Source organism: Theobroma cacao, chromosome 7 (genome assembly GCF_053813885.1).
Source record: "Theobroma cacao isolate CCN51 chromosome 7, ASM5381388v1, whole genome shotgun sequence".
Taxonomy (NCBI): Eukaryota; Viridiplantae; Streptophyta; class Magnoliopsida; order Malvales; family Malvaceae; genus Theobroma; species Theobroma cacao.
Genome location: NC_142645.1, coordinates 12651837 through 12723925, shown reverse-complemented (window position 1 = coordinate 12723925; position 72089 = coordinate 12651837). Strand labels below are relative to the sequence as shown.

Genomic DNA, 72089 nt, shown 5'->3' with positions numbered 1-72089 from the left:
TGGATATCTGTACTCCAAGGGAATTAAGCCAGATGGAGTGCAAACTTTGGACAAAGACATGGTAAAGATGGTTTGTAATGAGTATGAGGTAGAAGTCATAGATGCTGACCCTGTTAAGGTAGAAGAAATGGCAAAAAAGAAGGAAATTCTCGATGAGGGCGACCTAGATAAGCTACAAGACAGACCTCCCGTTCTTACCATAATGGGTCATGTTGACCATGGGAAGGTTAGATGTAATCTTTTGCATGTAGAATTTCTCCTGTTCTTTTATTCCAATTTGAATATAAGAAGATGAAAGAAACATATGTTAAACACTAGACCTTACTAATGTGTATTTTGGTGATATATGCTTGGCAGACAACTCTTCTGGATGTTATTCGAAAGAGCAAGGTGTGTGGAATATTGATCAAACTAATACTCCTTTTGAATTTTTTGGGCATTTGAAATAAATAGAAACTTTCAGATCATAGGATTTACTTGTTCTAGTTGAACTTTTATTTCCTTTTTTTTAAAAAAAAAATAATTTCAAGGTGGTGTACTTGTGATAGTATGATTGTCTGCACAAAAATTATTGATAATTAAGTTAATTGATCCTCAAAGCTATTTGCAGTGACTAACTAGCAAAACATGTGCGATATCAAATTGAAGCCTGACTGCTGGATATTTACAGGTGGCTGCCTCTGAAGCAGGTGGTATAACACAAGGAATTGGAGCATATAAGGTTGTAGTACCAATTGATGGCAAGTCACAACCATGTGTTTTTCTTGATACTCCTGGACATGAGGTAAAATATTCACTAGGAACTTTCAACTTTAAAGTTCTTTGTCAACTAGGAATAGCTTTTGCATCCCTTTTCAGTTTGTTGTTAGATGCTTCAGCAGCTACTAACTTCTTACATGAATGCTGTTATAGAGTCAATTCTAAACTGTAACTTGCTTGCATTGTGTTGCCCTTAGATGATATCTATTATATCCGTTAGTGTAGGCTTTTGGGGCAATGAGGGCTCGTGGAGCACGGGTGACAGACATTGTGGTCATTGTGGTGGCTGCTGATGATGGGATCCGTCCTCAAACAAATGAGGCCATAGCTCATGCCAAAGCAGCTGGAGTACCAATTGTCATTGCTATAAATAAGGTTTGTTAACTGCAAGTCATTTTCTTTTCTGACAATCGGAAAGCAAATCTATGCTAAGGGAAAACTCTGGTGGTTGGCAATGTTTAAGTGTTGGCATACAGATGCAGATAATATTATCCATTCCTCTATAACAGATAGATAAAGATGGAGCTAACCCTGAAAGAGTCATGCAAGAGCTTTCTTCAATTGGTCTGATGCCAGAAGACTGGGGTGGTGACATCCCTATGGTTCAGGTTTTTATTCTTTAGTGATATATCATATTTGCACGTCTATGTTGATTCATGTGCTTTGTGAATGCTTATATTTTGGCATCTCCAATTACAGATCAGTGCTCTCAAGGGGCAGAATATAGATGATCTATTGGAGACTGTTATGCTTGTTGCTGAGGTGAGTAATATTTGACTTTCCTGCATCTTGACTATTTTGCTTTGAAATTCTTCCTGTACAAAGCAAATATATAATCTTGCTTGTCACCGGTTTTGGCTGTCAAAATACGCAGTAGAGCCTTGGTTCCTTTTTCTTGTCTTTCTAAGTTTTCAAATCATTTTGAATTTGCTATGTAGTTTATTTTCCTTCTTAAAATAGCAACTCAAGACATATATCTATCAAGGAATAACCTTTATTTGAATTCTACTAACTGGACCAATTAATCATGTCATTAGGCACTTTACTGGTAAAGCATTTCAAGAAACACACATTTCACTAATGCCTAAAAAATTCAATATGATTTTAGGTCTAAGTAGTGATCTATCTTTGGTGAAATATTTCAACAGTATATGAGTTTTTTTGTGTCTAGCTATGAAGACATATCTGTTTTGCATATTGTTACTTGCAATATGATCTTCAGCCTGATTGTTTCAGTTACAAGAGTTAAAGGCTAATCCTGATCGGAATGCAAAAGGCACTGTTATTGAGGCAGGTCTTCATAAATCTAAGGGACCAGTAGCTACTTTTATTGTGCAGAATGGAACCCTTAAAAGAGGGGATGTAGTTGTTTGTGGAGAAGCCTTTGGAAAGGTTGGTAAATAGAGTCAAACTCTAGATTCTTCTAATATGAAAATTTGCTGCCTACTATATTGTATAAATGCTTAATTTTGTGCATCTATCTCTGAGGGTTTGTTCCACTATGTCCATGGTCAGGTGCGTGCTTTATTTGATGATAGTGGAAACCGCGTTGATGAGGCTGGACCGTCCATACCCGTGCAGGTTAGCAAATTGTTATGTTTCCCTTCTTATTTAGCTATCTGTCTTCCCATCTTTAACTGTACTTTTTATTAGAGGCTTGAGAATTACTAATAAGCCTGTCAGTCTAAGTTGAGCACAGACATTGAACTGTTTTATGGACTCCTTGCAAAATAGTTAACAAATTGACATGCAGCTTGATATCTTTGTGGCCCTTGTAGGGAAATTAGTGACACACACACTTAAAATTTTTAAAGTGAATCTCTAATTTTGCTGTTCATTTTGCTGCTCAGATTCCATACTCTTAAATTATCTTGACTATTATTTTCTGAAATTATCTTGTTAATGAATTAAAAATTGTTAGGTTTTGCTATCTAACAATTATTATTTTGACACTTGTTAAGGTTATTGTTAAATATTTTTGATTAGAGGCTTGAGACATACTAATAAACCTGTCGGTCTAAGTTTAGCATAGACATTGAACTGTTTGTTGTTCTCTTTGTAAAACAGTTAGCATTTCAACATGAATCTTGATTTCTTTGTGGACCTCGTAGGGAAATCAGTGACACACACACACACACATTTTAAAATTTTAAAGTGAATCTTTAATTGTGCTGCCTAGATTCCATAGTCCTAAATTTTCTTGACTATCTACGGGGTGAAGGTGGGAAATCTCCTAACGCCTTCCCTGCACACTGCACTGACCCTCACAAGCCTTTAGAAAAACCATATATGTAGTCTAATTATTATGGGCCTTCTAACTTAAAACTTTTTTGTAGCTTCTCTTTCATTTCCTGTATTCATTTGCAGACACCAGCTATAATATATTGAAGAAGCTTTTTAAAGAAACTAGTTAAAATTACATTATTTATTGAGCACATTGGCTATCTGTTGTTTTGTAAGAAGCATGATACTTCCACTAGATCTAGGTAAAATGTACTTTCTTTATGCATGTATTTTGTGTATATGATAAGTAACGGTGAGCACAATTCTGTTAAAATTGAATTAACTGATTTGTTTGGTTTATTTAGTTAATTAGTTAATTCAGTTAAAAAGTTTGGTTAATTTGGTTGGTTTCAATTTTGAATTTATTTTTTGGCTAACTAAATTAACCGAACTTTAAATGACAAAAAAAAAATGCTAGTGGCGGGAATTGAACCTACAACGAAGCTAAGACAATTTGTTTTGTTTGAATTGCTACCCTACCCTTTATAATTAAGTCAAAGTAAATTTTGCAATAAAGGAGTAAACTTTTTATTATGTTTAATTAATCAAAATTTTAAGATAATCTTCCTATAATTAGCCCTTAACTACAAGTAACTCTTAACTCATAACCCCTTGCATTGATCATGTAATTGAAATATTTGATAAATGTTTTTTACTTAAGTATCTTGAAAAAAATATAAAAGAGATTGTGAGATATAGCTTTAGTCAATATGTAATTTAAAGTAAAAAAACGTAGCAAAGATAATTATGGGAATATAAACTCTGAGGGAACTTTAAATTAGATTAAATAAAGAATTAAATCATTTGAAAATCTAAATATTTTATTGAGCTTGATACCAAATAAAATACTAACATCTTAAACACAAACTAGAATGGATAATAATGAAAAAAAAAAAAACTTGTTAAGTAATTTGTACTTGTATAATAGACATGTTCTAGTTAAAGTGTTAATGAAAATTATAAATCAAGTTCTAAAAATTCAATTATCACCTTTTATATTTTGTATTTTTATTTTAGGGTAGACTATGTAGAGACTATTAATTAATTAAATCACCCGAATAGTTTCTTTTGTGTCTCTTTTACATTTTCTCTATCTTCTTTTGTTATTGATAAATAAGTTGATTGATACTTATTGTCCACTTTATAATCTACTCCTATTACTATTTCTTTTTGAAAAATTTTGAGATTAATAATTGAGGAATAAAAAAAATAATAAAGAAATGAAAGGGGGGAAACTACAAATAACTCAACACAATATACACTTTTTGTTTAATTTAGTATTGGAAATTAAAAATCTAATAAAAAAGATAGTTAACCTTAAAATTTCGGTTAACTGAACTAAATCAGTTAATTGGTTAAAGCAAAATTTCGGTCATTTCTGTTAACTTTTTCAGCTAGTTTGGTTAATTCTTTTCAATTATCATGGAGCCCCATGCATAAAAGAGGAAAAAGAAAGGGAAAAGAAAATATGTAAAAGAAGATGTCATGCACAAGTATGTGGTGTTGAGTTTCCATGAAGTGGCTTTTTCTGAACCCAACAACATGCAGAATGTATATGTGACCAACATATTTTGAAACTAAACCAAGATCAAGTTTTAGAATTCTGTTGAATCTCTGTGTCCGATGCTTGGTTTCCATACACTGGCTTTGTTCTGTCCAATATTTAGTGTTACTCTAGGTTTAGAACTTCTCCTAAGAAATCTGGTGTGTATGTCTCAGGTCATAGGTTTGAATAATGTTCTGATTGCTGGTGATGAATTTGAGGTTGTTGCTTCCCTTGATGTTGCACGTCAAAAGGCAGAGGCTTGTGCAGAGTTGTTGCGAAATAAACGTATGTCAGCCAAGGCTGGGGATGGAAAGGTCACACTTTCTTCTTTAGCTTCTGCAGCGTCAGCTGGAAAGCTTTCTGGGTTAGACTTGCACCAGCTGAATATTATCTTGAAGGTTGATTTACAGGTATGCACATCAGATTTACACAAAGAAAAACAACATGCAAGGCTATCTCATTCATAACATTTGATAATTTGAGTTATAATGAAATTTGAAGTGCATATGGATGACTTGGCCTTTCTATTGAATACTTGATGCTGCTGCTACAAGATTACTGGTCATATCTCATCGTATTTTAGGTAAAAGGGGGAAAAGAATGAAAAAGTGCTCTTGGCATGTGCAATAGTTATATCAAAATTTTATGCAAGGAATAAATAGCATCATAAGCCATCTGTGTGAATTGGAAATATTGTGTGTGAGAGTTGACCAATATTGATGAGACAGATTGGGTGCATGTGAATAGCATGAAGACTGATATGGAGCCAAAATAAAGGTTGTTTCCCTGTATTGATCCTCAAAAACTGACGATAGTGATTGGAAACAGTTGATTGGAGGATTTAGTTATATGCTCCAAACATTAAAATTTAGTTAATTAACTTATCTTTTTTATGTAAGAAACTAATCTTTGTTTGAAAAAAAAAAGAAAACTTGTCTTTGGCTCTTCAAACTTATCTTTGTAAGAGAAACTACCCAGATTGCATCTTGGTATCCATTTCTAACATATTAGTAGGCTGCTTGGTGCTTGTGCTGCTGTGTTGATTCCGTGCAAACAATTGAACATCCTCAAACATTATAATCGTGCTGTGCTTGTGCTGCAGTATTCCACTTTCTATCTCCAGTGAATGCTATAATTGCTTAACTGTATTTGTTTTCCACAACTAGGGATCAATAGAGGCTGCCAGACAAGCATTGCAGGTGCTCCCGCAAGATACTGTCACTTTGAAGTTTCTCTTGGAAGCAATGGGAGATGTAAGCTCCAGTGATGTTGATCTTGCGGTTGCTAGCAAAGCCCTTATCTTGGGATTTAATGTGAAGGCACCTGGTTCTGTCAAGAGCTATGCAGAAAATAAAGGTGTTGAGATTCGGCTTTACAGAGTCATCTATGAACTTATTGATGATGTGAGGAATGCAATGGAAGGACTCCTAGAGCCTGTAGAGGTTAGTTTAATGTTTAAATAATTGAATTTTGATTTCAGGGTTGTAGATGCCATGTGAGATGGACTGAGTAGATCAAGCTGTTTGATATCCCATTTGGTTCATGAGTTGACTAATACACTGTCTGGATTGATGGGAATAGGAAGAATGAAGAGGGAAGGGGGGAAGGAATGGACCTTGCCCTTGTTTGGGAGAGCTGAAAATGAAAATAGAGGGGAATGGAGGGAAACCCTTTTATCCCTTCCATAACATAGTCCCATCATGGGTTCCATCTGTTCTTAATTTCTTTGAAGGAGCCTTTGATTCTAATTTCCTGAATCAGTTACATTTATATTGTACTTCTATCTATGGCTACATTTCTTCAATTCTTGGTAGTCATGTTTTCCGTCAATTACCTTGACCATTCTCTTCTACTTCTAAAGTAAGCAGAGACATTGATTCCTCTCTTTCTCACCTTCATTTTTTGATATTTTTGTTCCTTTGACACTGTTCTTGTGTAGTCTCTAGTACACTGCTTTAAACAGTGCTGCTGTTGTAAGCTTGGAACTCATAGGTTTAAGGCTTTGGATTCTTGCATCATGTGCTTGCTTTTGCTGCAGTATGTTACAATATTCTCATCAAAGATTACAAGTTGACAGTTACTGCTTCTGTGTTGATAGGAGCAAGCACCAATTGGCTCTGCAGAGGTTCGGGCTGTTTTCAGCAGTGGTAGTGGTCGTGTTGCTGGATGTATGGTAACAGAAGGAAAGGTAGTGAAAGGTTGTGGCATTCGTGTCATTCGAAATGATCGCACAGTCCATGTCGGTGTTCTTGATTCACTGCGACGGGTTAAGGAACTTGTGAAAGAGGTATAATGTTAATTGCCAGTACTGCTTCTTTCTTTGTTCGCATTGCCCACCCCCAACCCTCCCCTTTAACATGACATTTTGATGCATGCTTTCTTTGCTCATATGTTTCTGCTGATGTGTTTTAAATTGAGACGACAGATAATTTTTTTGGTAAATCATTTAATAATTGTGCTTGGGAGGATTTGATGGGTTTGATATTCTACCTAGTAGGGTGACATATAGATGAAAGAAACAAGTAATAATAAGCTGATCATAATTGCACATAAAGAGAACTGCAAGCAGTAGTTACACTTTGTTGAATAAATAGATTGGAGCTTAATATATATTTGATATATATTATCAGATGAAATTTTGAATGATTAGAAAGTTAGTACTCACAAAATTATCTACATGTTTGGTTGCTTATGTGGTTGTAATTGTCTTGCCTTCATGAGCACTTTTGGGGTTTTTTCTAGACCAAATAAAAAAGCATAAAAAAAAATTTCAAGAAGCCGTAAGGTGAATTGAATTATGTTTGGTTAGGCATTTCATTTTGGGCGCTTTTTCTATCTTGGATAATGAATGATATGATTGACAATTATTTCAACCTATTTTGTTTATAACTGTATTTTCCATAGTAGTTGGAAATTATTAATGTTTAATCTTTCGGCTAAATAGAGCTTGTTTTTACTTTAAATTACTTTGATGGTACTTATTTTGTGATTCCTAGGGATGTTGATGTAGTTTGTGATTATGATATGTTTTGGCAACACCAGATGCATCTGATTGTAGCTTCTTTTGGTCCATTTGCTTTTATTCCAATAAAATCCTTCCAACTATATGAAAGTTTAACAATCTGATGATTTCTTTTTCCCTACCTTCCGCATCTCATCTTGGTTTCTTTTGTCCTTCCATTTTCTATAATTTGTCTGGAGAACATAGATCATGTGTGCAGCAATTTGATGTGAAGAGAGGTAATTAATAGAAAGATAAAGACTTGAGTTTGAACTTTATTATTTGGTTGAAACAGCTAATATGTGGGCACCTTGGAGCTTGATGTAAATATGAGGTCTTCATGAATATTCGATTATAGCACATCTTTTCCTTTTAGTTTTTCACTTGTCACTACTCCTTTGTATTCTCTGTCCTATTTATCTAATGTAGATCCAGTGGCGTTGCCTTCACCTTTGTTTTGTTAATCCTTTCCTTCATGTTGAGATATGTTTATGGGAGGTTTTTGCCTTACAGAAGGTTTAGGCTTTGCTTGGTAGAGTGGAAAATTGGGAGGATGGAAGGGGGTGGGTTGAAAAGTGGAGAGACAATGATTTTCGCTATTGCTTATTAAGAGAAAAAAAAGTGAGAGGAAAGAAAACAGGAGAGATTACCATTTTCCATCTTTATTCACAAAAACAAATCATTCCAAATTAGAAAGATTAGAGGAAAGAAAATGGGAGAGGTGCGAGTTAAATGTTACATATTTACAAGATTGTCCATCATATTTACTTTTTTATCTTAACTTACAAAGAGTATAATAGTAAAATAATATAATTTTCTCTTTCTTTTTTTTCATTTTTTAACTCTACCAAGCAATGGATGGAAAGAAAATTATTATTTACATCCATTTTCCCCTCATTCTTACCAAGCACCAATGCAAAGGAAACATTTGTTTTTCTACTTTCCACTTTTGTCCCCTAAATTTCCATCTTTCCATTTTCTATCCAGCCTACCATGCAAAGCCTTAATGTTTGGGAAAGTTGAATTCTGGTGTTATACTTGTAGATCATGTTGTGAGATGCTTTTTTGAGAGATATTAGGCCTATGATTTGATGAATATTTCTAGTGTTGATCCTGAAGATATTTAGGGAAATATGCTGGAATAATACTTGCTTTCTAGTTAGCTGCCTCGGTCAATAATTTCATTTTTTCGTCCACAATGGATGCACTACATATATCTCTCTTCTGGACAGGTAAATGCAGGGTTGGAGTGCGGTATGGGAATGGACGACTACGATGAATGGCAGGAAGGAGATATTCTTGAAGCCTTCAACACGGTTCAAAAGAAGCGGACCCTGGAAGAGGCATCTGCTTCGATGGCAGCTGCACTGAAAGGAGTAGGAATTGAGTTGTAGTTGTAGAAGTGCACAGGGCTACAAAATTGGCTTATTGGCTTTTCTTCATGGAATCAACATTTTTTATGACAGGCGCATATACCACAATGCAGTGTCTCTGCTGCTGCTTTGGGCATTGCTTAACGTGCATCATATTAGAGTTTTCCCCATACTGCAATCTATTATCAAGTGCGGCATGTTGAGGATCTGGGCTTGCAGATTTTGCCTTTGTTGTAACCTTTTTTTGCTGTATATATTAACATCTGGCTCCAGCTTGCTTTTGTAAAGACTGGACAGTTACATTCCACAAGATTCAATGTAGAAAATACCTTGTAACGTTTACCCAAAGAGGGCAAAGGAATATAGTTGGAAAATGTGGGATAGCGTTTTGCAAATGTGCTGGCAGAATGGCATACATTTCTCAAGCTGTAGGTCTGTGTATGTGAAATCTGTTGAGTCTGAACTTAGGTTTTTAGGTCTAAAAGGAAAGATTTCGCTTTGTTTGGTAACCAGGAAAATAAAATGTTCAGAGGCACAGCACTGATCTTTCTCTCGAGCTGTTTGAGTTGTGGAATGTATCTCTTTTTCCCTGTGCAACGGGTTTTATATAATATCGAAATAATACAATATTATTTTATTTTAAGTGATTAAATTTATTCTAAAATTAGCATATTCAATAGCAATACCACGGAAGTAGGTTTCTTATTTAAAAATAAAAAAACGTAGATTCTTATTTCAACTAATAATAGATAATATTGATATAAAAATATAACATTAGATACTGGTTGCACCCAACGAGTTCAAAAGTTTAAAGATTTGAATGGAACAAGTGGCAACAAGGTTGCAAATGAAAGGTCTGTTTGGTAATCAGAAAATAACTTGCTGAAAGAAAAAAAATTTTTGTGTAAGTATTATTTTATGAAAAATATTTTTCATCATGGTGGAGTTATTTAGGTGTTAAAGTAATAAATAGCAGTTGAGTGCAAAACAATATTGATATTTGATTTTTACTAATTTAGGATCAAAATTAAGAATCGAAATGAAAATGGATAAAATCAATAATGATATTTCGCAAAGCATTTAACAGCAAATCTGTAATGAAAATAAATTCTAATTTTTTAAAGATTTTTCATCTTTTCACTTTTTTATTATAACTATAAAAATATAAATATTCATCAATTGTATAAGATATCCAAAACTTATATTTATAAATAAGTATTCATTAAATAACAATTATTGAAATATTTTTTATTATAATTATTAGTAAGATTTAAACCTATTATAAATGTGTATTCATCAAATAATGATCATTGAAATATTTTTTATTATAAGTATTAATAAGATTTATTCCATTTATACATAAAAAATTTAATTGTATTGAATGGCTTCATTAAAATAATTTTTTTTAAAATTTTAATAGTGTTGTATAATTTAAATATTAATATTTTAAATTAATTATTTTAAAGTTAAATATTGATTTTTTATTTTTTAATATTTTAATTCAAATATTAATATTTATCAAACTTATACTCATAAACTAAGTATAGAAGTGTTTTTGTTATTCTCTGAAAAATATCTTATGCCTTTCAAGGGCATAAGATATTTTTCATAATTAACCTCGTTGACTTGTAAAATGTTTTACATCTGAAATTATTTTTTTATCTGTCAAACAAGTATAAATTCTGAAAATATTTTTCGAAAAATATTTTACTACAAAACAATGGGATCCAAAGAGTCCAGATAAAAGTGGGACTCTAATTGTAAAGATAGATACATGGAAGTCTCGTTGGTAGATTCTGTTGTTACCAGCAAGGAAGGACTAAGTCAATAAGGCACATGAGCCTGGGAAGAAAGAGCCATTGCTAACTTGGGAGTATTGCTGAAACCTAGGAGGAAGTTGTTAACTTTAGTCAAAATTGTAGGAAATGGTTGATACCAAAAACAAAGGGAATTATCGTTGGCACATTGCTTATATTTATGTATGATTATGAAGAAAGGTCACTAAAACAACTTAATTCAACAGTACAATGCTCAGTGTCAAGCCCTTGGCTTCTCACATTTCCCTTGTTTCAAATCTGTTTAACCAAAGACGCTTAGTTGTTTTATGTATTTTTAAGCTCATTCAGCACTTTTTCTACTCAATCAATCAAACCTCCGCACACTGGCTTCCAAGTTTGTGCAAATTTCAACTTTTCATGATTTTGTTTGTCAAAATAATCATTTTGTTTTTCAAACTAAGTTACATTTTTGTTTCCCGGATTTGTTACTTTGGTATTTTTTATCACACTTTTGATGTTTTAAGCTTCATTGCAGGTATGCTTAATCGAGACATCCTCTTGATTAGATGTCACAATTTTAGACACGACATGATAGACATGAAATTAAACATATTTGTGTCAAACATGATTCGCATGTTTAATTAATCGTATTTAAATGTGTATAAATGATACATATATTTATCTGTTTAAATTAATAGTAAAAGACTATTTTAATTTTATTTAAATATTTTTAAATAATTATTTTGAAATTTTTTTTTAAATTTGATAAAAATAATAAAATTATATCACTCAAACCCTTAGGTGACGTGAGATCACAATGTAATGTGATTATAGTCACCATTTTTATTTATTTATTTAAATTAATTTTTATTTTATTTTATTTTAAGTTTTGTTCCAGGCTTGGAATTTCGATCTAAAGGTCCAAATGGTGTTTACAGCTGCTTGTGTCCTTTTCCAATATTTGTGGGCCGTAAGCTAAAAGCCTATTCATTATCAAGACTTTCTTGAGCCCAAAAGCGAATTTAACAAATGCTTTAGCACTAAAACAGATCAAACGTTATGTTAAATCAGATTAAATAAAATAAACAAGATTAAAGCAAAATTAAACATATTTGTGTCAAACATGATTCGCATGTTTAATTAATCGTATTTAAATGTGTATAAATGATACATATATTTATCTGTTTAAATTAATAGTAAAAGACTATTTTAATTTTATTTAAATATTTTTAAATAATTATTTTGAAATTTTTTTTTAAATTTGATAAAAATAATAAAATTATATCACTCAAACCCTTAGGTGACGTGAGGTCACAATGTAATGTGATTATAGTCACCATTTTTATTTATTTATTTAAATTAATTTTTATTTTATTTTATTTTAAGTTTTGTTCCAGGCTTGGAATTTCGATCTAAAGGTCCAAATGGTGTTTACAGCTGCTTGTGTCCTTTTCCAATATTTGTGGGCCGTAAGCTAAAAGCCTATTCATTATCAAGACTTTCTTGAGCCCAAAAGCGAATTTAACAAATGCTTTAGCACTAAAACAGATCAAACGTTATGTTAAACCAGATTAAATAAAATAAACAAGATTAAAGCAAAATTAAACATATTTGTGTCAAACATGATTCGCATGTTTAATTAATCGTATTTAAATGTGTATAAATGATACATATATTTATCTGTTTAAATTAATAGTAAAAGACTATTTTAATTTTATTTAAATATTTTTAAATAATTATTTTGAAATTTTTTTTTAAATTTGATAAAAATAATAAAATTATATCACTCAAACCCTTAGGTGACGTGAGATCACAATGTAATGTGATTATAGTCACCATTTTTATTTATTTATTTAAATTAATTTTTATTTTATTTTATTTTAAGTTTTGTTCCAGGCTTGGAATTTCGATCTAAAGGTCCAAATGGTGTTTACAGCTGCTTGTGTCCTTTTCCAATATTTGTGGGCCGTAAGCTAAAAGCCTATTCATTATCAAGACTTTCTTGAGCCCAAAAGCGAATTTAACAAATGCTTTAGCACTAAAACAGATCAAACGTTATGTTAAACCAGATTAAATAAAATAAACAAGATTAAAGCAAAATTAAATCCAGACAAGAAGGCCAGCTGACGAAAAATTTGCAAAGAAAAGAAAAGAAAAGAAAAAAACCTAAGATCTCTCTTTCATGAGCGGCAATATTCAGCATCCTTCTCAAAAAACCCTAGCCATCTCTAACAAATCCTAAAAACTAAGCCCCAGATCTACTAGTCCATTCCAATACAAGAAAATACCAAAAAAACAAAAGCAACAACTCCATTAAAATACCAAAAATACAGCAGAAAAAGAGGAATGGGCGGTTTTAATAGGAGGGGTTTGGGTTTTTGAGTTTTAAAATAGTTTTACCCACCTAAAAATGTATGGGCTAGGAAAATAGGTATAAGAAAATATAATATAGAAATAAGATAGTTATATAGCAAAGTAGAAAATATAAAATGCATGTAGGTTGAAAGTTTATTTGAAAAATAATAAATGTTATGTACAACAAGTAAATATAAAAAATATAAATTAGAATGTAAAAGGAATAGAATAATACTATAGCAACGAAAAATGGTATCATAAATTAGTCAAACAAAATATAAAAGATTGTTAGCTTAAAGGGTGGAAAATTAGAGCATTTATGCTTAGAGAAATAGACTATGTATACCCTAAAATTTTGATACATAAGAAAAGGTATATTATTTGGATTGGACTAAAGATAGAATTTTGACATGGGACGCTAACAGTTGCAATCTTGGATTATCTTTCTTAGGTGAAGGACTTAATTAAAACCCTGTCAAAAGGATGGGAAGGTTTTAATTGTATGTCCTAAGATTTCTCAATTCAAATAATTAATATAAAATAGTATAAAAATATAATTAAATTAAATTTAATAACGATCAAACATAAATATGATTTAAAGACAATAGCTATATAAAAAAGGAAAACATCGAGTCCTTATTGCATTATCATTACATCTTTTAATTGTCATTTCATATACCTCGACTTTATATTTTGGACATGAATTAAGGTTTCAATGATGAGGCCTTCCCATGATGTAAAACCCGACCCTATAAATACATGTCATGACATACATGCACTGAGTAGCATGTTATTATGCTAGGAAAGCACCTAAGAAAAGACGAAACCCGATATCGTACCTAACGGTACACTTGAGTTGATTTAACCTCGAACTAGTTCAAATAGGAATTGTATGATGAAATTTAATATTTTATAGTCCAGGAATGACTAAAAAATGATTGTTCGGAGTTCGAGGATTCATTTGGGGTAAAATTAGAAATTTTGATATTCAAGGGCAAAATCGTCATTTTGCCACCTAAGATAATAATTTGATCATGGAGTGAAATTTTTGACCAAGATTAACTATTTGGAGTACAATTTAATGATAGGAAGTGAAAAAGTTTAATTCTGGTGATTTTTGGAGTGTAGGGCCAAAATCGTAATTTTGCCACCCACGGACAAAATTTGAGATTTTGAGAGAATTTAGATCAAATTTGAAAAATTGGAGAATGGTATGAGTATAAGGGATGAAAAATATGTCTATGGGAAATTTTTCAGTTTTTTGGGCAAAAATGTAATTTTTTACTTTTACGGGGGCAAAAGTGTAAATTTCAAAAATTACTCCACCGAGACTTTGGATAAGTCTGAGAATTTTATCTAAGCTATGGATATGTGGGACAAGTGTATGGTGAAAATTTGGAAACAAATGGATGAAATTTTAAAAATGGGCCAATGGGAAAGTGACACGTGGCATTTTTTTGAATGAAAATAATATTATTTTAATGAAAAGTCAGCCCATTTAAACCCAAATTTTGAGTGCTGGCCGGCCATAAGGAAGAACAAGAGAGGAAAGGAAGAAAAAAAGAAAAACCAAAGAGAAACAAGAAAATTCAAAGGGAAATTCGCGGTTTTCGACCGTTTACGCGTCTAACGGTAAGATTTTTCGATTTTAGCTTGATTTCTACCTTTCCTATGCCTTTATTTCCATTTAGCATGCTTGAGGAGAGAGATCAAAAAGTGATATCAAGGTCTGGACGAAATTCTAGGGGAGAGAAATTGAAATTTTTAGGTTTTGATTTTTAGTTAAATTGATAGTTTTAGTTAGTTAAATGTGTTTAGAAATTAAATTGGGCAAGAAATCATTAAATTTTCACAATACCCACTCTTGGCTGGATTCTCAATGCTGTACAATGATGATGAATTGATTTTATCCTAAGGAAAATGAAGAGAAAATGATGAAAAACGATTAAACGTGATAGAAAAACAAAATAGAAAATTAACCGAGTTAATGCCCATTTTTGGCCGAATTTTCCAAGGAAGGGAGTGAGCTGATTTTTTTTTTTAGAAGGTTATTGGCTGATATTTAATGGTTAGAAATGTTGGAGAGAGAATGGGATGATTTAGAGCTAAAATAGAGCGCGTTAGCAATTTATCGGGCAAAGTGCCAAAAATAGGTTAATACTGCGTTTAAGCCGGTTTAGGCTATTGCATTTCATACCATGCATTAGTATAGGATTTAAGTTAATTATATAGTGATTTAGCATCAATGTGATGAATTGTGTAAATTTTTGTAATGTGTCTAGGAGGAGAGCCTTCCGGAAAAGGCAAAGAAGTCGTACCCGACGAGTAGTGATCGGGGCGCTTAGAAAGTTTTTAGTTTGTACAAACTGTGAGTAAACTTATTATTATTGTAAATTATCTAGAGTTTATTTTAAATGCCCTTTATGTATTTTATGAAATGAGAACGAGATTAAAACGAGATTTTTGATGTTTTAGGAATAAATGTGACAAATAAAAATATATTGTATTGATTATGAAATTGAGTAATTGGAGGCTACAAATTGACTTGAAAAATATATATTTTCCTAGGAATGGCTTTGAGAAATGAGTATATGTGGCTATATTTTGTGAATACATTGGGAAATTTATGTAAGTTGTTTTACTATGCAGGCTGGATAAATAAATAAAAGCCACGTTATACTGTCGAAATTTTATTAAAATTGGTGGGTTAGTCACTGCAGTGACGGGTTTCCATGGACTGCCTATTAGAGGGGCACGGTAAACCCAATTATATAGTTACTCCGGTTGTAGAGGCGAGGAGGGTAACTCCCGGGGTAGTATTAGAGCTCACTTCACGTCGAACCCCCACGTGAATGTGTAACTCGGCCAATGCCAAGGGACGGCTTGTTTTAAAAATAAAAATATGTTTCACGTGTGAATATTTTAACACCCTTGGTGGACTCGGTTAGATGCCTCGGCCAAGGTATCCCCGAGGATTTGTTTTGGCTTGAGCCTTGTTTTAATAAAAGACATAAGCCTTAATAACTGTTTTGGTAAATTACAAATATTTTATGGTTTAAGAAATAAATTGGAAACATTATGAAATGGGTTGAAATTTGTTGTTTAAAGTTGCCTCCATTTTACTCGCCTTTAGATATTTATGATAATGTCTGTTTACTCATTGGGATTTTATAATCTCACCACCCTCCTTTCCACCCATTTCAGGTTCAGTATAGATTGTAGATAACTGATCTCATCGAGGACTACCATTGGATCTGCATTTTTGAAACCGTAGGTTCACAGTCCTCTTTACTTTTGTTTATTCGGGGGCCCTCTTGTTATTGTAAATTAAATTAAATATTTTGGCTTACTGTATTTCAGTATGTATAAATTTATTTAGCTTTTACGCTATAAAAATTATTCACGTTTTACTTTATAAATATTGTTTTATAAGAAAATATAATATTTTCCTTAATATTTCTTTTATTTTCTTATTATATTCAAATAACCGTAATTTCGTTTTAAATGAGGATTTTAGACTTTTAAACTCATTTTGAATATGAATTATGTGTTTTGTACTTGTATATTACGTTTTAGCCAGTTTCGAAATTTTTGAGAAAAAAATGACCAAAATATCCCTGTGTGGCGAAAATTTTATTTTGATTGTTTTTGATCTAAAATAGTATATATTCTCTAAAAACTCGATATTTAACAATGATTGCTCACAGGAAAGGAAAGAAACTGATATGTAAGCCTTGCAGGGTTCCGGTTAGCATTCCGGATAATAAGTGTCAATCGGGGACGTCGCGGCGATTGTCATGGGCCTGAGGGAGGTTCCGGGTCGTGACAATTCTATTGGTATCAGAGCTTTTGGTTTTAAAGATAAGAGCTTTTGGTTTTAAAGATAAGAGTTTTTGGTTTTAAAGTGGTTTTAAAAAATTACAATATCAATGTGGCCCCAGATTAAGTTAAGTTAGGTTGCATAGAATGCATGCATTTTCATATAGAGCCTAAGGTTCCCTAAGCTTGCTCGTTTTCTCTTATAGATTATTATGCCTCCTCGACGCGGACGCCCACCTCTCACTAGATCGGTTGGGAGGGGAAAAGGTCGTTCCCAACGTCGTCAGCTAGATGCAGTAGGGGAAGAATCGGCTGCGTCTACCATTCGGGTAGCACCTACTGCTGAGCAGGCCGATAGTCCTCCACATCCTCCACCTCCTTCGCCACCTACGGGTATTCCCACCATGCCTACTGAGGCAACACAGGCATTGACAGCTTTCTTTACCGCAATGGCTGGTGGAGCTCCGATTGGTCAAGTTCCACCTATAGTACCACCAGTTACTCCTTTAGTTTCACCACCGGTACAAGATGTATCCATTTTCAAGAAGCTAAAGGAGGCTACACAGCTCGGTTGTGTGTCTTTCACGGGTGAGTTGGATGCCACTGTGGCAAAGGACTGGATTAATCAGGTTTTAGAGACTCTCTCTGATATGAGATTAGACGACGACATGAAACTGATGGTGGCTACGAGATTATTAGAGAAGAGGGCTCGTACTTGGTGGAATTCAGTGAAGTCCCGTTCCACTACTCCTCAGACGTGGTCTGATTTTCTCAAGGAGTTCGATGGTCAGTATTTCACTTATTTTCATCAGAAAGAAAAGAAGAGAGAATTTCTGAGTTTGAAACAGGGGAATCTAACTGTAGAGGAGTACGAGACTCGTTTTAACGAGTTGATGTTATATGTGCCGGATCTGGTGAAATCTGAGCAGGATCAGGCTAGTTATTTTGAGGAAGGGCTTCGTAATGAGATTAGAGAGCGGATGACAGTGACTGGTAGGGAGCCGCATAAGGAGGTGGTACAAATGGCTTTACGGGCTGAGAAGCTCGCGACTGAGAATAGGAGGATTCGGACTGAGTTTGCAAAAAAGAGGAATCCTGGTATGTCTTCTAGTCAGCCAGTAAAAAGAGGCAAGGACTCAGCGATTTCAGGGAGTACTACTTCTGTTTCCGTGACATCTCCTCGACCTCCATTTCCACCATCACAACAGAGACCTTCGAGGTTTAGCAGATCTGCTATGACTGGTTCTGGGAAGAGTTTCGGAGGTTCTGACAGATGCAGAAATTGTGGAAATTATCATAGTGGGCTATGTAGAGAGCCAACAAGATGTTTCCAATGTAGACAGACGGGTCATATTAGGAGTAATTGCCCACGGTTAGGACGAGCCACGGTAGTTGCATCATCTTCACCAGCTCGCACTGATATACAGAAGAGAGATTCTTCTGGGTTGCCACAGAGACAGGGAGTGGCCATACGGTCCGGTGTGGAGAGTAATACCCCGGCACATCCACCTTCGAGACCACAGACTCGTACCTCGACAAGAGTTTTCGCTGTGACGGAAGATGAGGCACAGGTCCGACCTGGAGCAGTGACAGGTACTATGTCTTTATTTGATAAAGATGCTTATGTTTTGATAGATTCTGGCTCAGATAGATCTTATGTGAGCACCACATTTGCATCAATTGCTGATAAAAACCTGTCACCATTAGAGGAAGAAATTGTAATTCACACCCCTTTAGGAGAAAAGCTAGTTAGAAACAGTTGTTATAGAGACTGTGGGGTAAGGGTAGGCGAGGAAGAATTTAGGGGTGACTTAATTCCTCTAGAGATCCTGGATTTTGATCTAATATTGGGTATGGACTGGTTAACTGCACATCGGGCGAACGTGGATTGTTTTCGAAAGGAAGTTGTTCTTCGAAATTCGAAGGGAGTAGAGATTGTGTTTGTAGGGAAACGCCGAGTATTACCGTCCTGTGTAATCTCGGCCATCAAAGCTTCGAAATTAGTGCAGAAAGGGTATCCGACTTATTTGGCATACGTGATTGATACTTCAAAAGGGGAACCTAAGTTAGAGGATGTCCCGATAGTAAGTGAGTTTCCTGATGTATTTCCTGATGATTTACCGGGACTGCCTCCTAATAGAGAGCTTGAGTTCCCTATTGATTTACTTCCGGGTACCGCACCTATTTCTATCCCTCCATATAGAATGGCTCCGGCAGAGTTGAAGGAGTTGAAAGTACAATTGCAAGAGTTGGTGGACAAGGGTTTTATACGCCCTAGTATATCTCCATGGGGAGCACCGGTTTTATTTGTGAAAAAGAAAGACGGTACACTTCGGTTATGTATCGATTACCGACAGCTTAACAGAATGACCATTAAGAACAAGTATCCGTTACCGAGGATTGATGATCTTTTTGATCAATTACAGGAAGCTACAGTGTTTTCCAAGGTTGATCTAAGGTCTGGGTATCATCAGTTGAGGATTAAAGAACAGGATGTACCCAAGACAGCGTTCAGGACTCGGTACGATCATTATGAGTTCTTGGTCATGCCTTTCGGGTTAACTAACGCACCGACAACTTTTATGGATCTCATGAACAGGGTGTTCCACCCTTACCTGGACAAGTTTGTTATTGTGTTCATTGATGACATACTGATTTACTCGAGAGATAATGATAAGCACGCTGCCCACTTGCGTATAGTATTACAAACTTTGCGGGAAAGACAGTTGTATGCAAAGTTTTCAAAGTGTGAGTTTTGGTTACAGGAAGTGGTATTCTTGGGACACGTAGTATCGAGAACTGGAATATATGTTGATCCCAAGAAGATAGAGGCAATTTTACAATGGGAGCAACCTAAGACAGTGACGGAGATTCGTAGTTTCCTCGGATTAGCTGGTTATTATCGGAGGTTTGTTCAGAGGTTTTCCTTAATAGCAGCTCCTTTGACCCGTCTAACTCGTAAGGGAGTTAAGTTTGTGTGGGATGATGTTTGTGAGAATCGATTTCAGGAGCTAAAGAACCGGTTAACCTCCGCTCCCATTTTAACACTTCCTATTAATGGTAAGGGATTTGTAGTATATAGTGATGCCTCAAAGTTGGGGTTGGGGTGCGTATTGATGCAGGATGAAAAAGTTGTGGCTTATGCTTCTAGACAGCTAAAGAGGCATGAAGCAAATTACCCTACCCATGATTTAGAGTTAGCAGCAGTGGTGTTTGCTTTAAAAATCTGGAGGCATTACTTGTATGGTGAGCATTGTCGGATATTTACGAATCACAAGAGTTTAAAATATTTGCTCACCCAAAAGGAGCTTAATTTGAGGCAAAGGCGATGGTTGGAGTTGATAAAAGATTATGACTTGGTGATAGACTATCATCCGGGAAAGGCGAACGTTGTAGCTGATGCCTTAAGTCGTAAGTCTTCATCGTCTTTAGCAGCACTTCAGAGTTGTTATTTTCCAGCATTAATAGAAATGAAATCTCTTGGGGTCCAGTTGAGAAATGGTGAGGATGGATCCTTATTGGCAAACTTCATTGTGCGACCTTCGTTACTTAATCAGATCAAGGACATTCAGAGGTCTGATGATGAGCTAAGAAAAGAAATTCAAAAACTGACCGATGGGGGAGTCAGTGAGTTCAGATTTGGAGAGGATAACGTCTTGATGTTTAGAGATCGAGTTTGTGTTCCTGAGGGAAACCAATTGAGACAAGCGATCATGGAAGAAGCCCATTCATCTGCCTACGCATTACATCCCGGAAGCACCAAGATGTATAGGACTATCAGGGAGAATTATTGGTGGTCGGGTATGAAGCGAGACGTAGCAGAATTCATAGCAAAGTGTCTCGTATGTCAGCAAGTTAAGGCGGAGCATCAGAGGCCAGCAGGTACACTTCAGTCTTTACCTGTTCCCGAGTGGAAATGGGAGCATGTAACTATGGATTTTGTTTTGGGATTGCCGCGAACTCAGAGGGGAAATGATGCGATTTGGGTGATCGTAGATCGGTTGACTAAGTCTGCTCACTTTTTAGCTGTCCATAGTACATACTCTATTGAGAAGCTGGCTCAGCTCTATATAGATGAGATTGTGAGGCTACATGGAGTTCCCGTTTCTATAGTGTCAGACCGAGATCCTCGATTCACTTCTCGATTCTGGCCAAAATTTCAAGAAGCTCTCGGAACCAAATTGAAATTTAGCATTGCTTTTCACCCACAGACGGATGGTCAGTCAGAGAGGACTATCCAGACCTTGGAGGATATGTTACGGGCTTGTGTCATTGACTTTATTGGGAGTTGGGACAAACATTTGCCATTGGTGGAATTTGCTTACAACAATAGCTTTCAGTCTAGCATTGGTATGACACCGTACGAAGCTTTATATGGAAGAAAATGTCGTACTCCACTTTGTTGGGATGAAGTGGGTGAAAGGAAGTTAGTGAGTGTGGAATTGATCGAGCTAACTAATGACAAGATCAAGGTTATACGAGAGAGGCTAAAGGTAGCCCAGGATAGGCAGAAGAGCTATGCAGATAAACGGAGAAAAGACTTGGAGTTTGAGATCGATGATAAAGTTTTTCTTAAGGTTTCTCCTCGGAAAGGTAATAATTTGAATACTTTGAAGTATTAAATCTTATTGATTATACTATCATGATAAATTATGGTGTTTTATTGGATAATGAAAGGTGTGATTCGATTTGCGAAGAGGGGAAAGCTCAACCCGAGATATATTGGACCATTCCGAATCATTGAAAGGATTGGACCAGTGGCTTATCGGTTAGAATTACCTCCGGAGTTAGATTGGATCCACAACGTTTTCCATGTCTCCATGCTTAAGAAATATGTACCAGATCCCTCTCACGTCCTCGAAGAACCTCCGATCGAGTTGCATGACGATTTGAAGTTCGAGGTACAACCTATGAGTATCTTGGATCGAAAGGATCGAGTACTGAGAAACAAGAGTATTTCAATGGTCAAAGTGTTGTGGAAAAATGTTCGAATGGAGGAAATGACATGGGAAGTAGAGCATCAGATAAGGAACCAATACCCGCATCTATTTGTCGAATCTGGTAAGTGAAATTTTGAGGTTAAAATTTTATTTTAAGGGGGGTAGAATTGTAAAACCCGACCCTAAAAATACATGTCATGACATACATGCACTGAGTAGCATGTTATTATGCTAGGAAAGCACCTAAGAAAAGACGAAACCCGATATCGTACCTAACGGTACACTTGAGTTGATTTAACCTCGAACTAGTTCAAATAGGAATTGTAGGATGAAATTTAATATTTTATAGTCCAGGAATGACAAAAAAATGATTGTTCGGAGTTCGAGGGTTCATTTGGGGTAAAATTAGAAATTTTGATATTCAAGGGCAAAATCGTCATTTTGCCACCTAAGATAATAATTTGATCATGGAGTGAAATTTTTGACCAAGATTAACTATTTGGAGTACAATTTAATGATAGGAAGTGAAAAAGTTTAATTCTGGTGATTTTTGGAGTGTAGGGCCAAAATCGTAATTTTGCCACCCACGGACAAAATTTGAGATTTTGAGAGAATTTAGATCAAATTTGACAAATTGGAGAATGGTATGAGTATAAGGGATGAAAAATATGTCTATGGGCAATTTTTCAGTTTTTTGGGCAAAAATGTAATTTTTTACTTTTATGGGGGCAAAAGTGTAAATTTCGAAAATTACTCCACCGAGACTTTGGATAAGTCTGAGAATTTTATCTAAGCTATGGATACGTGGGACAAGTGTATGGTGAAAATTTGGAAACAAATGGATGAAATTTTAAAAATGGGCTAATGGGAAAGTGACACGTGGCATTTTTTTAAATGAAATAATATTATTTTAATGAAAAGTCAGCCCATTTAAACCCAAATTTTGAGTGCTGGCCGGCCATAAGGAAGAACAAGAGAGGAAAGGAAGAAAAAAAGAAAAACCAAAGGGAAACAAGAAAATTCAAAGGGAAATTCGCGGTTTTCGACCGTTTACGCATCTAACTGTAAGATTTTTCGATTTTAGCTTGATTTCTACCTTTCCTATGCCTTTATTTCCATTTAGCATGCTTGAGGAGAGAGATCAAAAAGTGATATCAAGGTCTGGACGAAATTCTAGGGGAGAGAAATTGAAATTTTTAGGTTTTGATTTTTAGTTAAATTGATAGTTTTAGTTAGTTAAATGTGTTTAGAAATTAAATTGGGCAAGAAATCATTAAATTTTCACAATACCCACTCTTGGCTGGATGCTCAATGCTGTACAATGATGATGAATTGATTTTATTCTAAGGAAAATGAAGAGAAAATGATGAAAAACGATTAAACGTGATAGAAAAACAAAATAGAAAATTAACCCAGTTAATGTCCCATTTTTGGCCGAATTTTCCAAGGAAGGGAGTGAGCTGATTTTGTTGTTTTTAGAAGGTTATTGGCTGATATTTAATGGTTAGAAATGTTGGAGAGAGAATGGGATGATTTAGAGCTAAAATAGAGCGCGTTAGCAATTTATCGGGCAAAGTGCCAAAAATAGGTTAATACCGCGTTTAAGCCGGTTTAGGCTATTGCATTTCATACCATGCATTAGTATAGGATTTAAGTTAATTATATAGTGATTTAGCATCAATGTGATGAATTGTGTAAATTTTTGTAATGTGTCTAGGAGGAGAGCCTTCCGGAAAAGGCAAAGAAGTTGTACCCGACGAGTAGTGATCGGGGCGCTTAGAAAGCTTTTAGTTTGTACAAACTGTGAGTAAACTTATTATTATTGTAAATTATCTAGAGTTTGTTTTAAATGCCCTTTATGTATTTTATGAAATGAGAACGAGATTAAAACGGGATTTTTGATGTTTTAGAAATAAATGTGACAAATAAAAATATATTGCATTGATTATGAAATTGAGTAATTGGAGGCTACAAATTGACTTGAAAAATATATATTTTCCTAGGAATGGCTTATGAGAAAAGAGTATATGTGGCTATATTTTGTGAATACATTGGGAAATTTATGTAAGTTGTTTTACTATGTAGGCTGGATAAATAAATAAAAGCCACGTTATACTGTCGAAATTTTATTAAAATTGGTGGGTTAGTCACTGCAGTGACGGGTTTCCATGGACTGCCTATTAGAGGGGCACGGTAAACCCAGTTATATAGTTACTCCGGTTGTAGAGGCGAGGAGGGTAACTCCCGGGGTAGTATTAGAGCTCACTTCACGTCGAACCCCCACGTGAATGTGTAACTCGGCCAACGCCAAGGGACGACTTGTTTTAAAAATAAAAATGTGTTTCACGTGTGAATATTTTAACACCCTTGGTGGACTCGGTTAGATGCCTCGGCCAAGGTATCCCTGAGGATTAGTTTTGGCTTGAGCCTTGTTTTAATAAAAGACATAAGCCTTAACAACTGTTTTGGTAAATTACAAATATTTTATGGTTTAAGAAATAAATTGGAAACATTATGAAATGGGTTGAAATTTGTTGTTTAAAGTTGCCTCCATTTTACTCGCCTTTAGATATTTATGATAATGTCTGTTTACTCATTGGGATTTTATAATCTCACCACCCTCCTTTCCACCCATTTCAGGTTCAGTATAGATTGTAGATAATTGATCTCATCGAGGACTACCATTGGATCTGCATTTTTGAAACCGTAGGTTCACAGTCCTCTTTACTTTTGTTTATTCGGGGGCCCTCTTGTTATTGTAAATTAAATTAAATATTTTGGCTTACTGTATTTCAGTATGTATAAATTTATTTAGCTTTTACGTTATAAAAATTATTCACGTATAACTTTATAAATATTGTTTTATAAGAAAATAGAATATTTTCCTTAATATTTCTTTTATTTTCTTATTATATTCAAATAACCGTAATTTCGTTTTAAATGAAGATTTTAGACTTTTAAACTCATTTTGAATATGAATTATGTGTTTTGTACTTGTATATTACGTTTTAGCCAGTTTCAAAATTTTTGAGAAAAAAATGACCAAAATATCCCTGTGTGGCGAAAATTTTATTTTGATTATTTTTGATCTAAAATAGTATATATTCTCTAAAAACTCGATATTTAACAATGATTGCTCACAAGAAAGGAAAGAAACTGATATGTAAGCCTTGCGGGGTTCCGGTTGGCATTCTGGATAATGAGTGTCAATCGGGAAGTCGCGGCGATTGTCATGGGCCTGAGGGAGGTTCCGGGTTATGACACATGAAGTTTGTAAGGATAAACTTTCTTGAGTAAGTCTCTAGGTGAGAATTCGATCTCAGATTTTACTAGGAAGATGGGAAGATTCGGGAGACGTTTTCAACAAAAGACTCTAATTGGTATTTAATAATTTGAAATTCGCATCCTACCATGTGACACATATTTTGTTTACAATTGTCAATCTCGATGATGGGACTTTCTTGAGAAACTTGAAAGGATAAGTTTCTTGAAAAACTCTCTAGGTGAGAAAGTGTACTTGAATTTACCAGAATGATAGGAGGATTGAGAAACGCTTTCAATAAAAGGTTGTCTGTCAAACCCTATTCTATAAAATAATTACGACGTCATTTACATGCTCAATAGAATGTTTGCATATTTAGGAAGTTCGAGAAATCGTTAAAAGACGATATTGCCCCTAATGGTACCATTAAGTCGATTAAGCCTCGAACTAGTTCAAATAGGAATTTTAAGGTGAAATTAAGATTTTTACAGTTCAAGGATGTCTCAAAATGGTAATTCGGAGTTCGAGGAGCAATTTGGAGTCAAACCGAAATTTTTACTATCTAGGGGCAAAATGGTCATTTGCCACTTAGGGACAAAATGAGAATTTTAGAAAAGATTTTTTGGCCCATTTAACTTATTGGAGTATGATTTGAGTATTGGAGTATAATTTGAGGGTTTGGCAGTGAAAAAGTTTAAGGGATGAAAAATATGTCTATGGGCAATTTTTTAGTTTTTCGGGTAAAAATGTAATTTTGCCACCCCGGGGGCAAAACGATAATTTTGCACCACCAGGATATTTTTTCAGCACATGGTCATCCCTTATCCTCATTTTGACCATTGACTAATCGTGTGGTGGAGATAAAAAGGATTAAAATTTTAAAAGTTTTAAAAATGGACCAATAAGAAAATGCCATGTGTCATACTTTTATTATTTTATTATTTTTTTATAAAAAGGCATAAAATCAGCCCATTTTCTTCATATGGCCGGCCAAGCAAGGAACAGAGAGAAAGAGAGGAAGAACAAACCCTAGGTGAGGAATTTCAAGAGAAAAAGTGTGGAAAATCAAGAAAAACAAGTGAAAAAGGTAGGATTTTTCAACTTAAGCTTGAAATCTATTTTCCTTAATCATTTCTCCTTATTTTCCATGCTTAAATTATATGTTTTCATGATGAATTGATGGCTGATCAAAATGGGTTAGGAGAGAGAAAGTTGTTAGATTAATTTGATTTTAAGTTATGTTAGTGTTTTTAGTTAGTTTAGCATATTTAGGAACAAAACAACAAGAAAAAAATTCATTTTCCTTTATTACCATTATTGGCCGAAATTTCTAGGGAAATATTGGCTACTGATCTTGATGTTTATTTGAGGAATTATGATGAATAATGATGAATTATGAGCCTAGAAAAATAATGAGAATTTTCAGAGTAAAAATACGAATTTTTACCCACTAGGGGTATTTTCGTAATTTACTGTCGAAACTGATAATTTGCACCACACTGAGGGATATTAAGTCAATTTGGGTGCAATTGAGGTATAGAAACTGAAAAATAAATTAATTTGGAGTTTAAACGAACGCGTATATTGATTTATCGGGTAAAAGATCGAAATAGGCTAACATCGCATTAAGGCAAAATTTAGACATTTTGCACTTCAAATCATGCATATACACCGAGCCTGAATTGATTTTAAAATGGTCGAGTATTAATGTGGTGAATTATGTATTGTACATTGTGGATAGGTGGTGAGCAAATTACACTGGTAAAAGTACAGAGATTATGCTTGAAGACTGAGATTAGGAGTACATCGACTCCTAGAATAGTGAGTAAACTTATTATCGTCTTAATTATCTAGAGTAGTTTTATACAATTGTGTGATTTTATGAAAAATGGGTTTAAATGGTAAATTGCTATGTTTTAAGAGAAATTGTGATTTTATAAATTTTCTAGAAAATCGAATATTGATTTTGAAAATAGAGTAATTGGAGACTACCTGCTTGTGTTGTAAATTTATGGTTTTAAATTGAATGGCTTATGACAATAAATGAGCATGAATGACTAAACTGATTTTTGGTATTAGAATTATTTGTACTATGTATTTAACCTTGAGACGCTAGGTTGCGATAAATTGCCATGTCATGTAGAAAAAGATTTTATAAATCAGGTGGTAGATAAAAGATTAGCTACTGCAGTGGCAAGGTTCCGTGGACCAGCCTATTAGAGGGGCACGGTAAACTCCTTTATATTCTCACCTCGGTCGTAGAGGCGCGTAGGGTATCTCCTGAGGTGGGCTTTTTTAGTGCACTTCACGTGGACCACCACGTGAGAGTGAGACTCAGCCAACGCCAAGGAATAGCTGTAATGTTCATTGAAAAATGTATTTTATGCGAAATATGAATTTTTAACAGTCTTGGTGGACTCGGTTGGATACCCCTAGTCCAGGTGTCCCCGAGTACAAGATTTGGCATGAGCCAAGTTTTGAGAAATCCACGAGCCATATTGATTATTTGGTTGAAATGAATATTCGTGTTGTGAAAAATTTACTGAAATGAATTGTTTTTAATTGTCTCCCTTTACTCGACTTTAGATAGTTTAGATGATGTTTGTTTACTCACTGGGATTTTATAATCTCACCACCCTCATTTCCTCACATTTCAGGCTCAGAGAATTCCATAGTTAGCTGACTTTGACAAGAACCTTCATTTTGACTTGAATCGGCAAAAGTTGTAGGTTTTCAGCTTTCGATGCATTTTGGTTAGATGTGGGCCCACGTGTCACTATAAAAGTAATTTTTTGCTTTGGATATTTGCTTTATAGTATATATAAATATAATTAACTTTTACGTTATAAGAATTATTTACCGATAGCTTTATAAAAATTATTTTACAAGAAAATAGTTTATTTTATTGAATATTTTTATTATATTCAAATGGTCAAATTTTTACTTCAAATGAACGTTTTAGATACTTAGTTTGTTTTAAAATCACTAAATATATATTTTCTGCTTACCTATTACATTTTTAGCAAGTTTTGAGATTTTCAACAAAAAATGACGAAAATGCTCATGTGAGTTAGAAAACAATATGTTATGTTCTGATTTGGAAAAGACTCGTAATTCTTCGACTTACGATATGTGATAACTATTGCTCACCGGGGAAGTGCGAAAGCTGATACGAGAGCCTTGCGAGATTTCGATCGGCATTCGGGGTGAAGAATGTCTGTCGAGGCTTTGCGGCGGTTGTCACGGGCTCGATGGGAGTTTTGGGTCGTGACATTGTCGATTGTAATGAATAGTTAAGAATTTACATCTTGCTGGTAATATATGTTTTTTGTAGGCGATCGATGACCCCGATGATGAGATTTCTTCGAGAAGCTTGTAAGGATAAGTTTTCTAGGGGAATTCTTTAGGTGATATGACATCTCTAGATTTTTCCAGAACGATGAAAAGATCTGGGAAATGGCTTCGATAAAAAGATTGTCAACTGTAACAATGAATTACGAATTTGCATTCCATTGACATGCTTAAATTTGAAATTCGTAGCATTCATCATCCTTGGATTTCATACTCATCGTGCATACTCTTATCTTTGAAATAAAGTTCGAACGATAATCTCGACCAAGAGATTTTTTTTCAGGAAATTCGAAATGATGAGTTTCTTGAAAAATTCTCTAGGTGAGAAGACATTCTTTTATCTTCATAGAAAGATGGGAGGACTCGGGAAATATCATCAATAAAAGATTATCATTGGTAGTCAAATAAAATAAAAATAGGAATAAAAAATGAAAAGAATAATGATTAAGGAAATATAGATAGGAATAAAATAAAAGCAAAGGTTAAAATAGGATCATATATGATTAAATGGTATTGTTTGTGGTATGGGCATCATGGGGTGTTAATAATTCTCCGAACATAACCTTGCTCCTTAACTCAACTCTTTAAACTCATAGACTAGGTTGTTGTTTTTTAGATAGACCTTAAATCAATTTAAGACTTTGTCAAATAGAATGAATTTAATAGAAGACCAATTGCATCTTATAAAAAAGATTGATGGTGACTTCTACATGTTTCTGGTTGAGGTGGACGAGTTCCCCGAATCTGCATGTAGCAACAGTGATTGTAGTCCAAAATCAATGTAATCAGATTCTAGTGCACCCTGTAATGTTGTTAAAGATATATTTGCCCTTCAACTTCTTAAAAAATTACTCATAATCCCTCTAAAACCCTACTCATCGTCACTTCTACTTGCTTTACTCCATACTGCTGCTTCTTCATCTACCTAAAGTTCATGCTTCTTTTTCTAGCTAAGGTCCTTGCTTCATTTTCTAGCTAAGAAGTCCGAAATTGTGGGTTGAAATCTCCCATTCTTCTTTTCCTTTCTCTTTTTATCTTCTTCTTTGTATTCTTTAAATTGATTTTTTTTTAATTTAGGTTTTCTTCATATTTATCATTTTTGTTCCATCAGTGTAACAATTTGGTCCTTGATCAACAAGAGGCATTGGATTTCTGAGCTCACCTTCGTGGCTTCGAAGTAGTAATAAAATTGAGCCAATTCAACGATGCTTTTCGTTGGGAAATACAACACTTCCAGGCATTGAAATCAGAGGACAAACATTGATTTTATCAAAGTCTAGTTTTTAATGGATGGATAATAACCAAGAACGGGTAAAACTCAGGTTCAAACTGGTTGATTTCTTGATTTAGAGTAAACATTTTTTAACTTCCATAGCACCTTGTTGGAATTCAACCCAAGCATGCTACATGATACTCGGAGACACCTTGACTGCTTACATTTCCACCTATAACATGTGCCATTGCTCTCAGCATGGCTTTTTCCCCTTTGACCTCAATCCTCAAAGGTATTTATTAGATTATTGATATAATTATTTTCTCATGTGTTTTACCTTTTTCTTTTACATTATTTACATTATTTATGATATGGTTTTGGATTAATTTGCACTAGAATCCTTTAACAAAACTTATTGGTTTGTTACTCCTATTCCTATAAGGTCTGAAATTATTAAAAACTAAGTTGGGCAGAGTAGAAATTGAAAGTTAATTTGTTTTTCATTCTATAGATTTCGAAGGATAGCTCTTTGTTACTCTCAACAGTCATTATTTGTTGGATGGCTACTGTCAATAAAATTTATATTATCTTTTAAAGAAAAAAATTAAAATAAAATATATTGAAATACCCCATACTTTGATATGGTGATAAATAAAGTTGAGCGAATGCACATTGAAGTCAATTAAAACGTTTAAAAGTGATAAGAGACGAAAGGAGTAGTTTAGGATAACATATTTCGCAAGTGAGAAAATAACAATAAAATAATAATAATTTTATCAGATGAGAATTTGTGAGATAAAAGGTGATTCGGAAGTCAAGTGAGGCATAATAAGGTATTTCAGGTACCAAGGAGACAAGATAAAATTTTTAAAATATTAATATTTAGCCGGATGTCGAAATCAGTCATGAAGAAGGATCATACGATTGATCCAAGTGGGGGAGAAGGTGCCAATATCGAATCTATAAAAATATTTGTCATGACATACATGTGATGGATAGCATGTTTGCATGCTAAGAGAGTCCCGAAAAAAATTTACAAAAGTCGGTATTGTACCTAGAAGTACAACAAAGTTGAGTTAAATCTCGAACTAGATCAAAGAGAGAATTTACGATGAAATTAAGAATTTTAAAGTCCCAGAATGGTTTAATATGGTGATTCGGAGTTCGAGGATCAATTTGGAGTCAAACCGAAATTTTCGCTATCTAGGGGCAAAATGGTCATTTGCCACTTGGGGACAAAATGAGAATTTTTAGAAAAGATTTTTGGCCCCATTTGACTTATTGGAGTAAGATTTGAGGTTTAGAAGTGAAAAATTTTAATTTCGGTATAATTTGGAGTAAAAAGGTAAAATGGTAATTTTGCCACCCGAAATCAAAAATTTAATTTTTGAAAGGATTTTGATCAAATTTAATTATTTGGAGTGTGAAATGAGTATGAGGAGTGAAAATTATGCATTATGGCAAATTTTCAATTTTTGGGGTAAAAATGTAATTTTTGAAAAGTTCGGGGGCAAAAGTGTAATTTTGAAAAATTTACTCCACCAAAACATTGGAAAAATCTGGAAATTTCACTTAAGACTTGGATAAGTCAAAGGGTATGCATGGTGGAAAAAGTAGGACAAGTGGATGGCTAGAAAAAAAATGAATTAATAAAATATTCAAAATATGAATAAAATAATATTATTTCAGTAAACTAATAAAAAAGGCATAAAAAAATCAGCCCATAACCCATTCTTCTTCTTCAACATTCGGCCAAGCAAGAAACAAGAGAGAGAAAGGAGAAAATAAAACCCTAGCCAAGAAATTTAAAGGGAAAATAGGTGAAAATTCAAAAATCAAGTGAAAAAAAGGTAACATTTCTTAAATTTGTCTTGTGCTTTACCTTTCCCATGCATTTCCCATCATTTTTCATGGTTGAATCATGTGATTTGAGGATGAATTCAATTCTGAAAAATGGGTTAGGAGAGAGAAAGTTGTTAGATTAATTTGATTTTGAGCTATGTTAGTGTTTAGTGTTAGTTTAGCATGTTTATGAGCAAAACAACAAGAAAAATATTTATCTTCTCCATGAATTTCTCTAGGCCGAATCTAGCCAATGGTATGTGAGGATGAGGTTGACTTTATTTTAAGAGAATTGGGTGGAAAAATGATGAATTATGGGGTTGGAAATTAAATGGGAATTTTCGGTGCAATAAATTGAAATTTTTACCCAATAGGGGTAAAAGCGTAATTTATAGTCTGGGACTGATAAATTGGACGAAATTCACAGTCATTGAGGTATTATGGATATAATTGGATAATTGAAATTGAAATGGATGGAATTGGAGTCGAATTGGGGATTTTAAGAATTTACACCGTGTATAGGCGAGTTAGGTCGGACACCGTAATTAAGTGATTGTCTAGACATTTCAAATCCTATCTAGTGCATACGCATGGATAAGAGCCTGAAATAATTTATGATAAATTGACACAATTTATTGAATTTTGTATCATGGATTATGGATAAGTGGTGAGTCAATTGTTTCGGGTAAGAAACTACACCTGAGGGCGAAAGATAGGAGTATTTCTACTCCTAATATTGTGAGTAAACTTATTATCGTCTTAATTATCTAGAGTAGTTTTATACAATTATGTGATTTTATGAAAAATGGGTTTAAATGGTAAATTGCCATGTTTTAGGAGAAATTGTGATTTTATAAAATGATTTTATAAATTTTCTGGAAAATTGAATATTGGTTTTCAAAATAGAGTAATTGGAGACTGCCTGCTTGTGTTGCAAATTTATGGTTTTGAATTGAATGGCTTATGACAATAAATAAGCATGAATGGCTAAACTGATTTTGGTGTTAGAATTATTTATACTGTGTATTCAGCCTTGAGAGGCTAGGTTGCGATAAATTGCCATGTCATGCTAGAATGAATTTTATTGATTGGTGGATTATATATTAATTATTCACTACAGAGGGGGTTCCGTGGACCAGCCTATTAGAGGGGCACGGTAAACTCCAGTATATTCTTACCCCGAACGGAGAGGCACGTAGGGTATCTCTTAAGGTAAAGCTTAGGGTTCACTTCACGCTAAACCACCACGTGAAGGGGAACTCAGCCAACGCCAAGGAACGGTTGTATTTTTCTCAAACTAAAAATATATTTTAAGTGTATACGAAATTTTAACAGTCTTGGCGGACTCGGTTGGATACCCTGCGCAAGGTATCACCGAGTATGAGTTTTGGCATGAGCCAAAGTTTTAAGAAATTCATAAGCCAAGTTGATTACTCGATTTTTATGGATTGATTTTATATGGTTGAAATGAACTGAAAGGTAACGAAATTACAGTATGATGACTTATTTTAATTGTCTCAATTTACTCGGCTTTAGATACTTTAGATGGTATCTGTTTACTCACTGGGATTATAAAATCTCACCCCTTCTTCCTATACATTTTTCAGGCTTAGGACAGTTTGTAGATAGTCGAGTAGGCAAGAACTAAGCTCGAAACTGCATTATAGAAAGTAAGAGTTCACAGTCTTACATCCTCTTGGTCAATTGGGGCCTACGTGTCATTGCAGATCAAAACTTATATTTTGGTTATCTGTATTTCTATTCATACAATTTTTACTTTACTTTCATGTGCGAAAAATTATTTACGAATATTTCTATAAAAATTTATTTTATTAGAAAATAGAATATTTTATTTATTATTTTTGAATAGTACTAGTTGTTAACAATTTGCTTTCAAATGAACGTTTTAGATACTTAATTTGTTTTTAAATCATTAAATATATATTTTCTGCTTACCTACTACATTTTTAGCAAGTTTTGAGATTTTTGACGAAAACTTACGAAAATGCCCCTATGAGCAAGAAAATAATATTTTATTGTTTTTATTTGAAAATGATTTATGATTTTTTTAAATGTGAGATTTAATAACTGTTGCTCACCGGGGAGATGCGGAAGTTGATGCTAAGCCTTGCGGGATTTCGATCGGCATTCGGGGTGAAGAATGTCTGTCGAGGCCTCGCGGCGATTGTCACGGGACCAATGGGGAGTTCCGAGTCGTGACAATTTAGATTGGTATCAGAGCATGGTTTAAAGATCAGATATTTTGATTTTAAGCTTTGGATTTTAAAGTCTTTAGTTTTAAAGTTGTTTTAAGGAATCTACACTAACATTGCGTGGCCCCAAGTCCAGTTAAGTTAAGATAAGTTAAATTAAGTTAGATTGAATAGAATGTATGCATCTTCATATAGAAATCTACTTACTTTTGAGATGCAAAAATAATTAAACAATTAATATTTGGTTGCATATAGGTTTTGAGGTGCACTAGTGACATACACACCATGTCTAGAAGAGGTGGCAGTCTCGATACCTCTCATAGTGATAGCGAGAGATCTCTAGATTCTATGGCTAGAAGCAAATGACACCCTAATACAGGTGATTCGGAAGGTGGTCCGTCTCGAATTCCTGATAATAGAATTCCTAAAAACTTATTAGAATGGGTTCATAATAAGGGGAGCTTCGAGAGTAGCGAGAATTTTGAAAGTGAGAGTAGCTCCAATACACCGATAATTGAACAAGATTTCCTTTCGGAACAACCTGGAGAGCACCCTAGAGAATGTACGAGGGAAGAAATTGCAAGGGAATATATTCGTTCTAGGAAGAGCGTGACAGTAGTCCGACACTTTCCACCAAGCTGTGGGAGAAATGTAAGGGGACAACCAGAAAAGGATAAGGAGAAAGTAACAGTGGCAAGTAAACCCCTTAGAAAAGTGTCAAGTGTGCGACATTTTCCTCCTGGTTGTGGAAGAAATACTGCACCGGTGAGTGATGAAGAATATAGGTGCGAGACCTTATCAAGCTCGATTAAAAAATGAGTTTTTTTGCCCCATTTGGTTAATATTGATCAATGTTAGTGTTATTTGAGGTTGAAAAGTAGAAATAATTTAATTCCAGTACATTTCGGAGTATAGGGGCAAAATCGTAATTTTTTCGCTCCGGGGGCAAATCGGAAAATTTTTCGCCCTAGCACTTGTCAAGGCCATGGGATTTTATTCATCCTGTAAATGGATAAACATGAGAAATGTGTGGTGGAGAGAGATTGCTTAATGACTAAGTATGACACATGGACCAATGAAATGGTGACATGTGTCAAAATTTCATCCATTCGTTATTTTCTTTATAAAAGGCAAAAAAATCAGCCCATTTCTCCCATTGTGATCAGCCAAACCATAAGAGAAGAGAAACCAAGGAAGAACAAGAAAACCTAGGTGGAAATTCAAAGAAAAAATGTTGGAATTCAAGGAAACAAGCTAAGAAAGTTAAAATTTCTTTAATTCTCCTTGATACTTAGCTTATCCATGCTTTGTTCTTGATTTTCATGGTTGAATATTGAGTTATCATGATGAATTCAATTCTGAAAAAATGGGTATGGAAGAGGAATTGTTGTTGGAATAATTTGATTTTAGACTATGTGTCATGACCCGGAACTCCCCATCGGGCCCCTGACAACCGCCGCGAGGCCTCGACAGACATTCTTCACCCCGAATGCTGATTGAAACCCCGCAAGGCTTAGCATCAACTTCCGCATCTCCCCGATGAGCAACAGTTATTAAATCTCGCATTTTAAAAAAATTATAAGTCATTTTTAAATAAGAACAATAAAATATTATTTTCTGGCTCATAGGGGTATTTTCGTAATTTTTTGTCAAAAATCTCAAAACTTGCTAAAAATGTAGTAGGTAAGCAAAAAATATATATTTAATGATTTAAAAACAATTAAGTATCTAAAACGTTCATTTGAAAGCAAATTGTTGACAACTAGTACTATTCAAAAATAATAAATAAAATATTCTATTTTTTCATAAAATAAATTTTTATAGAAATATTCGTAAATAATTTTTCGCACATGAAAGTAAAGTAAAAATTGTATGAATAGAAATACAGATAACCAAAATATAAGTTTTGATCTGCAATGACACGTGGGCCCCAATTGACCAAGAGGATGTAAGACTGTGAAATCTTACTTTCTATAATACAGTTTCGAGCTTAGTTCTCGTCCTACTCGACTATCTACAAACTGTCCTGAGCCTGAAAAATGTATAGGAAGAAGGGGTGAGATTTTATAATCCCAGTGAGTAAACAGATACCATCTAAAGTATCTAAAGCCGAGTAAATAGAGACAATTAAAATAAGTCATCATACTGTAATTTCATTACCTTTCAGTTCATTTCAACCAAACAAAATCAATCCATATAAATCGAGTAATCAACTTGGCTTATGAATTTCTTAAAACTTTGGCTCGTGCCAAAACTCATACTCGGTGATACCTTGCGCAGGGCATCCAACCGAGTCCGCCAAGGCTGTTAAAATTTTGTATACACTTAAAATATATTTTTAGTTTGAGAAAAATACAGCCGTTCCTTGGCGTTGGCTGAGTTCCCCTTCACGTGGTGGTTTGGCGTGAAGTGAACCCTAAGCTTTACCCCAGGAGATACCCTACGCGCCTCTCCGTTCGAGGTAATAATATAATGGAGTTTACCGTGCCCCTCTAATAGGCTGATCCACGAAACCCCTTCTGCAGTAAATAATTAATATGTACTCCACCAATTCAATAAAATTCATTCTAGCATGGCATGGCAATTTATCGCAATCTAGCCTCTCAAGGCTGAATACACAATATAAATAATTCTGACACCAAAATCAGTTTAGCCATTCATGCTCATATATTGTCATAAGCCATTCAATTTAAAACCATAAATTTACAACACAAGCAGGCAGTCTCCAATTACTCTATTTCCAAAACTAATATTCGATTTTTCAGAAAATTTATAAAATCACAATTTCTCTTTAAAATATAGCAATTTACCATTTAAACCCATTTTCTATAAAATCACACAATTGTATAAAACTACTATAGATAATTAAGACGATAATAAGTTTACTCACAGTATTAGGAGTAGAAATACTCCTATCTTCCGCCCTCGGGTGCAGTCTCTTACCCGAAACAATTGACTCACCACCTATCCATAATCCATGACACAAAATTCTGTAAATTGTGTCAATTTATCATAAATTATTTCAGGCTCTTATCCATGCATATGCACTAGATAGGATTTGAAATGTCTAAACAATCGCTTAATTGCGATGTCCGACCTAACTCGCCTATACACGGTGTAAATTCCTAAAATCCCCAATTCGACTCCAATTCCATCCATTTCCAATTTCAATTATCCAATTATATCCACAATACCTCAATGACTGTGAATTTGGTCCAATTTATCAGTTCGGACTATAAATTACGCTTTTACCCCTAGTGGGTAAAATTTTAATTTATTGCACCGAAAATTCTCATTTAATTTTCAACCTCATAATTCATCATTTTTCCACCCAATTCTCTTAAAATAAAGTCAACCTCGTCCTCACATACCATTGGCTAGATTCGGCCTAGGGAAATTCATGGAGAAGATAAATATTTTTCTTGTTGTTTTACTCATAAACATGCTAAACTAACACTAAACAATAACATAGCTCAAAATCAAATTTATCTAACAACTTTCTCTCTCTAAACCCATATGACCAGAATTGAAATCATCCTCAAATCACATGATTCAACCATGGAGAATGATGGAAAATGCATGGGAAAGGTAAAGCACAAGACAAATTTAAGAAATGTTACCTTTTTTCACTTGATTTTTGAATTTCCACCTATTTTCCCTTTAAATTTCTTGGCTAGGGTTTTATTTTCTCCTTTCTCTCTCTTGTTTATTGCTTGGCCGAATGTTGAAGAAGAAGAATGGGTGGGCTGATTTTTTTTATGCCTTTTTATTGTTTAATGAATAATATTATTTTATTCATATTTTGAATATTTTATTAATTCATTTTTTTTTCTAGCCATCCACTTGTCCTACTTTTTATTTTTTCACCATGCATTCCCTTTGACTTATCCAAGTCTTAAGTGAAATTTTCAGATTTTTTCAAAGTTTTGGTGGAGCAAATTTTTCAAAATTACACTTTTACTCCTGAACTTTTCAAAAATTACATTTTTACCCAAAAAATTGAAAATTTGCCATAATGCATAATTTTCACTCCTCATACTCATTTCACACTCCAAATAATTAAATTTGATCAAAATCCTTTCAAAAATTAAATTTTCGATTTCGGATGGCAAAATTACCATTTTACCTTTTTACTCCAAATTATACCGAAATTAAAATTTTTCACTTCTAAACTTCAAATCTTACTCCAATAAGTCAAATGGGGCCAAAAATCTTTTCTAAAAATTCTCATTTTGTCCCCATATGGTAAATGACCATTTTGCCCCTAGATAGCGAAAATTCCAATTTGACTCCAAATTGATCATCGAACTCCGAATCACCATATTAAACCATTCTGGGACTTTAAAATTCTTAATTTCATCGTAAATTTTCTATTTGATCTAGTTTGAGGTTTAAATCAACTTTGTTGTACCTCTAGGTACAATACCGAATTTTGTAAATTTTTTTTCTCGGGACTCTCTTAGCATGCAAACATGCTATCCATCACATGTATGTCATGACAAATATTTTTATAGAGTCGGGCTTGTCATCTTCTCCCCCACTTGGATCAACCATATGATCTTTCTTCTTGATTGACTTCGACATCCAGCTAAATATTAATATTTTAATATTATTTTATTAATAAAATATTATTTTATTCTAAAAATTTTATCTTGTCTCCTTGGTACCCAAAATACCTTATTATGCCTCACTTGACTTCCAAATCGCTTTTTATCTCACAAATTCTCCTTCGATAAAATTATTATTATTTTATTGTATTTTTTTACTTGCGAAATATTTTATCCTAAACTACTCCTTTCATCTCTTATCACTTTTAAACATTTTAATTGACCTCAATTTGCATTCGATCAACTTTATTTATCACCATATCAAAGTATGGGATATTTCACTATGTTAGTGTTTAGGGATAGTTAAGCATGGTTATGAACAAAAACACAAAAGAGATATTCAATTTCTCTAGGGTTCCTTGTTGGTCGAACCATGAGGGCTGAATATCAATGGGGGATTGTTTTTATTTCAAGGAAAATGCCTTGGAAATATGATGGATTAAGGTGAAATGGTTATGCAGAAAAATTTCGGTGCTAGTGCACCAAATGATCGAATTTTTCTATAAGGAACTGTGAGGGTTCTAATGCTGAATTTGGCTTTATTTAAATGGTATGTGGTAAATTAAGGTATTATAGGAGAAATGGATTAATTTGGAGTGAAATTGAATGCATTGGCCAATTTATTGGATAAAAAATTGACTTAGGCCACTACCTGGTCTAGATGGCTACTTGTGCATTTTTCATTTCATATCATATATATATCGAGCCTGAAATAGCTTATGACTATTAGACACAATTTAATTGGAATATGTGTCATGGATTATGGCTAGGTGGTGAGCCATTGCATACGGGTAAAGGACTGTACTCGCGGACTGAAAATAGGAGTATTTCTACTCCTAATACCGGTGAGTGGACTTGCATTTCAAACTTGTTTTGGGGAATATGAAAGATTCTATCCAACTTGTCTTAGAAAATGTACCTTGGGAACAAGCTTTTAGTAAAATGATTTTATATTGTGAAAATGTGCTATACAATGGTTTATGTGTTATCACAATATGATAAAATGCATGATATGCATTGGATGCTTCTTTACATGTTGATTTGAACCCGGCTATGTGTGAGTGGGAGTGCACATAAGCTGTCGTTGCCTCCGTAGTGAAGGGGGGGATGCTCCGTGATCTCCCACCCCTAGTGACAAACTTGGTATCAGAGCAAAGGGAAAGATAATCCTATTCTTGAGAACTCTCGCATATGATCTGTGGCGAAGTATGACTCTCCGCCCAGGAGCTTGGAAAAGGAGGGAAGGGACTGCTCCGTTGCTTCGTGATCCGGAGTGAAGTGCACCTCTTGCCGAGTGCTCTGATAGGTACCGTTTGTCGTCTCCGTAGCGAAGGGGTTGAGTGGTACGTCCCAAGAGCTTGGAAGAGGAGGGAAATGATTGCTCTATTGCTTCGTGATCCGAAGTGAAGTGCACCTCTTGCCGAGTGCTCTGATAGGTACCATGTTATCCCAAGAGCTTGGAAGAGGAGGGAAGGGACTGCTCCATTGCTTCGTGATTCGGAGTGAAGTGCACCTATTGCCGAGTGCTCTGATAGATACCATGTTATGCCACCGTAGTGAAGGGGGGGGGGGATGCTTCGTGATCTCCCACCCCCTAGTGACAATAGTATAAGCCGTTGCATATGAGATGATGATGATGGGATGGTGTGCATGATGATGATGATGGGATGGTGTGCATGTTGATGATGGGTATATGGTTATAAATGCAAATATGTAAGCATTTATTTTGTTGAAATTTGGAAGTTTACATGTGTAACATGTTACTATTGTTATTTTAGCAGGATGACTTGTTTTAAGGGAAAAAGAAGACTTTTTCCTTGATGTTTTGGTTCTCGCTGCAGCGAGAATGAAGTTCGCTACAGCGAGAAACTTTTTGTCCATTTTGTTAACTTGTGGGTTTTTGCCATATTTCCCATTTCTTTGGTACCATAGTTGAGCATGGATTTTTGTAAAGTGATTTACTCATGTGGGGTTTACATGAGGGGTTTAAAAGAGCTAAAACAATTGCATGGTTTTGAGAAAATAAATGCATCATGATTTCGATAAACATTCCTTATGGTATGCTTGTTCCCTTCTTGTTCACTCACTGAGTATTGTACTCACGTTTTATAAAAATTCATGTTTTCAGATCAGGTGACTGTTGGACCTTAGATCAAGGAGTCCCCGTAGTGCATCTCTTGAGTATGTGTAAAGCCCGACCTTATAAAATATTATTCATGACTTACATGTGATGATAGCATGATTGCATGCTAGGAGAGTCCAAAAAAATTTACAAAAGTCGGTATTGTACCTAGAGGTACAACAAAGTTTATTTAATCCTCGAACTAGATCAAATAGGAATTTTAAGGTGAGATTAGGAGTTTCACAGTTCATGAATGACTTAAAATGGCAATTTGGAGTTTGAGGATCAATTTGGAGTCAAATCGAAATTTTCACTAACTAGGGGCAAAATTGTCATTTGCCACCTTGGGACAAAATGGAAATTTTTAGAAAAGATTTTTGGCCCCATTTGACTTATTGGAGTAAGATTTGAGGTTTAGAAGTGAAAAATTTTAATTTCGGTATAATTTGGAGTAAAAGGGTAAAATGGTAATTTTACCATTCGAAATCGAAAATTTAATTTTTTGAAAGGATTTTGATCAAATTTAATTATTTGGAGTGTGAAATGAGTATGAGGAGTGAAAATTATGCATTATGGAAAATTTTCAATTTTTAGGGTAAAAATGTAATTTTTGAAAAGTTCGGGGGCAAAAGTGTAATTTTGAAAAATTTGCTCCACCAAAACTTTGGAAAAATCTGGAAATTTCACTTAAGACTTGGATAAGTCAAAGGGAATGCATGGTGAAAAAAATAGGACAAGTGGATGGCTAGAAAAAAAAATGAATTAATAAAATATTTAAAATATGAATAAAATAATATTATTTCATTAAACAATAAAAAGGCAAAAAAAAAAAATCAGCCCACCCATTCTTCTTCTTCAACATTCGGCCAAGCAAGAAACAAGAGAGAGAAAGGAGAAAACAAAACCCTAGAGAGAGAAAATCAAAGAAAAAGTATGAATTTTCAAGGAAATTAAGTGAAAAAGGTGAGATTTTTTCTATTAAGCTTGAGTTTTCTTATTCCCAAGCATTTCTCTTTATTTTCCATGATTAAATTACATGTTTTCATGATGAATTCAATTCTGAAAAAATGGGTTAGGAGAGAGAAAGTTGTTGGATTTATTTGATTTTAATTTATGTTAGTGTTTTTAGTTAGTTTAGCATATTTAGAAACAAAACAACAAGAAAAGAATTTATTTTCTCCCCCAACCATTAATGGCTGAATTTACCATGTAGTGAGTGAGGATGAGTTTGATTTTATTCTAGGAGAATTGGTTAAGGAATGATGAATTATGAGCCTAGAAAAATAATGGGAATTTTCGGAGCAAAAATACGAATTTTTACCCACTAGGGGTATTTTCGTAATTTGTTGTTGGGACTGATAATTTGCACCACACTGAGGGACATTAAGTTAATTTGGGTGCAATTGAGGTATAGAAACTGAAAAGAATTAAATTGGAGTTTAAACGGACCCGTTAGGAATTTAATCGGGTGATAAGACGAATTAGGCCAATACCGGGTTTAAATAGTTACTAGTGCATTTTTGCATTCCATATCATGCATTGGTAATCTAAATTAGTTTAATTTTGATTTAGTACCAACTTGGTGAAACTCTCGATTTTGTATTGTGTCAAGGTGGTGAGTCATCCGATAAAGGCAAGGAAATTGCATCCGAGGACCAGTAGACAGAGTGCTTCGAAAGTCTGCATTCTAGACATTGTGAGTAAACTTACTGTCATTTTAATTATCTAGGGTGGTTTTTAAATGCTTTCATGAATTCTATGGAAAAAGGAATTTAAAAAGATAAATTTTCATGTTTTATGAATAAATGAGTTTCAATGAAATTAAATTATAAATTGTTTTGAAATTAATAGTGATTTTGAAAAATAGAGTACACGGAGACTGTTAATTGTGGCAATTTGATTGTTTAAATTAACTGGCTTATGATAAATCGAGCATGATTGGCTAGTTGGCAATTGTATTGAAATGCGAATTGTTTGGTTACCTTGAAAAACTACGAATTACAAAATTGCCATATCATGTTATTGAGTTTTATTATATGGTGGATTATATATTAATTAATCACTGCAGTAGGGGGTTTCTGTGGACCAGCCTTTTAGAGGGGCACGGTAAACCCCATTATATTCTTACCTCGAACGGAGAGGCGCGTAGGGTATCTCCTGGGGTAAAGTTTAGGGTTCACTTCACGCTAAACCACCACGTGAGGGGGAACTCAGCCAACGCCAAGGAACGGCTATGTTTTCAAAACAAAAACATGATTTATGTGAAATGTGAATTTTAATAGCCTTGGCGATCTCGGTAGGATGCCTCGGCCAAGGTGTCCCCGAGAATGGATTTATGGCACAAGCCTAGATTTTTATGAGATTCATAAGCCTCTTTACGTGTTTTGAACAAAATGTGTTCTAATGCTATAACCCAGTTTATGATGATTTACTTTATTGTCTCCATGTACTCAACTCTAGATGTTTATGATGATGTTTGTTTACTCATTGGGATTTTATAATCTCACCACCCTCCTTTCCACCCATTTCAGGTTCAGTATAGACTGTAGATAGCTGATCTCATCGAGGACTACAGTGGGATCTGCATTTTCCAAACCGTAGGTTCACAGTCCTCTTTATTTTTGTTTATTCGGGGGCACTCTTGTTATTGTAAATTAAATTAAATATTTTGGCTTACTGTATTTAAGTATGTATAAATTTATTTAACTTTTACGTTATAAAAATTATTCACGTATAACTCTATAAATATTGTTTTATAAGAAAATAGAATATTTTACTTAATATTTCTTTTATTTTCTTATTATATTCAAATAACCATAATTTCGTTTTAAATGAAGATTTTAGACTTTTAAACTCATTTTGAATATGAATTGTGTGTTTTGTACTTGTATATTACGTTTTAGCCAGTTTTAAAATTTTTGAGAAAAATGACCAAAATACCCTTGTGAGACGAAAAATTAATATTTTATTTGTTTAGAGTTGGAAACAGCTTAAAATATTTTAGAACACGATATTTGACAATGGTTGCTCACAAGGGAACAGAGAAACTGATAGTAAAGCCTTGCGGGGTTTCGGGTTGACATTCCGAGCAATAAGTGTCTACCGGGACACCGCGACGGTTGTCACGGGCTCGAGGGGAGTACCGGGTCGTGACAATTCGATTGGTATCAGAGCTTTTGGTTTTCAAGATCAAAGTTTTTAGTTTTAAAGTTGTTTTAAATATTTACAATATCAGTGTGGCCCCGGATTAAGTTAAGTTAGGTTAGGTTGAATAGAATGCATGCATTTGCATATAGAGCCTAAGGTTACCTAAACTTGCTCGTATTTTTTTTTTATAGATTATAATGCCTCCTCGACGCGGACGCCCACCTCTCACTAGATCGGTTGGGAGGGGAAGAGGTCGTTCCCAACGTCATCAGCCAGATACAGTAGAGGAGGAATCAGCTGCATCTACCATTCGGGCAGCACCTGCTGCTGAGCAGGCCGATAGTCCTCCACATCCTCCATCTCCTTAGCCACCTACTGGTATTCCCGCCATGCCTACTGAGGCAGCACAGGCATTGGCAGCTTTCTTTGCAGCAATAGCTGGTCAAGCTCAGACTGGTCAAGTTCCACCTGTAGTGCCTCCAGCTACTCCTTTAGTTCCACCACCAATACAGGATGTATCCATTTCCAAGAAGCTGAAGGAGGCTAGGCAATTGGGTTGTGTATCTTTCACTGGTGAGTTGGATGCCACTGTGGCAAAGGACTGGATTAATCAGGTGTCCGAGACTCTTTCTGATATGGGATTAGATGATGACATGAAGTTGATGGTGGCTACGAGATTATTAGAGAAGAGGGCTCGTACTTGGTGGAATTCGGTGAAGTCCCGTTCCGCTACTCCTCAGACATGGTCCGATTTTCTCAGGGAATTCGATGGTCAGTATTTCACTTATTTCCATCAAAAAGAAAAGAAGAGAGAATTTCTGAGTTTGAAACAAGGAAATCTAACTGTAGAGGAGTACGAGACTCGTTTTAACGAGTTGATGTTATATGTGCCGGATCTGGTGAAATCTGAGCAGGATCAAGCCAGCTATTTCGAGGAAGGGCTCCGTAATGAGATCAGAGAGCGAATGACAGTGATTGGTAGGGAGCCACATAAGGAGGTGGTACAGATGGCTTTACGGGCTGAGAAGCTCGCGACTGAGAATAGAAGGATTCGGACTGAGTTTGCAAAAAGGAGGAATCCTGGTATGTCTTCTAGTCAGCCAGTAAAAAGAGGCAAGGACTCAGCGACTTCAGGGAGCACTACTTCTGTTTTCGTGACATCTCCTCGACCTCCATTTCCACCATCACAGCAGAGACCTTCGAGGTTTAGCAGATCTGCTATGACTGGTTCTGGGAAGAGTCTCGGAGGTTCTGACAGATGCAGAAATTGTGGGAATTATCATAGTGGGCTATGTAGAGGGCCAACAAGATGTTTCCAATGTGGACAGACGGGTCACATTAGGAGTAATTGCCCACAGTTAGGACGAGCCACTGTAGCTGCATCATCTCCACCAGCTCGCACAGATATACAGAGGAGAGATTCTTCTGGGTTACCACCGAGACAGGGAGTAGCCATACGGTCTGGTGTGGAGAGTAATACCCCGTCACATCCGCCTTCGAGACCACAGACTCGTACCGCGACAAGAGTTTTTGCTCTAACAGAAGATGAGGCACGAGTCCGACCTGGAGCAGTGACAGGTACTATGTCTTTATTTGATAAAGATGCTTATGTTTTGATAGATTCTGGCTCAGATAGATCTTATGTGAGTACGACATTTGCATCAATTACTGATAGAAACCTGTCACCATTAGAGGAAGAAATTGTAGTGCATACCCCTCTAGGAGAACAGTTGATTAGAAATACTTGTTATAGAGACTGTGGGGTAAGGGTAGGTGAGGATGAATTTAGGGGTGACTTAATTCCTCTAGAGATCTTGGATTTTGATTTAATATTAGGTATGGACTGGTTAACTGCACATCGGGCGAACGTGGATTATTTCCGAAAAGAAGTTGTTCTTCGAAATTCGGAGGGAGCAGAGATTGTGTTTGTAGGGGAACGTCGAGTATTACCATCTTGTGTAATCTCGGCCATCAAAGCTTCAAAATTAGTGCAAAAAGGGTATTCGACTTATTTGGCATACGTGATCGATACTTCAAAGGGGGAACCTAAGTTAGAGGATGTCCCAATAGTAAGTGAGTTTCCTGAAGTATTTCCTGATGATTTACCGGGACTACCTCCTAATCGAGAGCTTGAGTTCCCTATTGATTTACTTCCGGGTACCGCACCTATTTCTATTCCTCCATATAGAATGGCTCCAGCAGAGTTGAAGGAACTGAAAGCCCAGTTGCAAGATTTGGTGGATAAAGGTTTCATTCGCCCTAGCATTTCTCCTTGGGGAGCACCAGTCCTATTTGTAAAGAAGAATGATGGCACTCTTCGATTGTGTATTGATTACCGTCAGCTGAACCGAGTGACCATCAAGAATAAATACCCTTTACCCCGGATAGATGATCTTTTTGATCAATTACGAGGTGCTATGGTATTCTCTAAGATTGATTTGAGATCTGGGTACTATCAGTTGAGGATTAAGGAGCAGGATGTACCTAAGACCGCCTTCAGGACGCGTTATGGGCATTATGAGTTTCTGGTGATGCCGTTTGGTTTGACTAATGCCCCGACAGTTTTTTTGGATCTTATGAACAGGGTGTTCCATCCATACTTGGATAAGTTTGTGATAGTATTCATCGATGACATCCTGGTTTATTCGAAGAATGATGATGAACATGCTGCCCATTTGCGCATTGTGTTGCAAACTTTGCGCGAGAGACAACTCTATGCCAAGTTCTCTAAATGTGAATTCTGGTTGAAGGAAGTGGTTTTCTTGGGACATGTGGTGTCCGGAGCTGGAATTTATGTCGATCCCAAGAAGATTGAGGCAATCTTGCAATGGGAGCAACCGAGAACGGTAACTGAGATTCGTAGTTTCCTTGGCTTAGTCGGTTATTACCGGAGATTTGTTCAGGGATTTTCTTTGATAGCTGCTCCTCTGACTCGTTTGACTCGTAAAGGAGTTAAGTATGAGTGGGATGATGTTTGTGAGAATCGATTTCAGGAGCTAAAGAACCGGTTAACCTCCGCTCCCGTTTTAACACTTCCTGTTAGTGGAAAAGAATTTGTGGTATATAGCGATGCATCTAAGTTGGGATTAGGGTGTGTGTTGATGCAGGATGAGAAAGTAATAGCTTATGCTTCTCGACAGTTGAAGAAGCACGAGACGAATTACCCTACTCGTGACTTGGAGTTAGCAGCAGTAGTATTCGCATTGAAGATTTGAAGACATTATTTATATGGTAAGCGTTGTCGGATTTTTTCTGATCATAAAAGTTTGAAGTATTTGCTCACCCAGAAAGAGCTTAACTTGAGACAGAGACGATGGTTGGAGTTGATTAAGGATTATGACTTAGTGATTGATTATCATCCGGGAAAAGCAAATGTTGTAGCGGATGCTTTAAGTCGTAAATCCTCATCGTCGTTAGCAACACTTCGGAGTTCTTATTTTTCGATGTTACTTGAGATGAAATCTCTAGGGATCCAGTTGAATAATGGTGAGGATGGAACCCTACTTGCTAGTTTCGTCGTGAGACCTTCATTGTTGAATCAGATCAGAGAATTGCAGAAATCTGATGATTGGTTGAAACAGGAAGTTCAAAAGCTGCAAGATGGAAAAGCTAGTGAGTTTAGACTCAGCGATGATGGTACTTTGATGCTTAGAGACCGAATTTGTGTCCCTAAGGATGATCAGTTGAGACGAGCTATTTTGGAGGAAGCTCATTCTTCCACCTACGCTTTACATCCCGGAAGCACCAAGATGTATCGGACTATTAAAGAAAGTTATTGGTGGCCGGGTATGAAACGAGACATAGCAGAGTTTGTAGCGAAATGTCTCACATGCCAACAGATCAAGGCGGAGCATCAAAAACCGTCAGGTACTCTTCAACCTTTACCGATTCCTGAATGGAAGTGGGAACATGTGACTATGGACTTTGTATTGGGTTTGCCGCGGACACAAAGTGGGAAGGATGCTATTTGGGTGATTGTGGATAGATTGACTAAGTCCACCCATTTCTTGGCTATCCATAGCACGTATTCTATTGAGAGGCTGGCAAGACTTTATATAGATGAGATTGTGAGATTACACGGAGTCCCAGTTTCTATTGTGTCAGATCGAGACCCTCGATTTACTTCTCAATTTTGGCCGAAATTTCAAGAAGCTCTTGGAACTAAATTGAGATTTAGTACTGCCTTTCATCCACAGACAGATGGTCAATCTGAGAGAACTATTCAGACCTTGAAGGATATGTTACGGGCTTGTGTCATTGACTTTATCGAGAGTTGGGACAGACACTTGCCATTGGTGGAGTTTGCTTATAATAACAGTTTTCAGTCTAGTATTGGGATGGCACCATACGAGGCTTTGTATGGAAGGAAATGCCGAACTCCGCTCTGTTGGGATGAAGTAGGTGAGAGGAAATTGGTGAATGTGGAATTGATTGATTTGACAAACGATAAGGTCAAAGTTATCCGAGAGCGATTAAAGACAGCTCAAGATAGGCAGAAGAATTATTCGGATAAACGAAGGAAAGATTTGGAGTTTGAAATCGACGATAAAGTTTTTCTTAAGGTTTCTCCTTGGAAAGGTAATAATTTGAAATTTCCAAGTATTAAATCTTATTTGATTATACTATTGTGATAATTTGTGGTATTTATTGGATGATGAAAGGTGTGATTCGATTCGCGAAGAGGGGAAAGCTCAATCCAAGATACATTGGACCTTTTCGTATCATTGAAAGGATTGGGCCAGTGGCTTACAGACTTGAATTACCCCCAGAGTTAGATCGGATTCATAATGTCTTCCATGTCTCGATGTTGAAAAAGTATGTTCCCGATCCCTCTCACATTTCAGAGACACCTCCCATTGAGTTGCATGAGGATTTGAAGTTCGAGGTGAAGCCTGTACGTATTCTAGATCGAAAGGATCGAGTGCTAAGGAACAAGAGCATTCCAATGGTGAAAGTATTGTGGAAGAATGCTCGAATGGAGGAGATGACGTGGGAAGTCGAGAGCCAGATGAGAAACCAATATCCACATCTTTTATTCGAATCAGGTAAGTGAAATTTTGAGGTCAAAATTTTATTTTAAGGGGGGTAGTGCTGTAAAGCCCGACCTTATAAAATATTATTCATGACTTACATGTGATGATAGCATGATTGCATGCTAGGAGAGTCCCAAAAAATTTACAAAAGTCGGTATTGTACCTAGAGGTACAACAAAGTTTATTTAATCCTCGAACTAGATCAAATAGGAATTTTAAGGTGAGATTAGGAGTTTCACAGTTCATGAATGACTTAAAATGGCAATTTGGAGTTTGAGGATCAATTTGGAGTCAAATCGGAATTTTCACTAACTAGGGGCAAAATTGTCATTTGCCACCTTGGGACAAAATGGAAATTTTTAGAAAAGATTTTTGGCCCCATTTGACTTATTGGAGTAAGATTTGAGGTTTAGAAGTGAAAAATTTTAATTTCGGTATAATTTGGAGTAAAAGGGTAAAATGGTAATTTTACCATTCGAAATCGAAAATTTAATTTTTTGAAAGGATTTTGATCAAATTTAATTATTTGGAGTGTGAAATGAGTATGAGGAGTGAAAATTATGCATTATGGAAAATTTTCAATTTTTGGGGTAAAAATGTAATTTTTGAAAAGTTCGGGGGCAAAAGTGTAATTTTGAAAAATTTGCTCCACCAAAACTTTGGAAAAATCTGGAAATTTCACTTAAGACTTGTATAAGTCAAAGGGAATGCATGGTGAAAAAAATAGGAAAAGTGGATGGCTAGAAAAAAAAATGAATTAATAAAATATTTAAAATATGAATAAAATAATATTATTTCATTAAACAATAAAAAGGCAAAAAAAAAAATCAGCCCACCCATTCTTCTTCTTCAACATTCGGCCAAGCAAGAAACAAGAGAGAGAAAGGAGAAAACAAAACCCTAGAGAGAGAAAATCAAAGAAAAAGTATGAATTTTCAAGGAAATTAAGTGAAAAAGGTGAGATTTTTTCTATTAAGCTTGAGTTTTCTTATTCCCAAGCATTTCTCTTTATTTTCCATGATTAAATTACATGTTTTCATGATGAATTCAATTCTGAAAAAATGGGTTAGGAGAGAGAAAGTTGTTGGATTTATTTGATTTTAATTTATGTTAGTGTTTTTAGTTAGTTTAGCATATTTAGAAACAAAACAACAAGAAAAGAATTTATTTTCTCCCCCAACCATTAATGGCTGAATTTACCATGTAGTGAGTGAGGATGAGTTTGATTTTATTCTAGGAGAATTGGTTAAGGAATGATGAATTATGAGCCTAGAAAAATAATGGGAATTTTCGGAGCAAAAATACGAATTTTTACCCACTAGGGGTATTTTCGTAATTTGTTGTTGGGACTGATAATTTGCACCACACTGAGGGACATTAAGTTAATTTGGGTGCAATTGAGGTATAGAAACTGAAAAGAATTAAATTGGAGTTTAAACGGACCCGTTAGGAATTTAATCGGGTGATAAGACGAATTAGGCCAATACCGGGTTTAAATAGTTACTAGTGCATTTTTGCATTCCATATCATGCATTGGTAATCTAAATTAGTTTAATTTTGATTTAGTACCAACTTGGTGAAACTCTCGATTTTGTATTGTGTCAAGGTGGTGAGTCCTCCGATAAAGGCAAGGAAATTGCATCCGAGGACCAGTAGACAGAGTGCTTCGAAAGTCTGCATTCTAGACATTGTGAGTAAACTTACTGTCATTTTAATTATCTAGGGTGGTTTTTAAATGCTTTCATGAATTCTATGGAAAAAGGAATTTAAAAAGATAAATTTTCATGTTTTATGAATAAATGAGTTTCAATGAAATTAAATTATAAATTGTTTTGAAATTAATAGTGATTTTGAAAAATAGAGTACACGGAGACTGTTAATTGTGGCAATTTGATTGTTTAAATTAACTGGCTTATGATAAATCGAGCATGATTGGCTAGTTGGCAATTGTATTGAAATGCGAATTGTTTGGTTACCTTGAAAAACTACGAATTACAAAATTGCCATATCATGTTATTGAGTTTTATTATATGGTGGATTATATATTAATTAATCACTGCAGTAGGGGGTTTCTGTGGACCAGCCTTTTAGAGGGGCACGGTAAACCCCATTATATTCTTACCTCGAACGGAGAGGCGCGTAGGGTATCTCCTGGGGTAAAGTTTAGGGTTCACTTCACGCTAAACCACCACGTGAGGGGGAACTCAGCCAACGCCAAGGAACGGCTATGTTTTCAAAACAAAAACATGATTTATGTGAAATGTGAATTTTAATAGCCTTGGCGATCTCGGTAGGATGCCTCGGCCAAGGTGTCCCCGAGAATGGATTTATGGCACAAGCCTAGATTTTTATGAGATTCATAAGCCTCTTTACGTGTTTTGAACAAAATGTGTTCTAATGCTATAACCCAGTTTATGATGATTTACTTTATTGTCTCCATGTACTCAACTCTAGATGTTTATGATGATGTTTGTTTACTCATTGGGATTTTATAATCTCACCACCCTCATTTCCACCCATTTCAGGTTCAGTATAGACTGTAGATAGCTGATCTCATCGAGGACTACAGTGGGATCTGCATTTTCCAAACCGTAGGTTCACAGTCCTCTTTATTTTTGTTTATTCGGGGGCACTCTTGTTATTGTAAATTAAATTAAATATTTTGGCTTACTGTATTTAAGTATGTATAAATATATTTAACTTTTACGTTATAAAAATTATTCACGTATAACTCTATAAATATTGTTTTATAAGAAAATAGAATATTTTACTTAATATTTCTTTTATTTTCTTATTATATTCAAATAACCATAATTTCGTTTTAAATGAAGATTTTAGACTTTTAAACTCATTTTGAATATGAATTGTGTGTTTTGTACTTGTATATTACGTTTTAGCCAGTTTTAAAATTTTTGAGAAAAATGACCAAAATACCCTTGCGAGACGAAAAATTAATATTTTATTTGTTTAAAGTTGGAAACAGCTTAAAATATTTTAGAACACGATATTTGACAATGGTTGCTCACAAGGGAACAGAGAAACTGATAGTAAAGCCTTGCGGGGTTTCGGGTTGACATTCCGAGCAATAAGTGTCTACCGGGACACCGCGGCGGTTGTCACGGGCTCGAGGGGAGTACCGGGTCGTGACAGTATGTGTCTGGCATTCGATAGTAATCCCTTTTATTGTAAATGTCTCCGCTGGAAGTCATGGGTCCTTTTGTATTGTGAATACAATCTAACAATGTGAATATGTGTATGCAATGTAAATTGCTAAATACATGACTGGTATAGTGCATGTATATTATTATCGATAATGCCATTGTGTTTTGGCTATGTTTACACTCGAGAAAAGGTGCGTGTGTATGCATGATATAATAAATTTGTTAAGCAAAGGTAAATGCTGTAAAGCCCGACCTTATAAAATACTATTCATGACTTACATGTGATGATAGCATGATTGCATGCGAGGAGAGTCCCGAAAAATTTACAAAAGTTGGTATTGTACCTAGAGGTACAACAAAGTTTATTTAATCCTCGAACTAGATCAAATAGGAATTTTAAAGTGAGATTAAGAGTTTCACAGTTCATGGATGACTTAAAATGGTAATTTGGAGTTTGAGGATCAATTTGGAGTCAAATAGGAATTTTCACTAACTAGGGGTAAAATGGTCATTTTCCACTTGGGGACAAAATGAGAATTTTAGAAAAGAATTTTTTGGCCCCATTTGACTTATTGGAGTATAATTTGACTTATTGAAGTATGATTTGAGGTTTAGAAGTGAAAAATTTTAATTTCGGTATAATTTGGAGTATAAGGGTAAAATGGTAATTTTGCCACCTCAGGGGCAAAATTGTAATTTTCCACCACCAGGATATTTTTTCCAGCACATGGTCTTCCTTTGTCTTCATCTTTGACCCTTGACTAAACATGTGGTGGAGATAAAATGTTTAAATTTTTAAAATTTTAAAAACGGGCCAATGACATGATGCCATGTGTCATGCCTTTATTAATTTATTATTTTCCTTTTTAAAAGGCACAAAATCAGCCCATCTTCCACCCCATGGCCGGCCAAACCAGCAAGAAGAGAGAGAAAACAAAAACAAAACCCTAGAGAGAGAAAATCAAAGAAAAAGTGTGAATTTTCAAGGAAATTAAGTGAAAAATGTGAGATTTTTTCTATTAAGCTTGAGTTTTCTTATTCCCAAGCATTTCTCTTTATTTTTCATGATTAAATTACATGTTTTCATGATGAATTCAATTCTGGAAAAATGGGTTAGGAGAGAGAAAGTTGTTGGATTTATTTGATTTTAATTTATGTTAGTGTTTTTAGTTAGTTTAGCATATTTAGAAACAAAACAACAAGAAAAGAATTTATTTTCTCCCCCAACCATTAATGGCTGAATTTACCATGTAGTGAGTGAGGATGAGTTTGATTTTATTCTAGGAGAATTGGTTAAGGAATAATGAATTATGAGCCTAGAAAAATAATGGGAATTTTCGGAGCAAAAATACGAATTTTTACCCATTAGGGGTATTTTCGTAATTTGCTGTTGGGACTGATAATTTGCACCACACTGAGGGACATTAAGTTAATTTGGGTGCAATTGAGGTATAGAAACTGAAAAGAATTAAATTGGAGTTTAAACGGACCCGTTAGGAATTTAATCGGGTGATAAGACGAATTAGGCCAATACCGAGTTTAGATAGTTACCAGTGCATTTTTGCATCCCATATCATGCATTGGTAGTCTAAATTAGTTTAATTTTGATTTAGTACCAACTTGGTAAAACTCTCGATTTTGTACGGTGTCAAGGTGGTGAGTCCTCCGATAAAGGCAAGGAAATTGCATCCGAGGACCAGTAGACAGAGTGCTTCGAAAGTCTGCATTCTAGACATTGTGAGTAAACTTACTGTCATTTTAATTATCTAGGGTGGTTTTTAGATGCTTTCATGAATTCTATGGAAAAAGAAATTTAAAAAGATAAATTTTCATGTTTTATGAATAAATGAGTTTCAATGAAATTAAATTATAAATTGTTTTGAAATTAATAGTGATTTTGAAAAATAGAGTACACGGAGACTGTTAATTGTGGCAATTTGATTGTTTAAATTAACTGGCTTATGATAAATCGAGCATGATTGGCTAGTTGGCAATTGTATTGAAATGCGAATTGTTTGGTTACCTTGAAAAACTACGAATTACAAAATTGCCATATCATGTTATTGAGTTTTATTATATGGTGGATTATATATTAATTAATCACTGTAGTAGGGGGTTTCTGTGGACCAGCCTTTTAGAGGGGCACGGTAAACCCCATTGTATTCTTACCTCGAATGGAGAGGCGCGTAGGGTATCTCCTGGGGTAAAGTTTAGGGTTCACTTCACGCTAAACTACCACGTGAGGGGGAACTCAGCCAACGCCAAGGAACGGCTATGTTTTCAAAACAAAAACATGATTTATGTGAAATGTGAATTTTAATAGCCTTGGCGGTCTCGGTAGAATGCCTCGGCCAAGGTGTCCCCGAGAATGGATTTATGGCACAAGCCTAGATTTTTATGAGATTCATAAGCCTTTTTACGTATTTTGAACGAGATGTGTTCTAATTGTATAACCCAGTTTATGATGATTTACTTTATTGTCTCCATGTATTCAACTCTAGATGTTTATGATGATGTCTGTTTACTTATTGGGATTTTATAATCTCACCACCCTCATTTCCACCCATTTCAGGTTCAGTATAGACTGTAGATAGCTGATCTCATCGAGGACTACAGTGGGATCTGCATTTTCCAAACCGTAGGTTCACAGTCCTCTTTACTTTTGTTTATTCGGGGGCATTCTTGTTATTGTAAATTAAATTAAATATTTTGGCTTACTGTATCTAAGTATGTATAAATTTATTTAGCTTTTACGCTATAAAAATTATTCACGTATAAGTCTATAAATATTGTTTTATAAGAAAATAGAATATTTTACTTAATATTTCTTTTATTTTCTTATTATATTCAAATAACCATAATTTCGTTTTAAATGAAGATTTTAGACTTTTAAACTCATTTTGAATATGAATTGTGTGTTTTGTACTTGTATATTACGTTTTAGCCAGTTTCGAAATTTTTGAGAAAAATGACCAAATTACCCCTGTGAGACGAAAAATTAATATTTTATTTGTTTAAAGTTGGAAACAGCTTAAAATCTTTTAGAACACGATATTTGACAATGGTTGCTCACAAGGGAACAGAGAAACTGATAGTAAAGCCTTGCGGGGTTTCGGGTTGACATTCCGGGCAATAAGTGTCTACCGGGACACCGCGGCGGTTGTCACGGGCTCGAGGGGAGTACCGGGTCATGACAAAATGGATAGGCTTGCTTGGGCTTAGTGAGTTATGCTCATTGAGCTCATGCGCCGGTCATGGCCCGGGAAATTGGGTCGTGACAATAGGAGAATACAACAAGCCTGGATTGAGAAGCAAAGGAAAAAGTCTCAGGACGAGGAAAACCCGGAAGAGGATCTTTAGGAGGACTCGGAGTAGAATTTTTCGATAAGATCAGATTAAGATGATGATCCCAAGGACATGTAATATTTTTGTAGGATTTTACACTACCTGAACTCTAAGTAGATGTTGTGTAAAAGAGATAATAATTATCTGTACAAAAAAGTAAAAGAAGTTTGTCTTTTAAAGTATAGGACTATAATGTATTATAAAATGGCTGTTTAAGTAACTGAAGGTATATGGGAATCTTTAGTATGATAGAGATAAATTGGTAATATAATTATTGAGGAAGGTTATAGAAAGAAGCAATAAGGTTATAAATGACATTCGGAATGGATAATGTGATTACGTTAATGATTGTAATTTAAGCATGAAGGGGATTATTCAGTGATGCTATGACATTATGAGGTAATAGTTGGGCACAAATATAATCAAATGAAGTTAAATTATGGAATATGGGGAATATAAAATTTTGATTCAGTAAGGATTGCGAGAATAAAGTGAGGAGGAAGCTGGGCTGTTTTCATAGTTAATTATACCGAAAGTCAATAAGATTATTGGAGTATAAGACAAAGAAGATAATTGGATAGGGATGACAATAAATTTGAGAAAAGTTGTAGATAGTAAGCAACTTATGTGTGGAGTGGTATATGTATCATGAATTTATTACACTGTATGGAAATGATGTTATGAGGTGGAATTTTATGAACGTTGATAAAAGTCAAAAGATGACATGAGATGAATGTATTAATCTGGCTTAGTGTGTATGACAAGAAAATAGAAGGTACCTATACTTATGGAACTCATGATATATATCTAAAAGGGAAACCACAGGTTGAGAATGATTGATGTGGTGACTTTGAATGCAGACAAATAGCTTTGATGAGAAAATTTCTAATAGCTACAGTGCTTCAACATTGACTGTTCAACGCTGTAATGCTTCGAATACCTCACGCCTATGATGCATGAGTAAGATGGGAGTGACACGATAATGAGCTTACAAATTGAATTTTGGTTGTCGGTCATTGTGTTTTGTTATCAGGGAGTCTTAAATATTCTGGAGAATGTTTACGCAAATGAATTGAAAAACTTCTTTATTGACTTGTATATGGGTATATAATTAAAAGAAAAAAATTGAGAGATTCTTGAGATAACTATATTGAGATGAGATACCAAGTAATGAAAGTGTGAAGGAAGAATTACGAGACTGGTCTAGAAAATCAGTTTATATAGAATATCATTACGAGAATTTGTAATATCTGTTTTGATTCAGTAAAATGACAAGGGTTAGTAACAAATGAGGCTAATTGTGTGGCACCCTAGAAACCTATGAAGATGAGTTAGGGATTGAATGAATGAGTACGTATTTATATACCTTTAAGATTAAGTGTTTTAGGAATACATAAACATCTTTGAGAAGAGATTCTAATCATACACAGCAAGTATGAAACGTAAAATTTTTAAAACTTGCTGAGAAGCCTAACGACTAAATCACAAGTTAAGGGATCACATGATATGAGAAGGAAATACTCAAGAGAAGTTTTGCTCTAGATCTCGTTAAAGCAAGCACTAAGTTATGTGATTATAAAAAGGAAGCTGTAAGCTGAGAGTGATATTAGTATTAATATTGAAAAATACTTAAGGAGAATCTAGTTTTAAGTTTTACAATTTCAAGTACAATTTATAAATTGGTTAAGGAAGAATGATGTTATGTTCATATGAAGGAGTGGAACAAAGGATGATAGAAGTTGACTCTGAAAATGAAGTCAGATAATGAAACTTTTCTAATATATTATGGAAATTGGAATTCGAAAATGCTTAAGGCATACATGATTCAAATGGGTTCGAGTCTTAAGTGACAAATCAATATCGTAATGCAAGAAAGATACAAGGTAATATAGAGGCATGAAAGATGATTAAGGACAAAAGGATGACTCTTAGGAATTGTGGTATTGCATGAGATGCAATGATCAAGTTAAGATAAATCTTTGAGGCATCAATAGGATTATAAAGCATACACGCATAATAGATTATAATTCAATGGAGATGACATTGTGATGAATGATATATAGTATAAGGAAACTCAAACATATGGTTGGAATTGATATGAATGATATGAAGTTATACACAAGTATAATAAGAAGGTTGACATGCACTATAAGAATTATTATATTGAAACTAGGATTGGGATACGGATGAATAAAGGGGGAATGTAGTCCAAGGCATGTGAACACATGGATTCCTATATATAAAGAGAGATGTTGACATTTGAAAATGCATGTATCTATGTATATATGAAATTGATAATTTTACTAACTAAAGTGAAGAATGGTTATCAGTAATTGGGAGATTTTGAAATAGTGTCCAGAGAGGTCAGTGAGCTAAAGTGTTAACGAACATGTAATGAACGATTAAAGTTATGAATGACTTTGAAGGTAAACCTTGGATTGTTTAAGTTCTTAATGGAACTCTAATAAAGGAAGGGTATGCACCAGTATAAGATGGATGAATCAAGGTTGAGAAATTTGGTACGGAGCGAATTAATAAAATGATGATTAGGTATACATAAGTAAGTATGATATGTGATCGAATTCAGTATAATTGAGGTGAAGTTATGGTTCAAATTTAATAATGGTGATAAAGGCATGCTTAGTGTCTCAATATAAGAGATCATGGTTATGAAAAGTATTACTGATCCAGTTCCAAAGGATGATAAGTGCCATAAATAAAGCATTTAATTGAACTGAAGGTGAACGAGGTGAATAAATTGAATGCCCCTATAGAAGGAACAAGGAGTAGGATCATAGAAGGAGATTGATAACGCAACATCGACAGGAATTCGAGGACAAATTCTATTTAAGTGGGGGAGATTGAAATACCCCATACTTTGATATGATGATAAATAAAGTTGAGCGAATGCAAATTGAAGTCAATTAAAATGTTTAAAAGTGATAAGAGACGAAAGGAGTAGTTTAGGATAAAATATTTCGCAAGTGAGAAAATAATAATAAAATAATAATAATTTTATCGGAGGAGAATTTGTGAGATAAAAGGTGATTCGGAAGTCAAGTGAGGCATAATAAGGTATTTCAGGTACCAAGGAGACAAGATAAAATTTTTAAAATATTAATATTTAGCTGGATGTCGAAATCAGTCATGAAGAAGGATCATATGGTTGATCCAAGTGGGGCAGAAGATGACAAGCCCGACTCTATAAAAATATTTGTCATGACATACATGTGGTGGATAGCATGTTTGCATGCTAAGAGAGTCCCGAAAAAAATTTACAAAAGTCGGTATTGTACCTAGAGGTACAACAAAGTTGAGTTAAACCTCGAACTAGATCAAATTGAGAATTTACGATGAAATTAAGAATTTTAAAGTCCCAGAATGGTTTAATATGGTGATTCAGAGTTCGAGGATCAATTTGGAGTCAAACCGAAATTTTCGCTATCTAGGGGTAAAATGGTCATTTGCCACTTGGGGACAAAATGGGAATTTTTAGAAAAGATTTTTGGCCCCATATGACTTATTGGAGTAAGATTTAAGGTTTAGAAGTGAAAAATTTTAATTTCGGTATAATTTGGAGTAAAAGGGTAAAATGGTAATTTTGCCACCCGAAATAAAAAATTTAATTTTTGAAAGGATTTTGATCAAATTTAATTATTTGGAGTGTGAAATGAGTATCAGGAGTGAAAATTATGCATTATGGCAAATTTTCAATTTTTGGGGTAAAATGTAATTTTTGAAAAGTTCAGGGGCAAAAGTGTAATTTTGAAAAACTTACTCCACCAAAACATTGGAAAAATCTGAAAATTTCACTTAAGACTTGGATAAGTCAAAGGGAATGCATGGTGGAAAAAGTAGGACAAGTGGATGGCTAGAAAAAAAAAGAATTAATAAAAGATTCAAAATATGAATAAAATAATATTATTTCATTAAACTAATAAAAAAGGCATAAAAAAATCAGCCCATAACCCATTCTTCTTCTTCAACATTCGGCCAAGCAAGAAACAAGAGAGAGAAAGGAGAAAATAAAACCCTAGCCAAGAAATTTAAAGGGAAAATAGGTGGAAATTCAAAAATCAAGTGAAAAAAGGTAACATTTCTTAAATTTGTCTTGTGCTTTACCTTTCCCATGCATTTCCCATCATTTTCCATGGTTGAATCATGTGATTTGAGGATGAATTCAATTCTGAAAAATGGGTTAGGAGAGAGAAAGTTGTTAGATTAATTTGATTTTGAGCTATGCTAGTGTTTAGTGTTAGTTGAGCATGTTTATGAGCAAAACAACAAGAAAAATATTTATCTTCTCCATGAATTTCTTTAGGCCGAATCTAGCCAATGGTATGTGAGGATGAGGTTGACTTTATTTTAAGAGAATTGGGTGAAAAAATGATGAATTATGAGGTTGGAAATTAAATGGGAATTTTTGGTGCAATAAATTGAAATTTTTACCCACTAGGGGTAAAAGCGTAATTTATAGTCTGGACTGATAAATTGGATGAAATTCACAGTCATTGAGGTATTGTGGATATAATTGGATAATTGAAATTGAAATGGATGGAATTGGAGTTGAATTGGGGATTTTAGGAATTTATATCGTGTATAGGCGAGTTAGGTCGGACACCGCAATTAAGCGATTGTCTAGACATTTCAAATCCTATCTAGTGCATACGCATGGATAAGAGCCTGAAATAATTTATGATAAATTGACACAATTTATTGAATTTTGTATCATGGATTATGGATAGGTGGTGAGTTAATTGTTTCGGGTAAGAGACTGCACTCGAGGGCGGAAGATAGGAGTATTTCTACTCCTAATACTGTGAGTAAACTTATTATCATCTTAATTATCTAGAGTAGTTTTATACAATTGTGTGATTTTATGGAAAATTAGTTTAAATGGTAAATTGCTATGTTTTAGGAGAAATTGTGATTTTATAAAATGATTTTATAAATTTTCTGGAAAATTGAATATTGGTTTTCAAAATAGAGTAATTGGAGACTGCCTGCTTGTGTTGCAAATTTATGGTTTTGAATTGAATGGCTTATGACAATAAATAAGCATCAATGGCTAAACTGATTTTGGTGTTAGAATTATTTATACTGTGTATTCAGCCTTGAGAGGCTGGGTTGCGATAAATTGCCATGTCATGCTAGAATGAATTTTATTGATTGGTGGATTATATATTAATTATTCACTGCAGAAGGGGTTCCGTGGACCAGCCTATTAGAGGGGCACGGTAAACTCCAGTATATTCTTACCCCGAACGGAGAGACGCGTAAGGTATCTCCTGGGGTAAAGCTTAGGGTTCACTTCACGCTAAACCACCACGTGAAGGGGAACTCAGCCAACGCTAAGGAACGGCTGTATTTTTCTCAAACTAAAAATATATTTTAAGTGTATACGAAATTTTAACAGCTTTGGCGGACTCAGTTGGATGCCCTGCGCAAGGTATCACCGAGTATGAGTTTTGGCACGAGCCAAAGTTTTAAGAAATTCATAAGCCAAGTTGATTACTCGATTTTTATGGATTGATTTTATTTGGTTGAAATGAACTAAAAGGTAATGAAATTACAGTATGATGACTTATTTTAATTGTCTCCATTTACTCGGCTTTAGATACTTTAGATGGTATCTGTTTACTCACTAGGATTATAAAATCTCACTCCTTCTTTCTATACATTTTTCAAGCTCAGGACAGTTTGTAGATAGTCGATTAGGACGAGAACTAAGCTCGGAACTACATTATAGAAAGTAAGAGTTCACAGTCTTACATTCTCTTGGTCAATTGGGGCCCACGTGTCATTACAAATCAAAACTTATATTTTGGTTATCTGTATTTCTATTCATACAATTTTTACTTTACTTCATGTGCGAAAAATTATTTACGAATATTTCTATGAAAATTTATTTTATGAGAAAATAGAATATTTTATTTATTATTTTTGAATAGTACTAGTTGTTAACAATTTACTTTCAAATGAACGTTTTAGATACTTAATTTGTTTTTAAATCATTAAATATATATTTTCTGCTTACCTACTACATTTTTAGCAAGTTTTGAGATTTTTGACGAAAAATTACGAAAATGCCCCTATGAGCAAGAAAATAATATTTTATTATTCTTATTTGACAATGACTTATGATTTTTTTTAAATGCGAGATTTAATAACTGTTGCTCACCGAGGAGATGCGGAAGTTGATGCTAAGCCTTTTGGGGTTTCGATCGGCATTCGGGGTGAAGAATGTCTGTCGAGGCCTCGCGGCGATTGTCATGGGTCCAATAGGGAGTTCTGGGTCGTGACATATATAATATAGAAAATTATATTAAGAAATGAAAATAAAATATATATTATTATAATAAAAAATGAAAATGAAAAATATGACATTAAAAATATATTTAAGAGTTGATATTATATAAAAATTAACAAAAAAGTACAAGTACATTAAACTTGCATTTTAATACATGGGGATAATTATGAGAAATTGATATTACATTCTTAGTAAAGTACTTGTAACCAAATGCTGTAATATTATCTTCCCTGCATTTTAATCATTACTTTGTTTATATACCAAATATTGCAATGCCATCTTCCCTACAATCACATTACATTTTAAGATATCAAATGCCACCAAATTATTTTGTTGCTTTCTTTTCATTTGAATGTATTCCAAAAGAAAGGCAACTTGTAGCCACATGGTCCACACCAAACCTTTTTTTCTCTTCTTCTTTTTTTGTTCTCCAACTCTGATTCTAGGTTTTCCTTGATTTCACCGATTATTCTCACCTATTATTTTACTATTTCTTCTCTTCTTCTTCTTCCTATCTGATTATTTCACTCATATTCCAAAAAAACCCAAAAACTCTAACCCTAAAAGCCTTCTCTTCTAATCTGGTGATGCCATGGTTGATTTTACATGTTATTATAATTCAAAGATTGGATGTTAATTGTCAAGCCCGACCTTATAAAATACTTTCCATGTCATTCATATGATTGACAATATGCTTGCATACTTGGAAAACCCCGAAAGAAAAATCGTTAAAAGACGACAATGTACCAAATGGTACAATTAAGTTAATTTAAGCTTCGAACTAGATCAAATAGAGAATTTAAAATGAAATTAAGAATATTAAAGTCCTAGAATGGTTTAATATGGTGATTTGGAGTTTGAGGATCAATTTAGAGTCAAAACGAAATTTTTACTGTCTAGGGGTAAAATGGTCATTTGCCACCTAGGGACACAATGGAAATTTTTAGAAAAGAATTTTTTTTTTGGACCCATTTGACTTATTGGAGTATAATTTGAGGGTTTGGCAGTGAAAAAGTTTAATTCCAGTGATTTCTAGAGTGTAGGGGCAAAATCGTAATTTTACCACCCGCTAACAAAATTTAAGATTTTGAGAGAATTTAGATCAAATTTGACAAATTGGATAATGGTATGAGTATAAGGGATGAAACATATGTCTATGGGCAATTTTTCAGTTTTTGAGACAAAAATGTAATTTTTGACTTTTACGGGGGCAAAAGTGTAAATTTTAAAAATTACTCCACCAAGACTTTGGATAAGTCTGAGAATTTTATCTAAGCTATGGATATGTGGGACAAGTGTATGGTGAAAATTTGGAAACAATTGGATGGCTAGAATTTAAGGAATTAATAAAATATTAAAAAAATAAATAAAATAATATTATATTATTTTAGCCATTAAAAAGGTCAAAATTCCAGAATTCTCATCTTCTTCAGCCGTCCAAACCAGGGGAGAAAAGGGGGAAAAAAACAAATAAGAACCCTACCTGCAAATTTGGAAAAAATCAAGAGAAATCAAGAAATCAAGCATTAAAAAGGTAAATTTCATTGATTTTCCTTGTGATTTTCACTACCCATGCATTTTTTTCTCATTTCCATGCAAAATTAGAAAGTGGGTATGGACACCCATGCTGGCCAAACCTCCATGGATGAGTTTTGAGCTTGATTTTTTGTTGATTATAATTGAATTAAGTGATTTTAGTTAAATTATATTGACATATAGCAAAAATAAGCTAGAGATATAATTTTCTCCCATTGAAACCCATTATGCTGAATTTTCTAGGGGAATATTGGCTGCTGATCTTGATGTTTATTTGAGGAATTATGATGAATAATGATTAATTATGAGCCTAGAAAAATAATGGAAATTTTCGGAGTAAAAATACAAATTTTTACCCACTAGGGGTATTTTCGTAATTTACTATCAGGACTAATAATTTGCACCACACTGAGGGACATTAAGTCAATTTGGGTGCAATTGAGGTATAGAAAATGAAAAAAATTAATTTGGAGTTTAAACGGACCCATATATCGATTTATCGGGTAAAAGACCGAAATAGGCTAACACTGCGTTTAGGAAAAAATTTAGACATTTTTGCATTCCATATCAAGCATTAGTAGTCTAAGTTAGTTTAATTTCAATTTAGTACCAATGTGGTGAATTTCTTGATTTTGTACTGTGTCAAGGTGGTGAGTCCTCCGATAAAGGCAAGGGAATTGCACTAGAGGACCAGTAGTCTGAGTATTTCGAAAATCTCCACTCTAGACACAGTGAGTAACCTTACCATCATTTTAATTATCTAAAGTATGTTTTTATTCGGTTTTGGTGAATTTTATGAAAATGAGTTCAAATAGTAAATTTTTATGTTTTGTAAACAAAATGAGTTTAAATGAAAATATTTTATAAATTGTCTTGAAACGAAATAACGATTTTGAAAATAGAGTAATTGGAGACCACTGATAAGTTGTAAATTTAAAATTGAATTAATGGCTTATGTTATTGTATTGGCATGATTGGTTGGGCTGTGTTTTTTATGAATTGTATGAATTGCTTTATTTTACCCTTGCAGGATGGGTAGTAATATATTAGCCCTGTCATGCTGTCAAAATTTTATTGTATGGTGGGTTTGACCTGCTGCAATGGGCAGAGTTCTGTGGACTAGCCTATTAGAGGGGCACGGAATCCTGTTATATTTTTACCTCGGTTGGAGAGGCGAGTAGGGTAACTCCCGAGGTATAACTTTAAAGTTCACTTCACGCCAAACCACCATGTGAAGGGGAACTCGGCCAACGCCAAGGAACGACTATGTTTTCAAAATAAAAACATGACTTTCTAATAGTCTTGGCGGACTCAGTTGGGATAGCCCTCGGCCAAGGTATCCTAGATAATTGAGTATGATAATAATTTTTGGCATGAGTCAAGCTTTTTAAGAAATTCATAAGCCATACTGATTACTTGCTTTAAATAAATTGATTTCATTTGGTTGAAATAAGTTGAAAGATGATAAATTACAGTTTGATGAAATATTTTAATAGTCTCTTTTTACTCGACTTTAGATATTTTGAGTGATGTTTGTTTACGCACTGGGATTTTATAATCTCACCACCCTCCTTTTCACCCATTTCAGGCTTAGAATAGATTGTAGATAACTGATATTGGCGAGGATTACAGTTGAACTTGCCACATCCAAAGATTGTAGGTTCATTTCTTTTGATACTTTTGGTCATTCGTGGGCCCACGTGTCAATGTAAATTAAATTCTATACTTTGGTTATCTGTATTACGGTATGTAAGAATTTATTTTGCTTTTACACTATAAAAATTATTTATGCAGTGTTCTTAAAATATCGTTTTATGTGAAAATTGAATATTTTATTTAATATTTTTATTTTATTATAACAGTCATAATTCTATTTTAAACGAATGTTTTAGACATCCAAAATTATTTTTGATTATGAAATATGTGTTTTCCACTTACATACTATATTTTTAAATGATTTTGAGATTTTTGGGATAAATGACCAAAATACCCCTGTGAGACGAAAATTATTATTTTATTTGTTTAAGTTAGAAACAGTTTAAAATCTTTTAGAATGTGGTATTTGGCAATAGTTACCCACAAGGGAAATGAGAAGCTGATATTAAAGCCTTGCGGGGTTCCGGTTGACATTCCGGGTAATGAATGTCGATCGAGAAGTCGCGACGGTTGTCACGGGCTCGATGGGAGTTCCGGGTCGTGACATTAATGATGGATTTTCCAATTTTATGGATGTTATTTATGTTAAATTTTATTATATTTGATGTTATTATTATTTTGTAATAATTGTTTTTATGATTATTGATATTAAATTTGAATAATAAAATTATATTTAATTATAGAGATTTTAATTTAATCATGTTAAATGTGTTAATTGTTTTAGAAAAAAATTGAGTTAATCATTTAATTGTTTTTAACAATTGTGTTATGTTGTATAAAATATAATTTGGCACATTTAATAAATGTGTTAATTGAGTTGTGTCATGTTACATGATTATTAAACATATTTGTGTACATGTTTAAGATTCTGACACAAATAATTATTTGTATCATGATTTTATTTACCTATATAATTATTAATATCTTATATTAACACGACATGATTAAGATACGAAAACACAAATTGCTAGATGTACTCCCAATGCCAAAATTGTTTGAACCAATCTCCCTAAGATGCCCTTCAATTAGATTGTTTGTACTAGCTTTAAGTTTTGAAAGGTGAAGGTCACCAGTGCAACACATTTCTATTTTCTGTCCAAATATAATTAGCATGCCTGCCGAAACTAGTGCGGTAGAAAAGAAATCAACATCTTATTTTGCATTTCCAATGGGACTAAATTGAAAATAACACAAAAAAAAGGGAATCATAGGAAATAATTCACAAATACATGAGACGGAAGCATATGCCACTCGTGTTTTCGACAATTCTCTCTTCCAGAGACACATCTCTAGTGGCTTGACCAAGTCTTGTAGTCGTGAAAATTATGGACTGATAGAAAAGATTGAAGAAATGACTCAATCTTTTCGAGAAAGCTTGAGAGTTATGGCGTAATGTCTCAACAAAAGCATTGGTGTTCTTAAAAACGAGACAGTTACCACAAAGAAAGTTTTAGGAGAATCCATTGCATATTGTCTAACAACCATGTCAAGAGGCAAGAGCAACCTCAAGTAGAGGGAGAGGAGGCAAAAGTCGAAAACAATAAGTAGTCTATGATCCAAAATGGACTAGATTACTATCAGCCTCTTTGAGTTAGAGAAGCACAAAAACAATGCCATGCACCACTCATGGATAGGCTTGCCCCTAAGTAGAATTTTTTGTTAATTTTTAACATTAATGCATTATTTGATATATAATATAAGTTATTTAATATGAATATAAAATTTTCATACAATACGTAACTTTATCAAAAACATTGAAAAGAAAAAGGCAATTATTTATATTAATTTGTCTAAATTTTTTTAAGCCTCAAATATAAGGTATTTTAAAAAATAACTCTCCTCATAATTTTAACTGTTTTTAGTTAAGTTGGACAAAATTACCCTTAATGATGTTACATGTCACGACCCGGTACTCCCCTCGAGCCTGTGACAACCGTCGCGGTGTCCCGGTAGACACTTATTGTCCAGGATGTCAACCCGAAACCCTGCAAGGCTTTACTATCAGTTTCTTTGTTCCCTTGTGAGCAACCATTGTCAAATATTGTGTTCTAAAAGATTTTAAGCTGTTTCCAACTTTAAACAAATAAAATATTATTTTTTGTCTCACAAGGGTATTTTGGTCATTTTTCTCAAAAATTTCGAAACTGGCTAAAACGTAATATACAAGTACAAAACACATAATTCATATTCAAAATGAGTTTAAAAGTCTAAAATCTTCATTTAAAACGAAATTATGGTTAATTGAATATAATAAGAAAATAAAAGAAATATTAAGTAAAATATTCTATTTTCTTATAAAACAATATTTATAGAGTTATACGTGAATAATTTTTATAGCGTAAAAGCTAAATAAATTTATTCATACTTAAATACAGTAAGCCAAAATATTTAATTTAATTTACAATAACAAGAGTGCCTCCGAATAAACAAAAGTAAATAGGACTGTGAACCTACGGTTTGGAAAATGCAGATCTCACTGTAGTCCTCGATGAGATCAGCTATCTACAGTCTATACTGAACCTGAAATGGGTGGAAAGGAGGGTGGTGAGATTATAAAATCCCAATGAGTAAACAGACATCATCATAAACATCTAAAGTTGAGTACATGGAGACAATAAAGTAAATCATCATAAACTGGGTTATACAATTAGAACACATCTCGTTCAAAATACGTAAAAAGGCTTATGAATCTCACAAAAATCTAGGCTTGTGCCATAAATCTATTCTCGGGGACACCTTGGCCGAGGCATCCTACCGAGACCGCCAAGGCTATTAAAATTCACATTTCACATAAATCATATTTTTGTTTTGAAAACATAGCCGTTCTTTGGCGTTGGCTGAGTTCCCCTTCACGTGGTGGTTTGGCGTGAAGTGAAACCTAAGCTTTACCCCAGGAGATACCCTATACGCCTCTCCGTTCAAGGTAAGAATATAATGGGGTTTACCGTGCCCCTCTAAAAGGCTGGTCCACAGAAACCCCCTACTGCAGTGATTAATTAATATATAATCCACCATATAATAAAACTCAATAACATGATATGACAATTTTGTAATTCACAGTTTTTCAAGGCAACCAAATAATTCGCATTTCAATACAATTGCCAACTAGCCAATCATGCTCGATTTATCATAAGCCAGTCAATTTAAACAATCAAATTGTCACAATTAACAATCTCCGTGTACTCTATTTTTCAAAATCATTATTAATTCCAAAACAATTTATAAATTAATTTCATTAAAACTCATTTATTCATAAAACATGAAAATTTACCTTTTTAAATTCCTTTTTCCATAGAATTCATGAAAGCATCTAAAAACCACCCTAGATAATTAAAATGACAGTAAGTTTACTCACAATGTCTAGAATGCATACTTTCGAAGCACTCTGTCTGTAAAGCCCGACCTTATAAAATACTATTCATGACATACATGTGATGATAGCATGATTGCATGCTAGGAGAGTCTCGAAAAATTTACAAAAGTCGGTGTTGTACCTAGAGGTACAACAAAGTTTATTTAATCCTCGAACTAGATCAAATAGGAATTTTAAGGTGAGATTAAGAGTTTCACAGTTTATGGATGACTTAAAATGGTAATTTGGAGTTTGAGGATCAATTTGGAGTCAAATAGGAATTTTCACTAACTAGGGGCAAAATGGTCATTTGCCACCTGGGGACAAAATGGGAATTTTAGAAAAGATTTTTTTTGATCCCATTTGACTTATTAGAGTATAATTTGACTTATTGAAGTATGATTTGAGGTTTAGAAGTGAAAAATTTTAATTTCGGTATAATTTGGAGTATAGGGGTAAAATGGTAATTTTGCCATCTCAGGGGCAAAATTGTAATTTTCCACCACCAGGATATTTTTTCCAGCACATGGTCTTCCTTGTCTTCATCTTTGACCCTTGACTAAACATGTGGTGGAGATAAAATGTTTAAATTTTTAAAATTTTAAAAACAGGCCAATGACATGATGCCATGTGTCATGCCTTTATTAATTTATTATTTTTCTTTTTAAAAGGCACAAAATCAGCCCATCTTCCACCCCATGGCCGGCCAAACCAGCAAGAAGAGAGAGAAAACAAAAACAAAACCCTAGAGAGAGAAAATCAAAGAAAAAGTGTGAATTTTCAAGGAAATTAAGTGAAAAAGGTGAGTTTTTTCTATTAAGCTTGAGTTTTCTTATTCCCAAGCATTTCTCTTTATTTTCCATGATTAAATTACATGTTTTCATGATGAATTAAATTCTGGAAAAATGGGTTAGGAGAGAGAAAGTTGTTGGATTTATTTGATTTTAATTTATGTTAGTGTTTTTAGTTAGTTTAGCATATTTAGAAACAAAACAACAAGAAAAGAATTTATTTTCTCCCCCAACCATTAATGGCTGAATTTACCATGTAGTGAGTGAGGATGAGTTTGATTTTATTCTAGGAGAATTGGTTAAGGAATGATGAATTATGAGCCTAGAAAAATAATGGGAATTTTCGGAGCAAAAATACGAATTTTTACCCACTAGGGGTATTTTCGTAATTTGCTGTTGGGACTGATAATTTGCACCACACTGAGGGACATTAAGTTAATTTGGGTGCAATTGAGGTATAGAAACTGAAAAGAATTAAATTGGAGTTTAAACGGACCCGTTAGGAATTTAATCGGGTGATAAGACGAATTAGGCCAATACCGGGTTTAGATAGTTACCAGTGCATTTTTGCATTCCATATCATGCATTGGTAGTCTAAATTAGTTTAATTTTGATTTAGTACCAACTTGGTAAAACTCTCGATTTTGTACTGTGTCAAGGTGGTGAGTCCTCCGATAAAGGCAAGGAAATTGCATCCGAGGACCAGTAGACAGAGTGCTTCGAAAGTCCGCATTCTAGACATTGTGAGTAAACTTACTGTCATTTTAATTATCTAGGGTGGTTTTTAAATGCTTTCATGAATTCTATGGAAAAAGGAATTTAAAAGGATAAATTTTCATGTTTTATGAATAAATGAGTTTCAATGAAATTAAATTATAAATTGTTTTGAAATTAATAGTGATTTTGAAAAATAGAGTACACGGAGACTGTTAATTGTGGCAATTTGATTGTTTAAATTAACTGGCTTATGATAAATTGAGCATGATTGGCTAGTTGGCAATTGTATTGAAATGCGAATTGTTTGGTTACCTTGAAAAACTACGAATTACAAAAATTGCCATATCATGTTATTGAGTTTTATTATATGGTGGATTATATATTAATTAATCACTGCAGTAGGGGGTTTCTGTGGACCAGCCTTTTAGAGGGGCACGGTAAACCCCATTATATTCTTACCTCGAACGGAGAGGCGCGTAGGGTATCTCCTGGGGTAAAGTTTAGGGTTCACTTCACGCTAAACCACCACGTGAGGGGGAACTCAGCCAACGCCAAGGAACGGCTATGTTTTCAAAACAAAAACATGATTTATGTGAAATGTGAATTTTAATAGCCTTGGCGGTCTCGGTAGGATGCCTCGGCCAAGGTGTCCCCGAGAATGGATTTATGGCACAAGCCTAGATTTTTATGAGATTCATAAGCCTCTTTACGTGTTTTGAACAAAATGTGTTCTAATGCTATAACCCAGTTTATGATGATTTACTTTATTGTCTCCATGTACTCAACTCTAGATGTTTAGGATGATGTTTGTTTACTCATTGAGATTTTATAATCTCACCACCCTCCTTTCCACCCATTTCAGGTTCAGTATAGACTGTAGATAGCTGATCTCATCGAGGACTACAGTGGGATCTGCATTTTCCAAACCGTAGGTTCAAAGTCCTCTTTACTTTTGTTTATTCGGGGGCACTCTTGTTATTGTAAATTAAATTAAATATTTTGGCTTACTGTATTTAAGTATGTATAAATTTATTTAGCTTTTACGTTATAAAAATTATTCACGTATAACTCTATAAATATTGTTTTATAAGAAAATAGAATATTTTACTTAATATTTCTTTTATTTTCTTATTATATTGAAATAACCATAATTTCGTTTTAAATGAAGATTTTAGACTTTTAAACTCATTTTGAATATGAATTGTGTGTTTTGTACTTGTATATTACGTTTTAGCCAGTTTTAAAATTTTTGAGAAAAATGACCAAAATACCCTTGTGAGACGAAAAATTAATATTTTATTTGTTTAAAGTTGGAAACAGCTTAAAATATTTTAGAACACGATATTTGACAATGGTTGCTCACAAGGGAACAGAGAAACTGATAGTAAAGCCTTGCGGGGTTTCGGGTTGACATTCCGGGCAATAAGTGTCTACCGGGACACCGCGGCGGTTGTCACGGGCTCGAGGGGAGTACCGGGTCGTGACAATTCGATTGGTATCAGAGCTTTTGGTTTTCAAGATCAAAGTTTTTAGTTTTAAAGTTGTTTTAAATATTTACAATATCAGTGTGGCCCCGGATTAAGTTAAGTTAGGTTAGGTTGAATAGAATGCATGCATTTGCGTATAGAGCCTAAGGTTACCTAAACTTGCTCGTATTTTTTTATAGATTATAATGCCTCCTCGACGCGGACGCCCACCTCTCACTAGATCGGTTGGGAGGGGAAGAGGTCGTTCCCAACGTCATCAGCCAGATACAGTAGAGGAGGAATCAGCTGCATCTACCATTCGGGCAGCACCTGCTGCTGAGCAGGCCGATAGTCCTCCACATCCTCCATCTCCTCAGCCACCTACTGGTATTCCCGCCATGCCTACTGAGGCAGCACAGGCATTGGCAGCTTTCTTTGCAGCAATGGCTGGTCAAGCTCAGACTGGTCAAGTTCCACCTGTAGTGCCTCCAGCTACTCATTTAGTTCCACCACCAATACAGGATGTATCCATTTCCAAGAAGCTGAAGGAGGCTAGGCAATTGGGTTGTGTATCTTTCACTGGTGAGTTGGATGCCACTGTGGCAAAGGATTGGATTAATCAAGTGTCTGAGACTCTCTCTGATATGGGATTAGATGATGACATGAAGCTGATGGTGGCTACGAGATTATTAGAGAAGAGGGCTCGTACTTGGTGGAATTCGGTGAAGTCCCGTTCCGCTACTCCTCAGACATGGTCCGATTTTCTCAGGGAATTCGATGGTCAGTATTTCACTTATTTCCATCAAAAAGAAAAGAAGAGAGAATTTCTGAGTTTGAAACAGGGAAATCTAACTGTAGAGGAGTACGAGACTCGTTTTAACGAGTTGATGTTATATGTGCCGGATCTGGTGAAATCTGAGCAGGATCAGGCCAGCTATTTCGAGGAAGGGCTCCGTAATGAGATCAGAGAGCGAATGACAGTGATTGGTAGGGAGCCACATAAGGAGGTGGTACAGATGGCTTTACGGGCTGAGAAGCTCGCGACTGAGAATAGAAGGATTCGGACTGAGTTTGCAAAAAGGAGGAATCCTGGTATGTCTTCTAGTCAGCC

General features: G+C 34.5%; 1 protein-coding gene and 1 long non-coding RNA gene across 2 annotated transcripts in view; both read left to right on the top strand.

Annotated features, from left to right (window-relative positions):
- FUG1 (Translation initiation factor 2, small GTP-binding protein) overlaps nucleotides 1-9357 on the top strand; it is a 10728-nt gene extending 1371 nt beyond the window's left edge. Inside the window, exons 1-12 of the mRNA XM_018124931.2 lie at nucleotides 1-226; nucleotides 358-390; nucleotides 671-784; nucleotides 985-1134; nucleotides 1269-1367; nucleotides 1459-1521; nucleotides 1996-2151; nucleotides 2275-2340; nucleotides 4762-4998; nucleotides 5755-6030; nucleotides 6687-6875; nucleotides 8822-9357. The exon at nucleotides 1-226 is cut by the window's left edge and continues 1371 nt beyond it. Coding sequence (XP_017980420.2) covers nucleotides 1-226; nucleotides 358-390; nucleotides 671-784; nucleotides 985-1134; nucleotides 1269-1367; nucleotides 1459-1521; nucleotides 1996-2151; nucleotides 2275-2340; nucleotides 4762-4998; nucleotides 5755-6030; nucleotides 6687-6875; nucleotides 8822-8983 — 1771 coding nt within the window. The 3' untranslated portion in view covers nucleotides 8984-9357. The remainder of the gene's footprint in view (nucleotides 227-357; nucleotides 391-670; nucleotides 785-984; nucleotides 1135-1268; nucleotides 1368-1458; nucleotides 1522-1995; nucleotides 2152-2274; nucleotides 2341-4761; nucleotides 4999-5754; nucleotides 6031-6686; nucleotides 6876-8821) is intronic.
- Nucleotides 9358-49478: 40121 nt separating this feature from the next.
- LOC148761706 (uncharacterized) lies at nucleotides 49479-51361 on the top strand. The gene is made up of 3 exons (XR_016027650.1): nucleotides 49479-49601; nucleotides 50251-50334; nucleotides 51170-51361. It is a non-coding gene; the product is annotated as an uncharacterized LOC148761706 (long non-coding RNA).
- The last annotated feature ends 20728 nt before the right edge of the window (nucleotides 51362-72089 follow it).